The sequence below is a fragment of the Panthera pardus genome, unplaced genomic scaffold (genome assembly GCF_024362965.1).
Source record: "Panthera pardus isolate Hobbes unplaced genomic scaffold, ASM2436296v1 HiC_scaffold_1, whole genome shotgun sequence".
In the NCBI taxonomy this organism is placed as follows: domain Eukaryota; kingdom Metazoa; phylum Chordata; class Mammalia; order Carnivora; family Felidae; genus Panthera; species Panthera pardus.
In genome coordinates this window covers 38,434,748-38,506,836 of record NW_026526654.1, presented here as the reverse complement: position 1 = coordinate 38,506,836, position 72,089 = coordinate 38,434,748, and the positions used below count along the sequence as shown (strand labels likewise).

The 72,089-nt window shown below is 40.5% G+C and overlaps 1 long non-coding RNA gene and 1 pseudogene across 1 annotated transcript; one reads left to right on the top strand and one right to left on the bottom strand.

The window, feature by feature from the left end:
• Positions 1-37,168: 37,168 nt before the first annotated feature.
• On the bottom strand, positions 37,169-44,656 carry LOC109263981 (40S ribosomal protein S4-like; annotated as a pseudogene).
• A 5,100-nt stretch (positions 44,657-49,756) lies between these two features.
• Positions 49,757-64,549, top strand: LOC109264194 (uncharacterized). Its single transcript, XR_002078646.2, has 3 exons — positions 49,757-50,068; positions 63,356-63,496; positions 64,439-64,549. It is a non-coding gene; the product is annotated as an uncharacterized LOC109264194 (long non-coding RNA).
• The last annotated feature ends 7,540 nt before the right edge of the window (positions 64,550-72,089 follow it).

Genomic DNA, 72,089 nt, shown 5'->3' with positions numbered 1-72,089 from the left:
GTCCTCTACTGCCTCTTGTCCCATTCTCTTTGTCTTTGTGGCTCTGTTCCTTCTTAAAACAATACTATTACTGTCATGTGAGGTCTGTTCTACAAAGGAGAGGAAATAAAACTGTATCATCAACCCGTCATTTCTCCCATTCACCGTATCCTTATAATAATATCTGTGAAACATCACGAGGCAACTACGTTCAAAGGAAAGATCTTGAGTTTAGGGTTAAACCTACCTGTTTCAAACACCAGCTCTGTTACTTAGTGAGCTTGTGGCTTTTCCCCCCACCCCCCTCAACTCTCCTGCCATGTCAAGCCAAGATGCCTAGGAACACACTGGCTGAAAAGCATCCATCAAGTTGGTAATTAGAAGGTCTTCAGTGACCTTGACCAGAGTAGTTTCATAGAGTGGCAAGTGCAAAAGTCAGGCTGCACTGGGATTTATCCATTAATTATGCTTCCGTCTGCCGTGTGTGACTTCTCAGGCACAGTTTCTAGTAAAGCTGTGAGTTACCTGCACCTTTTGGTCTCTGCTTACTTTGCCAGCTGCTTTAGCACTTTAAATGTGCTGCCACGTGTATGCATGCTTTTCCTTCAAGGCTCATATAAGCCAGCTGTTGCAACAAGCTTCAAATGCTCCCTGCAAACTGGCAGGAGTCTGAATGCCCTCGCAGCTCCAAAGGGACCAGGTACAAGCAGTGTAGCAGGAAAATTGCTTTGGGAAGGCAATGTAGAAGAGAGGGTCTGAGGACGGAGCATCTCAGCATAGGAAAAAAATGCCCCCTTGCCAATCATATACTTGGAGAAAAAATATGGAGCAAGAGAGAAGAGGAAGAAGCCCCTCTTAGTCTTTTTGGCAAGCGAGGCTGCGAGCCCCATGTAATTAGTGCCGGTCTTCCGTCAGGACTCTAACCCTAGCGAAGCTGCTGGTGAAAGAGGTGTGTGGTCAACGGAGGGCAGAAACCGGGAAAGCAGATCGCTTAGGATTTCTTGCACCTAACTCATCTGCAGCAGGCGATCTCTTCCCACACGGAAGTGCGCTTCTGACCTTCAGAGAAAGAAATTCTGTAAGGGACCATTTCCGGAAGGCTTAGATTGCAGTTTTACAAACACTCCCAGGCCTCCTTCCTGGGGCCCTAAGTTTTCGACAGTGTTTTGTTACCTCAATTGCAATGTTGTTTGTTTGTTTGATGGTTTTACTACACAACCCATTTTCGTAAACGGCAGCCCAGCTGCACACACTGGTGGAAAACTAGCTGAAACAAAATGCCATTACTTACTCTGTTCGGAAAAGAACTGAAAATTCTGGGGACCGGGGAACAGTAAAATGAGAAGCTAAAAAAATACTTTTTAAGCATAGAAGTTCAATGCCAATGTTGGGATCTTTGTACCTGAGGAATAATTCCTATAAATCTTTCTTGTCTTACAGAGCAAGGACTCGTATATAATGTGATCTAATTGAAGTTTATTCTACTGACTTTTAAAAATAATTCTTAATATTGCTTATACAATTCTCCTAGAATGTGCTCATTTTAATCATCCGTCAGCATTTTATTATATTATAATCCTTAATTGATTGACGTTTAATCACAGTCTTTGTATTTTACTATCCCTTGTCTCATAAGAGGCAATTTTCTCTTTACTGTAGTTTAACAGCTGATGAAAAAGATTTAAGGAAACCTATAAACTTAAGATTGGTTAATGGTCCCTTATAAAAGAATATTACACTTCGAGGATCCATTGCACAGATGTGATACTCAATTGTAGAAATGTGCATGGGGTTTATTAAATTACAGCACAAATCTTCGGTCTTCTGAGTTATTGTCCATGTTGGTATTGTTAGGCAAATGGGGAGACACATTATTGCCTCCAGTTGTTCACATTACTGTGGTGTCCTGCCGGCGGAGACAGCTGGCGCAGCGCCGTGGGCGGACGCAGAGAGCCTCAGCAGCTGCCGAGAACAGGGCCTGGGTGAAGGTCCAGCGCCGCTGAGTCAGGGCTGGGTGGCTCCTCGAAGGTGTCCAGGAGGTGGAAAATAAATACATCCACCAAACTGGCTGTCAGAGGGGAAAGGAGGGGGGGAGCAGGGAGAGGGAGAGAATACTTCGTATGTGAATTTATCTTTCCGGATTATTTCTGGATTTTAAGACTCCATGGAGGGCCCTGAATACCTTGGAGAACTAATTGCTAAAAACTGGCCTCTGGACTTCTTTAATGGGCAGGACCTTAGCTGTTGTTGTTTTTTATCCAAGTTAAGGTGGTATTGGGTTTTTTGTTTTTGTTTTTGTTTGCTTTTGGTACTTGTGGTAGTGCTATATTTGAATGTACGGGAAGATAACAGGCAGGTGGAAACAGCTTGGACTTTGGGGGTCTGACCCCCCGCCCACCACCAATTATCTCTGTGATATTGGATAACCTATCCAACTTCCCGGAGCCTCATTTTTTTCTCCTCTGGGATGTGGGTAATGATGTCTATCCTTCAAGGATTCGAAGTAATAGATATAAGTGCTTAGCACAGTGTGTTGGAGTCAGTAAGTTCACAGCAACTGATAGCTATTTTATTAGTGCTGGGATTGTGATTTCTAGATAAAACCAAAGTTTGTTATAGTTTACATAGAGATCTGAGCGAATATTTCTCACACCCACCTCTTTAAAAATACTATCTCAGAGTTCCGCCTGAAAGCAGAAGTGCTTGGTGGCCTAGGTTAGGTTCTTGAGTCACCTGATGGTTTAAATCTATCCGGTCTCTGGCAAGTTTAAATTTTCCCCAAGCCTTAGTTTTCTCATCTGTAGAATGGGAATATAATATCACTTACCCAATAAAATTGTTCTGAAAATTAATCAAGTTCACGTAGGTATATTATTTAGCATAGTATGTACCAAACAATTAGCATTTAATAAACATTAGCTTCTATTCTCCACACAGTTGCATTTTGCATTTGGAATGTCAGTTTATGAATTGGGTTCCTAACAGTAAGATATCTAAACCTTACCCCATTATGTCTGTTGTTAATCGCATTGTCTAAGGCCTGTTTGTATTGAAAGTCTATCTAGATGCCCTCTGCTTAGTCTGTTCTCCAGGTGGCCTGAAAATTTTAGCTGTTTTAAAAAAAAATGAGGCATGATTGTTGTTATCTAATAAATACTCATCTAACATTTATTGACTGAATGATTAGAAACAGGGCTGGGTTCACAGTGCACAAGAATGAGTATGACAAAACCCCTTCCTTCAAGGAATATATGGTCCAGTAGGGAGATATACCCATGTAAGTAATTAAAGGTGCAAAATGTCATTGCTATGTAAGATGCTTATATAGGCTACCATAGCGTCTAGGAATAAAATTGAAGTCCACATAGGCTGGAGTGGACAAACAGGAAATTCATGTGTTCAGTCACTATTTGTTAAGTGCCTACTACGCGCCAGACGCTAGCGGTCTGAAGGATCCCCCTCCAGGAAGGTCTGTTCCTGCCGTCCCATTGAGATCATCTGAGTAAGGTCACTCTCAATACCTCCTTGCCCAACATAACCGGAAGCATGCATTTGATAAAGTTGAGCACTCCTTCCTTTGGGGAACTTTCTTTTCTAGAATGCTCTTACCTGGTGGGTAGTACTTTTTTTTTAAGGTTTATTTATTTTTGAGAGAGAGAGTGTGCAAGCGGGGGAGGGTCAGAAAGAGGAGCACAGAGAATGCAGAGCAGGCTCTGAGCTGTCAGCACAGAGCCTGATGAGGGGCTAGAACTCACCAACTGTGAGATGATGACCTGAGCTGAAGTTGGACGCTTAGCCAACTGAGCCACCCAGGTGCCCGTGGTGGGTAGTGCTTTTCAGCTTCCTCTGAACCCTTCTGGGCCTCTGCTCCATCTCTAAATGATTGACAACTGCAGCTATTGCTATTTGACATGATCAGTGCCTGTATTTGTTTACTTGTTTAGCACTCCCTCCCTTTACCCCTGTCTTCCTTGTCCTTAGAATATTGCCTGGCACATACCAGCTCAGTAAATCTTGGTTGACTTTATTTAAAAAGAGAGGGAGAGAGAGAGAGAGAGACAGCTCACTGTTTGAGGCGTCAGTTACATATATAGGTAATTATAATACAACAATTGCAGTAAATTGCAGCTACTCGGGGAAACGCTCTCTGAGCCGCGTCTAAACGGAGGCTTCGGTGTGGAGCTGGGTGAGGGTTTGCAGTCCAAGGGAGCATGCGGGAAGCAGGACCAGCGTGGTCCATCGGGAGGGAAAGCGCGGGAAGGTAGGCACGGCAGCCACGCGGGCCACATGTTTCTTATTAAAATTTGTATTTAATTCTTATGTTCTTCTCGAATCTATTTCGGGTGGTGTCCACTGACATGAACTGTAGACGCCACCATGAGAAGTTCACGGGCGCACCTCGCGAAGCGCTCTGAGCTGAGCACGTGTTAAGTCCCCGAGGCCAGTGCGTGCGCAGGCGCATGCGCGTCACACGCGCCGGCTTCGGCTTTGCCTTCTCCCGCCGCCAGCCGCTGCCCTCTCTGCAGAAGACAAGGTCTTCTGCAAGAAGACTTTCATGCTGCTAATTCAACAGCTCTGACATTCTAACCAGTCGCCTCCTTTCCCTTGCCCGCAAACATTTCACCGTTAAACTGCTCTCCGTCTCTGTGAGTTAAGGATGAGGAACGAAAAAGAAAGAGGTAGAAACAACCTGGCCTCTCTAGTCACTTTGTTTGAAAGATCAATCAGTTCCCTATGAGAAATTTTCTGGGATGGGAACCAACGTAGCTGACATCCAAAAGCAGCGTCTCCACTACGGGCTCTGACGGCGATGCCCCATTAGCTGTCAGCAGTAATCACCCTTACATCCTCTTTCCAGGCCTCCCGCTATGAGGGGACGCCATTACACTCTCCCTGTCTAGTTGCAAAGCACTCGACGACAGACACACAAACAGACCAAGCCGAGCGGCGCTGCGAGCACGTCCCTGGCACAGGGGCCTCTCCGGCAGGTGTGCGCTAACTCACCTGCGCGGCACTTGGCACCGGCCATCGGGACCCGTCCCCGGGCACCCCCTTGAGGAATTTGTCTCCACCTAGATGTGAACAGGACAGCAAGCCGCTGCTGCAAAGGCGGGGGTCTCTCGATTAGCTAATGGCAGGAGTATCTGCGACCTCGGCTTCTGTGTAGGAGGCTGGCCAGCATTCTGAAGGAAGGCTTCCCTGCCCTGGCCCTTTTCAGGAATGCGCTGGTTCGAAAAACACACATAGACATGCACACGAGGTTTGATTCTGATGCTTTTTGCTTCTCCCCTTTAAATATTTCAGTGACCTAGCAAAGTATTCATTCATAATGAACCCCCTCAAGGAAGAACAGAAAAGCTCAGAACATATCGGGTTAACTATTTTTCCTCAGGCTTTTGATTTATGGAATGTATCTCCACTCGTCATTTTCAAATGAGAGCGGCTATGGCTTTGCACTGAGCCTTGAGCATTAACTCCTTATTAAAAAGGACTTGCAGGTACCCCTGGGCTCAAGGAGGGCCTCGGGCCAGGGTAATTAAAACATAGCCTTGAACAACATGGCCATATACTACGTGTCCCCGTGATGAGAGATTATCAATTTCTTTTAATTAAGAGAAAGGTGCCCACTTCTAAAATAAGAAATTGCCTCAGACCCCACGTTTTATCAAGAGGATGACTGTCAAAGGGGTTAATTTTCATCTGGAAAACTCCTATTCATTCTTCAATGCCCTTTTCTGTTTGCGAAGAACTAGGTCTCATTTGTGAAGTCTTGCCGGGACAGAGTTTGTCACTTTCAGTTTTACTCCTATTAAATCCCTCTCATAAATGTCTTTGCAATTTTCACCAACTGTGTAGACATATTCTCCCTCTCCCTCCAAATACTCTTTCTCATTTGTTTTGAAAGAGGCAACACTTCCAGTCCTTCTTGCGCCTCTCATCTTTGAAACATGAAAACAGAGCAAGTGCTTCACAAAGAACAGTCTAAGGGTGATGATTACTGGGGCCATGAAAGGGAGCGGCGGGGCCGGGAGGAAAAGGAGAAAGCATCACCCGATAAAGCCTTGCAGCTGTTTCTAGCATCAACAAATTGTCGTGTGGAAGTGGGTGAAAAGCGACAATCATTCGTTTCTCTAATAGAAAGCCAAAAATAAAGATTCTTTTGTAATGTTGAAACTACTTATCCTGAAACGTGGGCTCAAGGTTATGTTGGCAATGCCGTGCCAACCACAGACAGCACGCGTATGAGCACAGTCTGTCTCACAGGTTGCAGCGTGAAGGCACTAACTCACTGTTCCGGCTTCACCCTCGCTCAGCCCCTTGATTGCTAGCGCCGAGTGTGGGCACCACGGAGCAGAGAGGACGAAGGTGCCTGGGAAAGACAGTGTGCCCTGCCACCCCAAGCCCACCCAGCCACTGTCGGGCTTGGGATCTGTCTGATCTTGCCTACCTCCCCGGCCCGTTTCTCTGCATGGAAATGTCTTCCCAATCTAAAATCCCGCTTGTGAGACAAGGTCCAAATGTCCCCGACAGCTCTTTGTCCTCTGCGTTCTTTTAGGATTTTAAGATTCACTGACATCAGGGGCACCTGGGTGGCTCAGTAGGTTAAGCATCCAACTCGATTTCGGCTGTGGTCATGATCTTGGGGTTTGTGGGTTCGACCCCTTGCATTGGGCTCTGAGTTGACAGTGTGGAGCCCGCTTGGGATTCTCTCCCTCTCTCCCTCTGCCCCTCCCCCACTTGTGCTGGCTCTCTCTTTCTTTCTCAAAATAAATAAATAAACTTAAAACAAAGAGATTCAACATCCTCAAATATCGGCATGCATCCAAATCACCCGGAGGGCGTGTTAAAACAGACTTCTGGGCTCTATCCCTAGAGTTTCTGATTCAGTTGGTCTGCGGTGGGGCCCACAAATCTACATTCTAACCAGTTGCCAGGTGCTGCTGGTCTGGGGACCGCAGGCTTATATTTGGCGCTGTGCATAGCTTATCTGTGGATCTCCAGAACAGGCACGGTCAATAACCCTTTTATTAATGGTAGTAATAACAGTCACTTGGACTTCCTTACCAAGCTGATCTAATGAACATCTGCCTGATGTCAGTGGGAAGAAGTGGGTTATCCACACACCCCCTCACATAAAACTTTCATAAACTTGTAGAACTAAAGAGCTTGAAGTGTCCTTCAAGATTGTCTAGTTCAATCTGAACATTTTATAAATGAAGACGCTGAGGCTGTCTGTCTTAGCTCGGCTTTTGCCTTTCCAGTGACGCTCTAATTTCCGAGGTCTGCCTTCTTATACCAGCTAAATCTCTCTTTTTCCCTCTAAAACACAGAAAAGCCGTGATAAGTTTTGGAGGTTTCCTGTTGGGATATGTGGAGTGGTTTAAAATGATAAACGTGACACAGAGCAAAATATGTTGTGACATTTGTTGCATCAGCTATATATTTACATTTTTTCCCTTGTCACTAATTTCACATGCCTAGGAACCATTCCAAATCTGGACCACAGAAAGTGAAAAATATACCTAATTACTTCTGCTTAAGCTATTTACATTTGTCTTTCAACAGTGCAACATTCTCCTTGCAAAAATGAGGATGACACAAAAGATACTTGCAAACCCTATTAGCGGGTCCCGTTGACCTCCAACTCTAAAATAAACTAGATGGCATATTTTAATTAGGTCTCTTATTAAAAATTTTCAAATGCAACAACAACCATTAACATGTCCATGGTTCAGTCTGTCTCCCCCAAATGGTCTTGTGATATCGATCCTCATCCCCACCCTGACTCTCACCATTAACTTTCATGCTGCTAATTCAACAGCTCTGACAGCTATTTATCTAGTGTCTATGGTACGCTGGGCTCTGTTTTAGGTATTACAGATCTAGTAGCCAAACAAGATAGGTTTAAGGTCTTGCCTTTGAGAAGCTCTGGTCTGGTGTGGGCTGGTGTAGTGTGATAAGCACTCTGAAAAAACCAAGCAGAGATGGTAATAAAGGGGGCAGGCCATTTTACATAGAGGGTCAAAGAGATGACATTTGAGCCTGGCCTGACCTGACCTGTAGGAGGTGGAGAAGGCATGTGGAAACCTTGGCTGAGGGAACAAGAGCAAGTACAATAACCCTGAGTTATCAAGGAATGGCATTTTCTGTCATTTTCAAGGAATGGCAAGAAAGCCAGTGTGGATGGAGAAGAGGGAGGGAGGAGGAGGAAGAAGGCACCTCTGTGGAAGGGCCAGGAAGGATCAAGTCATAGGGTAAAATAAGGTAGGCCAGAGTCCTCACGGAAATGGTGAGCCTTTGAAGGGTTCTAGCAGGAAAGTCATGTGAGTGGAGGGAGCATCGACTAGACGAGATACCAGTCATGGGAAAGAGTATCAGGAGGGAGGTTAGCCAGGAGGCTGCTGTGGTAACCCTGGAGGGAGAAGACGGTGGCATGAACTAAGTGCCAGAGTGGGAGACATGACTGACAGTGACCGGTGGGTGATGTATTTTGAAGGCATTTCAGCTGGAGAGAAAGGTCAGAGCACTGGATTGATCTACAGTGGAGAGAAGCTGGTTTCAGGACCAGGGTAAAGAAGGAAATGGGGTAAGAGCTTTGTGGGTGCCAGGGAAGAGAGGTTGAAATGAAAGGCCAGCGTTTCAAGTTGGGAGCAAACCACGAGCTGCCAGATGGGCTGATGGACTGCGAACAACGCAGGGATCAACTGTGGGATTAACGTAAGTGATGAAGATGAATGGCAAATATAATAAGAGTGAAGGATAACACGATAGCCAGAGAGTAGACTAGTACGGTTTGATTTTAGAGGTGTGACAGTTCAGAGTAGCTGGTTCTGTCTTTATTTGTAAATGTCCACCCCCCACTCTATACAGTAGTTTATGTAGAAAGAAAGGCCACCTAGATCCCCGTTGGTGTAAAGTTTGTGCCTCCTGACCTGTGCTTCACTTCTCACTCCCCAGTTTTAAACTCCTGACCCGAGGTTATCCATCTTTTGGCTCATCACCCATTTATGCCTCCATCCAAGCACCTTCAGTTTGGTGGCTGGTGAGTTTCTTTCTAGTCTGGGAGCCTAAGTCTCCTTGTTAACTGCTGTGCTCATTCCTCTATGGTGCTGTGACCTCTCTCTGGCTTGACCGGATCCCCAGTACCCCTCATTCCCAGGTTATCTCCCACAGGCCTACCTCTGATGGGACTCTTACGCAGATAACCACAGGGTACAGTGTGTGACTACGGTCATGGACTGTAGATGCAGATTGCAGGGCAAAGCCACTAGAGAACAGGAAGGTAAGAACTTGTGGAGCTAGGAGCATGGATGAATGTGATTTTCGGGTTAGCACCACTACTATAGTGGGCCTTCCTCACTTCCTCTCAACGCTCCAATCTTTCCCTGGGAAGTTTCTTTTTCTTAGAAAGATGATTATCAAACATGTCTCTTCTTCAATCTTCAAGAACTCCTGCTTCTTCTGATTCTCAGCTGATAACTTCACATATTATGTAATGGGAGGAAGTAGAAAATTAGAGACAACTACCTCATCTCGTCAACGGCAAATCTATCAATGGACCTTAATCTTTGGGCACTTCCTCTCTCCTCCGTCCTCTAATGATGTTGCTAAACGTGCTTCCACCACCACTCATACTGCTCTTGTCCTCACCTTCCTTCACAATCAAACTAGATAGTCCACACTCATCCCCCTTTCTCCACCCCCGCTCACCCCTTTTCCATCCCCACTCACCCCTTCTGCACTCCCCACTCACCCCTTCTCCACCCCTCATTCACCCCTCACTCCACTGCAGTCCTGCTTCTGACCCCACAGGACATTGAATGTATGTAAACCTCCAATATAGAGCCAACTTTTAGGCTCTTAATTTTATGCAGGGTTTCTCTTAGTGTTTAATTCACTCCTTCTTGGGACTTCTGGTGTAGCTGAGAGGGAGTAAGCCCACTATAGTCTATCTTTCCTACTAACTATGACTGAAGTCTCCATTCCAAATGCAAAATGCAAGTGTGTAAGGACTCTGAAAAAGAAACAAAAGTAGACAGACCAGGGAGAGGAGTCAAAACAAACAAAAAGGATCCATATGGACAGTGAGTGTGTCTTTTGTTGTTATTTCCTCTTTCCCTTCATGGACTTGAACCAAAGACAGTCCTCCAGCGGGCCTGACACAGCAGCACCATGGATATGTCACATTCTGAGATAAATTTTGTCTTTCTGGCCAAAACACTGAGATATAGCCTTTTGTGAGCCAAACAATATGGGGGGAATTTTTTTTTTCTCTGATGGTTTCACGAGGCTGGGCTCTGGTGGAGCCCGTGTGTGGGCCGCACGATATGTGTGAACTCTGATAGAAACCATGTCCTCTGGATTGAGAAATTGAGCAAAGGGGACCCTGCAGTCGGGAGAGTACTGAGGGGAACTCTGTTTTCTTTATCTTCTTCTCCCCAATTTGTCTGGGGTAGCTACAGTCATGGGAATTATGCAGTGATAGTGCGGGCAGGTAAAACTCCAAGATAAACTCCATCTTTGTGGCCAGAGAACCAGAGTAAGGGGTACCTTCCTAATGGAGAGTATGAGAGAAATTCTGAGGATGAGAGATTTGGAGAAGGGTTTCTCCTAATTCTGTGAATGAATAACTTTCAGGTTTGCTCTTGGGCTGTGCTTAGGAGAGACCCAAAGGAGCACAGCAAAACCTCTGAGAACTGAGCTTTGATGGAAACCATCACCCAGGTCTCAGACTACCTGTGCGGCACATGCTCACAGCAGACCCAAAGTAGCATATCAACAGCTTTGACAACTTAGCTGGTATTGGAACCATCACTCCCAGAAGGTGCGACAGAAATTGCAATCTGAAAGCAACTGGCTTGAAGGCTTCTCAAACAAACAGATAATAAACATTCCTCAAAAAATCTTAAAGGATTTTAACAGGATCTAGAATCTAAACACCATCTTAAAAGTGTCCATGATACAATAAAAAATATTCAATTTACAGAGAACTAGGAAAGTGTGAGTAATTCCAAAGGGAATCAACTGCGATGACCCAGATGTTAGAATTATCAGATAAAGATTTGCAAGCAGCTATTATATGTATGTTCCACAAGGTCAAGACAAACACTCTTGAAATCAATGAAAAGATAGAGTTCTCAGAAGAGAAATAGAAATTGCAAATTAAAAATTTAGAAATGAAAATGATATGAGAAATAAATGTGTATTACTTGTGAAAATCCTCTCCTTTTGCCTTCTACTATGTAACCCCTTTCACAGTTCCATCTAATCTGAGAAATCCCTCTCTGTATTCCTCTTCCACCATCTTTCTTCTTCCACCTCTTCTCTTCTTCCACCGTCTTTCACTTGCAAACTTGGCTTTCTTTTCTTTTAACTACATATTTGCATACATAAAGCTTGTGCACAACTTTTCTACTCTTACTGTTTCTTCCTCTTCACCCATCATCCATTTTTTATACTCGTGTTTTCAGGCTTTTGCTTTCAACATTCCACAGAAATTGCTCCCATTTAGGTCATCAGTGAAACTCCTCATGGCTAAACATAACAGACAATTTTCAGTCCACTTTATCTACACTCTTGTCTGAATACGGGCCACAGTGCTCGGCAGAGTAGATGCTTAATATATTTGTTGTTTCATCGCTTCCCAACCTTTTGGCTAAGATCAAGTGTAATATATTGGTTGTTTGAATAAGTGAATGACTGCTTCCTTAGCTCCCATATGAATAGACTTTGCTATTTTTTAAAATCTCTTTGGCCATTTTTCTAAGTTTCCTATATGTGTTCCTCTTCCTTTTCCCACCCGTTGGTTGCTGGGATTCATCAGAGTTTTACCCTCAGCCTCTGATCTTTCCTCTTGACGCATGCTTCTGGAGATCACCTACTCTCTTAATGAACACACCAGTTATTTATCTGTAGCTCTAAACTTCTCCCAGGCTCCAACTGATTGTTTTCACTTCTAAGTCTCACAAATACAACACGACCCTCCCCCCAAAATTGAATTTTTCTCCAGGCTTCTAACATAGTTTGTAGCGCTATCATCCTCCTGGAACCCAAGGAGGAAAGCTGAGAGAACATCCTTTCTCTCACCCTGGCCCTGTCTAATCACAATATTTGCCAGTTTTCCTTCCTAAGTGTTTCTTGAGTCCGTTCACTCTGCTCTATACCCATTATTATCGCTTAATTCAGTCTTAATCCATTTTTGACCTGCAAAATTGCAATATACGCTTAATGAATGCTTTGGCTCCATTCTTTCTCCCTACAGTTCCAAACAGCTGCTAGAAAGAGTCCTTAACAACATAAATGTGATCATCTTTCCTTTTCCTAAAACCCATAAATAGGTGTTCTTCCAGTAGAGCAGTCCCCCATCTGGTGGCCTTTCCAGGTTCCTGTCTTACCTCTTTCTGACTCACACCTTAAATCTACAATAGCCAAATGCTTATAGCTATCAAAATAACCTATTTTTATGATTTTACAAACATTTGTTTTTCTCTATCTGTTGTATGTAATAGCCTTCCCCCATCTCAAATTGCAAATAATAAATGTAACAATAATAATGATGTTTATTGAGCACTTGCTGTATGTTTGGACTTGTACCTTGCTCTTTCATGTACCATGATGGCATCTAATCCTCAGTATTACCTCGAATGGGTATTGCAAAATTATTATTATCATCGTTTTGGAGATTAGAAAACGGAGGTATAGAGAGGTTTCAGTGACTTGCACAAGAAAATAATTGACCCAGGATCTAAATCCAGGAATTTTAACTACAGACAATTGTAACTACATGCTTACCTATGCCCAAAGTGCTTCTGTCCAACTTCCTACACTCAGCTAAGACTCACCTACAAGAAGACTTTCTTGAATAAGAAACACCATCAATGTTCTAACCTTTGTTAGAAGCCTGCTAGTCTCTCAGAGCACTCTACACAACTCTTATAATAGGGACCATCTTCCAGAGCTATCATTTGATGTGTCTTTTGCTCCTACTAGAATTAACTCCTCAGTGGCATGGATTATGTTTTATCTTTGTATCCATATTGCAAAATACTCCATACAGTAGACCCTCTGTAAGTAGTTGCTCAACTAAATGTGAATGGTTGTCAGTAGTCCAGCCCTCTATGTGTAGGTAGTGACTGGACCGCTCTGCTTCAATCTCCTCAGTACTCAAGAACAACTTGGATCAACTGAAATTCATACATTCTCTCTACTCTTGCCCAAGATTGTTCTGAATGCTGTGACCTATTTCTTGATTAATGTACCAATATCTATCCAGATAACCAAATCAGAAACCTGAGAAGCATCCAAGATTTGTCTCTCTGTCATGCCCAATAACTAATCAGTCACAATTGCCTTTATTTATATCTTATGTATGTCTCTTAATCCTTCCCCTTGATCTCATTGTTCTGTGCTTCTCTCCATTCTGGCAATTATTACAAAATATTGTGGCTACTTATGTGCATATCATCATCTCCCTCCCTGCCACTGGTCTGAAAACTTGTTGAGGAAAAGGATAATCTTTTCATTTTCATACCCCCCTAAGTTCTGCCTCCTCTTGAGTGGTAAGTTGGGGCATGGATCAAGAGCCTAGTAGGTATTAGCTTATACTTTGCAGTAACCTAAAGAAGAAATTTCTCTTACCAGGGATTATGCTTATGATAGCCATTAAAACTGTTCATAAATATTGCAGTTCTCCTTTTAGGTATACTGTAGGGTTGCATATCCCTGCCCATTTTGAAGTCAGATGAGCATGACTAGCTTTAGCCAATGAAATAGAGGTGACTGGATAATCTCTGGACAGAAGTTTTAAGGGATAGCACATGATTCACTACATCCTCTTCCCTTCTCCACAGGGAGCAAGAAAGTACATAGGAATGCAAACATTGTCACATGAAATGTGAGTAAGACATAAATCTTTGCTATATTAAGCCATGGAGGCTTAAGGATTATTTGTTATTGCAACATAACTTAGCATATCCTGACCAACATGGTATCCTTGGGTACAAGCATTTTTCTCTTCTGGAGGAGTGGCGTTCAGGGCAAATCGTGCTGCTGTCCCTTTCTTGTCTCATAGATGTTTTTATCCAGATGAATTCAGGTTAAAATTAGCATCAAGGGAAACCTTGAAATGGAACACAAGTCCCAACTTGGCAATATTCAACCTAAGAATTATGTGTAGAATGAAAAGGGTAATCGTATTTGCTTTGAAAGATAATTATGAGCTAATTGTACATAAGAATGGAGTAACCACTTCTTTTCTTAAAAGTCTTCTTTTCTCTCTACTGGGTGTGCAGCACACAGGAAGATCCAGTCAGGGATAATACGCCTCCCGGAGCACTGCTGTGACCAAAGAATTAATGCCACAAATATTTGATTGGGATTACTTAATTAGGACATTATGTGAAAAGTTTGTCCCCAAAATAGCTCAACATGGGAAACAGGATAACATTATAACCACACTTATTAAGCATTTAGAGTTTGCAGTGCAGCATTAGTTATGAATAGTCTACATCCTAAGAGAAAACTCTGTAGGTATTAATATTTTCAATCACCAGTGCCTCCTTGCTAGACGCACATAGCCTAGTCTGAGAAACTATTCATTTCCCATATTGTCCACCTTTCCTCTGCAGGGGACCAAATGTTCAGATAATCCCAGAGGGTTTTTTTTTTTTTTTAAGTTTATTTATTTATTTTGAGAGAGCAAGAGAACAAGAGCAGGGGAGGGGCAGAGAGAGAGAGAGAGTGAGAGAGAGAATCCCAAGCAGGCCCTGCACTGTCAGCACAGAACCCGATGTGGGGCTCGAACCCTCCAACAGCGAGATCATGACCTGAGCCGAAATCAAGACTTGGTTCCTTAACTGACTGAGCCACCCAGGGGCCCTGAAACAATCCCAGAATTTTAAGGCATTTCTTAAAGCCATTATGAACTCACTTCTCATTTTACTGAATTTCTTCTGATGTAGACATTCTGTTTCCCACAGCTTCTCATCCTTCCATACTTTTTTAAACGCTGTTTCATTTTTATTTCAGTCCTCCAAACATTGCCCATTTCTGTTCTTTATTTGCTGTTTCCTTGGTCTTGCTCCCATTTTTTTCAGGGTGGAGCTTGTTTTCACTCCTAAGAAAACGATCATGGATCAGAAAAGGCTTGACTTTGCGGTTCAGTCCAAATAAACTCTTGCCCTCGGAAAGCAAACCAAACTCTACAGCGCTTCCTGTTTGGGAATCCCAGAACACACCCAAATCTAGTGCCACCTTCTCCATGAAGCCTTCCTTGATTTCCTTCAGACAAAGCTACCTCTTGTATAAAGCAGCATTTCCCTCTGTTCTCTATAACACCACATCGTTGTATTTGCACTTACCCTCTCTGTCTCCTGCACCACACATGAACCTCCCGAGAAGCAGACAACTTGTTTTATTCACCTTTACACCTCTGGTCCCTCACCAAGCCTGACACCTTATTTTTAGGATACAGACCAATTTAGTCACACCTGACGCTATAGGATGGAAGTCTCAAATTGTAGCTTTTGGGTTGGACGAGACCCACAAGCATGTTCTGTTTGGCTCACAAAGAGTTGCCCAGCAAAAGTCTTAAATATTTTTAATTTATTGCCGATCTTAAGAATAGAGAAACGTATCATTTAAAAAATCTGCATTTCTAGCTCAGTCTTTAAAAACAACAACAACAACAATTAGGAGATTGGGCAATGGCGAGCTCAGGTTCCAACGTAGGAGCAACCACTGTAGCTGAGGGGCTGCTACCCTCCTTGGAGGGACCTCCAAAGGGAGGACCTTGGAGGACCTCCCACCCTCCTTGGGACCACGGCTCTGGTCTCCAGGTGACCACAGCTTGCCAAGAATGTCATAAGCAGCCCAGAAGCCATCAGAATAGCACCGGAATGACAGGCTCCACAGGGACACTTTTTAGGTCAGTGGTTTCAGGACTGAGCACTCTCCTGATTGTCAGGCCAGAGATGAGGAATTAATGCTGACACAGGTGGGAACCCCTGGCCCGGGAAGCCCTGGACTTGCTTCCTGTCACCCTCGGGGTGATACTGCTTTGGTAATAACTGCTTCAAACTAGAGCACGCTCTCTGTTCTGCTGCTCTGGAAAACCTACTCAGAGTTCAGCCTCCAGTTTTAAGATGTGAGGATTTACATAATGAGAAGGCAAAATGGTAACCCAGTCACTTTTTAATCCAGATGCTTTCTGAAGCCTAGGGCCTCGGTGAATTTTGGGGTTTGACCCCGGGTCCTCACTCCTGTCGAAGCATTCAGTGTCTATCCATCTTTTTAAATTCCTTTTTTGGCTCTTCTCTCCTCCCTGCCACACTTCATAACTAAATGCATTTCTGTTCTTCTCATGCTAGTGCTCTCAAGTAATGTCTTGATCAGCCTCATATTTTAATCTTGTCTTTTTTTTTTTTGTCTCTACCCATCTTTTATATCGTAAAGCATGTGGAGTTACACAAAGTAGAAAAAGTAGGACCACGAAAAATTAATACCTTTTTAGACTATGAAAGTAAGACACGACTTTTGGTAGACTTTCTAGAAAATAAAGCAAAGCATATGAAAGACAAAATGATCCAATCTTCTCTCTTTTCAAAGCTGTGACAATGTGCTTCCTAATGGAAATGTATTGCAAGTATAATTTGAAGTCCTGCTGTAGTCACTTAACTCTATCTTATAATATTTTCTCCAAAATTATCTGAAAACATTATTTTTAGTGGAAACGTAGTATTCCATCAAGAGATGTATAAAACTTACTCAGCCTTTCCCCTATACACATCAACATTGTATCTGGTTTATTTTTCACTTTATAAAAAAATTTCACCCTATATTTAGCTAGTTTCTTGGAGGAGATTTCCCAAAGTGGAATTTGTGGCTTAAAAATTAAGAATGATAAAAAAAATCTTATGAAATAGATTGCTAAATTGCTTTTAGAAAGTCCATCCTTTTACAGTCTTGCTCGCTGTCTATCAGACAATGGCTATCTTGCCAGCATTATGAAATTTAAAAAAATTTAATAACCAGATAGTTGTAAAAGTGTTTTAATTTGTATTTGATTTTGCTGAGTATGAATATTTCCAAATACTTATTGTCCACCGTATTAATTATTTTGTTTCTTAATTGTTAATGTTCATTGCCCACTTTTCTGTTGGCTCATTGACAATTTTTCTGATCCCAACAACTTCTTATATATTTATGATAATAGTCCTGTGCTCTGTTATACTTACTGCAAATATTTCTCCCGATGTGCCAATGGCCTTTTTACTTTTTAGGACAATTTTGCGTACGTAAGTTAATTTTTTAAACTTAGCATGTCCCATCAACTTTCCTTTTCCTTCCTTTTATACTTAAAAGTTCTTTACAAAATGGTAATTACATGAGAGGACAGAGGTGTTATTGTGGTGATCGTTCCTCAATATCTATGGTTATCAAATAATCACCATGTACTCCTTAAACTTACATATGGTATATGTCAAGATCTCAATAAACCTTGGGAAAAAAAGGAAGTAATTTTATTTTATTTTTTTAGCGTTTATTTATTTTTGAGAGAGACAGAGCATTAGCGGGAGTGGGGGGAGGGGAGGGGGAGAGTGAGGGAGACACAGAATCTGAAGCAGGCTCCAGGCTCTGAGCTGTCAGCACAGAGCCTGATCCAGGGCTTGAACCCATAGACCACGAGATCATGACGGACTGCAAGATCATGACCTGAGCCGAAGTCGGTCATTCAACCACTGAACCACCCAGGCGCCCCCCCAAGAAAGTAATTTTTAAAAAGCCCTTTACATTCCTGAGATCAATTAGTCACATGTGTTTTCTAGCCTTTTGGTTTTAGGTTTTAAGTTTAATTTGACCAATCTGCTTCATACTTATTATGGGTCATGGTGCCCACTGGGTAGTAACTAAAATGACCAGCTGCCAAAGGCCAGTGTGAGAGCAAACACAATGCTTGGTGTAGAGTAAGTGACCAAAAAAGGCCACCAAGATCCTTCCAAATAGTTATTCTTATTTATTTTTATTTTTTGAATGTTTATTTATTTTTGAGAGAGAGACAGACAGATTGTGAGCAGGGGAGGGGCAGAGAGAGAGGGAGACACAGAATCCGAAGCAGGTCCAGGCTCTGAGCTGTCGGCACAGACCCCGACGTGGGGCTCGAACTCGCACACCATGAGATCGTGACCTGAGCCAAAATTAAGAGTCAGAGGCTTAACCAACTGAGCCACTCAGGCGTGCTCCCAAGTAGTTATTTTTAAACAGCATTTGGTATGTGATGCTTTCTTATTGTGAAAGAAGCTATACAAGACTGCACATGCACTTTGCCGATTTTTCTATAATTCTTCTCTACTGCTGCTGCTTTATTAGTCTTGCTTTATACCAAGTCAAAAAGCTCTCTGAATCATTTTTTGGGAAATGTTCTTAATTAGTTTTCTATTCTTTCATATTAAGTCAATAATTTTATTAATTTCTCCGTACCCCGCATCCCACTGGAGTCTTTGTTGTAATTTTGTTAAGTCTAAAAATTAATTTGTTATTTAAAAAGTTAATTTGTAAAGATAGGACATCTTTATCATCTTGATTTGCCCATAAGGGAAAAAAATAACAGCTAGCCTTCGTGAGGGCTTTACCATATGCCACTGGCCAATCGGGGTATTTTCACCTGTCAACCCATATAATCTGCACAGTGGTTTTCAGAAGAAGGTGCACGTTTACAAGTGAGGGGACCAAGCACAGGCTGGAAAGCAATCCTTTAAACAAAATCACTGGTGGTAATGGACATTAACTAAATTTATCCTGGTGACGTTTCACAATATATACATATACCAACTCGTTAGGTTGCACACTACAAGTATTACAATGTGATATGTCAATTATATGCCAATGAGACTGGGAGAAAAATAAGGCATCAGAAAAAATTTTAAGTGTTTAAAAGTTTACAAAACCACTAGCCAGGTTTTTCTCCAGTACGATAATCACCGTTCACTCTCTCCACCTCTTTCCTGCTTTCTTATCCTTACATTTTTTCCATTTCCCATTCCATTCCGAACTCTCTGTACCTGCTCTGCTTCCTCCTTTTACTCCTATATAATTGGTAGTATTATGCTGTTCTGAAGTCTAAACTTAGTTGATTTGAATTGTTATGCTTCATTAAGGAAACAGTATGAGACCTCAGTCGACCTTTGTTGTTAGCCAGGGTCTCATACCCCACCCAATCCCCGAAGGAAGGTAGGAGTGACTTCAGAGGTATACACTGGAGATAAGTAGAAAGCCAGAACCTCTAAGATACGGGGAAGGGAAAAGAGGCAGAAGGGAGGTTTCAGGATGAAATTCCACCCCCACATTTAACTTCAAGAACCTGAGAATACGTTTACTTTGAAATTATTGAGCACCTACTGGATGCCAGGAAAAGAATCCTGAAACTTTATCTTTCATCCATTATGGGCGATGTATCTATTGGGGTTTTGCAAGTTTGTGGAAGAAAACTTCCAGGATCCTAAAGAGCCCCAGGCCATGCCAGGGAGGAGTGGGGAATTGTCTCCACCTTGCCCCTACAGAAGAAAACAGCATTCACTTCACTGCTTATCCTAGAGCAGAAAAGGGCTTGAATTCGTGATTGATCTGACAGGATGACAACGCAGTTCAATTAATGTAGATTCTTGAAACACTTCCAGGTTGATGTATCTATTCACAGCCCTCCATGGATTGGACTTTCATCCCCGGAGGGCTTCTTACAATTCAGTTTTGGCCCTTGAGACCAGGACCAGATCTAAGCCTGGCTGGGGGTACCTGAGGCCCAGCATGGCCCAGTGTAACATGCAGGCTTGTGGCCATATGGCATCCCCCGAGCCTGCCATTCTCTGATCTGTGCCAGAATGGGCATATGCGGGGATATTCCAGGATTTGAAGGGAGACTCAAAATGTCATAGAGCCAGTATGAGGTTAACCTTTCATTTCTCTTCTTTATGGCATGAGTAGAAGTGGAACCAAGAGGAAGCAGAAAATGCCATTATTTTTTTTTAATTTTTAAGTTTTTTAAGTTTTTAAGTTTTTTATTTTATTTTTGAGAGAGAGAGAGAGAGAGAGAGAGAGATAGCATGAGCAGGGGAGGGGCAGAGAGAGAGAGGGAGACACAGGGCCCAAAGCAGGCTCCAGGCTCTGAGCTGTCAGCGCAGCGACTGACGCAGGGCTGGAACTCACGAACCATGAGATCAGGACCTGAGCCCAAGTTGGCACTCAACCAACTGAACCACCCAGGCGCCTCTCCATCATTATTATTATTTTTAAATGTGTGTTTATGTTTGAGAGAGACAGCAGGAGCAGGGGAGGTGCAGAGAGAGAAGAGGACAGGAGACAGAGGATCTGAAGGGGGCTCTAGCAGAGAGCCAGATACCGGGCTTGAACTCAGGAACGGTGAGATCATGACCTGAGCCAAAGTCAGATGCTCAACTGATGCAGCCACCCAGGCTCCCCATGAAAATGCCATTATTGATTTTAAGGCATGACAGGTTGAGGTTAGGACACATAATATAAAACTTTTGGGCTCTCTGAGGTATGGCCTGTTTGTACGTATAAAATAGGTTTTTTAAAATGTCCCAAGATGAGAGACCTGCCATGGTTATGGATTTCACCCACTTGGCCTCACATATTTTGAGGAGAGAAATATCTAGAATCTGGCCGACTAGTGATTTCTTTTTTGAGGGAGTGCTTGGTTGGACGGTCAGATGGGAGGCCCACAGGAACAAGTCACTGTTTCTGGATTTGTGCTATTATCAAATATATATATATACATATGTATATATACGTATATATATATATATATATATATATACATATATATATACATATATATATATACGTATATATACATATATATATATATATATAATTTTCCCTGTGTTGCTATTTGGACTCCACAAGACTGAATGGCAGTTTGGCTCAATTAATTTTAGATGCTGCCTATTATGTAAGAGCGAAGTAAGCTTCCCAGAAAGAGCCACACCTTCCAATAAGCATCCTGACAAGCATATTGGGAAGAAGAAGGGAGAAATTGCATAGGGGTGTAGGGGCGGGGAGGCTGCCAGATGGTGGGGGCAGAAGGAGGCAATGCCTCGAAGGCCAAGTTAAAGGAAGAGCTTTGAGAGAAATTCCCATCTGTGGGGAGGGGGAGGGAGTGGCAGCACAGAGGAGTAGTAAGAAAAGAGAGCTTACAGAAGAATATCAGAATATCAGAAAACAGGAGGTCATTTTCAACCTGGACCTCCTACCTAAGGGACTAAGAAAGAAACTGTAAACACGAGAATGTACATCAAGGACATGTACATTTGTTTCATTCACAAATGAAGGGTGACTGTCCTCTGAGAGTTCACTTAGTGGCCTTGAGAAGGGAACTTTTTTAGTATCAAAATTGTGCCCATTTACCAGTGTTCACAAGTTGCTGTGAAATGCTGACAACTTGTTTCGGTATTGTTTGTTTTTACTATTAAAGCCTCTGATGCATTTTAATGAAATCCACTTCATAAAACACAAAGGCATGTCTCTTCTCTTACTGAAAGAAAAATACTAGTGAAGCTCTTGGCCGTGTTCTTTCCGTATAATGGAATCTGAGATACAAATGCAATATTTAACACATCTGAAATTTAGAATGCCCGTTTTAACGTTCGCATGCACATCACTCCATGTGCGTTCCTCATTTTGCTAATTTTGACCAAAGAATTACTTACCGGTTGAACTAAACTCTTAATGAACGAATTTACAATTAAGATCTTCCTCATACGATGAAATTGTTACAAAGACTATGTAAGTACGAGGCTCCATTTAGATTTCATTAACAAAATGCTTGGAATAGGAAGATAAGGAAAGAGCAACATTCAAGTCTTCTAATTTATAAAGCAAAGCAGTATTAATTTAAAAGGGGAAGGGATACAAAGACAATGGAAACCAGCAAAGAGTTCTGTCTCTAGGCACGGGAAGGGGTTTATGTGTATGTAGTGCGGACAGACACAAATGCGTAAATGGACGTGCACAGTGCAAGAACCACTCATCACAAATAAATTTGCTTGGATTCAACGGTGGAGCCGAGACCCTTGGTCAATGTTGAGACCGCGCCACCTTCTGGTTGCCATGTGCATGGCAGGCACTCATATTGTTTACAGACCTAGCATTTCTGTTTTATGCAAAACTTATATTGAAGGGAGGCTGCAGATACGTTACTTGTGCTGTGCACTCCGTCCCCTGGGAACCGTATTGGAATGAGAACACGATCCATAAATGTACTCCAGTGACTGCTCTGCTTGAAAATCTGAGTTTGCCTTTTAAGCCTGATCAACTGTAATGGTGTATGATAGGCCAGACAGAGCACAGGCACTAACGGCAAGCGCGAGCAGGAGGCTTCGGTTGCTTCGGTTGCCCGTCTTTTCCTGTCTTTTCCCTGGTTGCCACTTTGGGAACTTCCTAGCGTCGCAGAAATGGAGCCCCAGGAAACGCGGCAAGGCCTCTGCTGGTCAGGGAAAGCAGATGAGGGCTGTGCCGCGGTGCCTGCAAAACTGCGAAACAAGTAAACAGGGGCGCTAATTTCCGGACAACTGCTGACACACAGTTGTGGCCAAATGGTGATTTGGGGAATTACGTCCTGCTGAAATTCCTTCTTCGTTTCAGTTGGATCGTTTATGGTGTCATGGCCTTGGGAGTCTTGGCTGGAGAGGTGAGCTCACCAATGATACACCTTTGCCACCGCGCCAGGGCATCCTGACAAGAGGACTTTGGGAGGACACGTGACCACCCATTTTATGCGTGGATCTGCCATAGCCGCATATGAAGCTCCGCTGTTGGAAAAGATAGTCACAAAGGAAAGGTGGTGTTTTTCCCACGTGCTTTAATTAAGGAGTCTATATGTCTTCATCAAAATTAGGCCTAAAACCTTAAATGCTTGAGGTTAAATGCTTAAATGCTAGGAACTTTGTGAAAGCTTCTATAGAGGCAAATATATTTATATAGACAAAATAAGCCTAGTTGAATAATTGTTCCTTACATTTTATCAATGTAGACTTCTAAGATTCCTTGGGCAGGCAACCCTATGCCACCCCACCTCCCATCCTCTCCCATCTCCTGCTCACCACTCTGCACACGCATGCACGCGCACACACACACACACACACACACACACACACACACACACTTAGGCCCGAGAATAAAACAGAGAGGTGGTAATACTTTTACCAACAGAAAGAAGTAAAATTCGTAATGATCCGGATGGCTTCTTCAACTTTCTATTTCACGTTACCTATGTTGACAGAAACTGTAATAGTTTTGCAAATTGAACCACTTCTGAATCTACAAATAAAATGATCGAGAAAGGAGTGGTTAGAAAAAAAGAAAATGCAGGTTTAATTTTTCAAAACGAGATTTAGCTGTTGTGGTGGTAACTCATGGTCCTAAATTAATACTGGGATTTGCTCTATTTAAAGTTTGATTATGAAGGTTAAAGTCTTCTGAGATGGGTGTTTTAGAGGGTACCCCAACCAAAAGAACAGTGAGGTGAAAGTGTAAGATTGAACAGATGATGCAGTCAGAGCCCCCTGGAAGTCATGAACTTAGAAGCTCGCCATTTGGCAACTAGCAGCAGAGTAATTGATTCAGGGAAGTGTCATACAGGATGCTGAAAGTGGTGGGTGAAAGTATGAAGAGGATTATTATATCATAGTATCTCTCTACAGAATTTATTAGAAAGGATGAAATAGGAACTTGAAAGTGGAGGAATGTGGTAAATCTCCCCTTGGCCAAGTGATCAAAGTTAACACCACCAGCAGATCTCGTCTGTGCTTCCCGGTATGAAGCACTGAGAAGAATTTAGCACCCCTTCCATGACATTGCCACAAAAGCTCAAAATCCAAAACTAAGTTCAGGACGAAACCTCAAGGCAACCCTAAATGAGGGACATTCTATATGATAATTGGCTTCACTCACAAAACGTCAGGGCTATGAAATACAAAGAAAGACTCAAATGCTGTTCCAGGTTAAAGAAAACTGGAGACAGGATGGCTTGAACAAAGCATGTGGCTTTGGATTCTCTCTCTTACAAAAGGCGTGGAGTCAATTGGCAAAATATTCTATAGCTTAGCTAATAGCACTGTCTTGGGGTTAGTCTGTCTCCTGATCTTGTGGATTGTAGTGTGGCTACCTAAGACAACTTCTTGCTTTTAGGAAATACATCTCTGCAATTTCTCTTAAATGACTCAGTTAAAAAGATGGCAAGTGCTAATATCTAGACAATTTGTATATGAGAAGTCTTTGCATTTTCCCTTCAGTCTTTCTGCAAGTCTGACATTTAAAACAAACAACTTTTAAAAATCAACAAAATATGGACAAAAATGCCATTTCTTCCAGCTCATGCAGTACCAAATAACAAGTAACTCTAACTTTTCTAACCAAAAAGCAAGTTGTTTTAGTCTCAAGTACACTCAACTTCAGGCACTGAAGGTGGAATTTGGAAAGCAGATCTTTTCAGAGGACCCTCTTTGCACAACCAGCTGCAAATCAGCTTCCTGGCCTATTTGAGCCCCATACTTTCTCTTCTCTTCTTGCCAACACTCTGTTCCTTCTTTCATTCAAAGGACTTTTATGGCACAGCCTGACCCTGTAAACTGCTGGCTATTCGGAGAGGAGCCAGACTCAGCTTCCAGTCTATGGCACACAGAGAGAATTCCAGTGGACTATATTTCAAAGTGCCACCACAGTGGAAAAACAAGGGGAGAAAATGGTACCATGGACAATTTCAAGGAGGAGGCCCGAGTTGCAGGCCCCAGTCAGAGGGAGATTGAAGACATTGAGGGGGAGCAGGGGTGCAGTTGTAGAGGGGTCTTTCCAGGACCCGTTATTATGGGACGTCAGCTCAGTGGTGAGGGGTGTGACTGCCCCCCAGGCAGGGGCTGGAGCACATCATGTTTGTCCCGCTAGAGCATTTGAGTTCTATATCTTGGTGGTGGAAAACCACTGAAAGATCATGCTTAGATTTATATGTTCAAAGGGCCCTTGTTTCTCAGGCTCCCTTTGTAATTCTTTCACTGGTCAATTGACTTTTCCTCAGTGAATGACTGTTTGAAGTCAGATGCCGTACTGGTTTGAGGTACACATAACCAAAAAATATATATAATTTTTGCTCTAACAGAGTGTCTCCATTCTACAGTCTCTGTGGCTTTTTTCTTTCTGCTTTCTACCACTTAAATGTGAGCCATATTAAAGACCACTGTAAGTCGTACTTGGTCTGCCTTGTATTTATTTGTGCTTCTTTTTTTTTTTTTTTTTTTTTTTTAATTTTTTTTTCAACGTGTTTTATTTATTTTTGGGACAGAGAGAGACAGAGCATGAACGGGGGAGGGGCAGAGAGAGAGGGAGACACAGAATCAGAAACAGGCTCCAGGCTCCGAGCCATCAGCCCAGAGCCCGACGCGGGGCTCGAACTCACAGACCGCGAGATCGTGACCTGGCTGAAGTCGGACGCTTAACCGACTGCGCCACCCAGGCGCCCCTTATTTGTGCTTCTTAACCTTTCCCTGGAACTCCTAAACCTGCTCTCCTTATTAAGCTAGAAGGAGAAAGTACTCGAAACACACCACAGTGCAATAGAAGGCAAACTTTGCCTTTCCCTAACCAAAGTAGCCAGTTTAAACTATACTCAAAGCTTTATGCCCAATTCTAGCAGGTAATATTAAAATTATAGGATTCCTCGAAACTCATCTTTTTAATCCATTTACTTAACAATATTCCTGTCATCTTAACATTTATAAGATAAAATAATTGTATCATTTGTATAATTCTGAAACGTAGTTAGCCATTATTTTCAATTATTTTTTTCGCAATATAGCATGATCATTTATATTTCATGCTTAGTACACTAATTAGGTTAATAGCCTCTAGTGCTAAGCACTGTAGTATTTTATTTCATGGTGTTTGAAAGCTATCTTGTATGGAATATAATTTTCACTGTTTAAATTCACATATTATCATTTTTTGAAGTATATTTTCATTGTAAGAATCAGCAAGGGGAAAATACTCAAGGTAGCCTAGATTTTCTCAAAGAAAATAATATGTCATTCAACCAAAGCACCTACTGTGTACCTAGCATTTGCTTAGGAGCTCTCAGAGGACACTGAAGAAAGAAAAGCGGACAGGGAGGGGGAGCACAGCAGGGACTTCTTTAGAAAAATTCATTTGGCAGTTAAGGAAATAACAGGTTTCTCTAATACATACTTCCATAAGCTTCACAGGCAAAATTTGAATTTCAATCCTCAAGCTGCTACTTTCTAGCAACACAAATACAGGCACCGTGACCACTCTAAGACTCAGCTTCCTTGCAGTAAAATGCAGCTAATAGTGACACATCGGTGTCTCTTTCTCTTCTTCCCTTCACTCTTAGACTCCAACATATGGCCCCCCTTAAGGGGTAAGTCCATGTTGTGGTCTCTATCTATGTTGTGGTCAACATGGCGACGCCCACGGCCCTCACACCTCTTGCTCATATGGCAGCTCCTGGACATTACACTCAGACTCATGTCAAATCCATTCCACAGTTCTTTGAGCTTCAGTTCCTTCAGGAAAGAGAGACTAAGAGTAGAAAAGCAAGTGCATGGATTGATTTGAAATGTAGGGTATATATGGATCTTGTAATGAACTAAATAACGATTTGGGTTTTTTAATTTTTTTTTTTTAGATTTTTTTTATTTTTAAGTAATCTCTACACCCAACACAGGGCTTGAATTTACAATCCTGAGATTAAGAATCATATGCTCTTCCAACTGAACCACCCAGGCACCCCTGACTTGCAGGTTTTTAATAATTAGAACATTTGTGCTACTATTCTTCCCTTTTCTTGTCCAACCCCCCCCCCCCATATATTCTATCCGGTTAGTTACCTTTTTAAATAGACGCCCGTAATTTTTATTCATTTATTCTTTGCATTTCCACCGCTACTCCCTTTCCCCGGGCCCCACTGCCGTCCTTCCAGACTGTTGGCAAAAGTTTTCTCATCTGTGGCTAGCATCCCCCTCTCTGGTCCATTCTATCCATGGCAGCCCAGACTTTTCTGCTTGAAACTGTATCTCTCTTATGCTCCAGAATGCCCTATCATTTAAAGTGCTCTCTAATCTGAAACCAGTTGACTCCTCATATTCCTTATATTTCAGCAAAAATAAACAGCTTGCTTAGTTGTCCTTATATGATTTCCATCGATGTTGTGTCCTCCACCTGCAAAAATCTTCCCTCCCTGTCCTACCCGTTCCAACTCAACACGGACAAATCCAACCTCCCTCAAGCCTCAACTCAAATATTACCTCCTCCCTGAGGTCTTTGTAATTGTCCCTACTCCAACATAATCTTAGCCCTTTTAATCTTCATACACTTCATATCGAAGAACCTGCTCTTGCATAAAACCTATGAAAATCCCAACGTACTGCACCTCTTTTGGGAAACTGTCACTTCTTCCCCTGCAAATGGGGTGTTAATGCAGGTGAAATCACTACTGTATAAGCTATAGGTCTTAACCAGCTTTGTATTTTCAAGGTATTTAGCATAATGTCTTTATACTAACATTTATTCAATAAGTAAATGGCTTTTAATCACAGCGTTTATCTGTTTATTTATTCAACAAATATTTATTGAACACCTGCTAGGTATGAAGTGTTGTCCTAAGTATGGGATTCACGGATAAGCCAAACAGACCCAAGTCCCTGTCCACAAGGAGCGTGAAGTTTAGTGTTTGAGAAGGATGTGGGAGGGGACTGACAGTAGGTCATGAAGTAAGAAAAACATACAGCATTTTAGAAAGCGACAAGTTCTGTGAAAAGGAAGTTAGAGGAGTTTCGTAGGCCCCAGACGTCAAGTGGGTGGTGGTGAGGATTGTGGTTTAAATAAGCTTGCCTCACTAAGCTCCGCGAGAAAACTGAGCAAAAACTGGAAGGAGGGAAGCCACTCTTTCAGAGACTGAAAGGAAGCGCCTTCCGGCAGAGGGAAAAGAGAGTGGAAAACCCTAAGAGGGGAGCCTATCTGGCATGTTTCGGCACCACAACAGGGCAGAGCAGCCGGGAGACATGTGAGAAGGGGACAGGAGCAGGGGCTGAGATTAGAGAGGGAGTGTGGGCAGGGAAGGGAGATCATGTAAGGACTCCGGCTCTTCCCCTGGGAGAAACCTGAAGCCGCTGAAGGGCTTCGAGCCAAGGAGTGGTGCAGTCTAGTCCAGCCTTTATCATATTTTACCCTCATTACTTTTTCACCTTTTGTGCATAAAGATGTTGACTTAAGATAGATGCATCTAACAGAGTCCAAATATTATAAGCACGTGCCATCAGTGGACACCAGAGCATGGGAAAGAGTCCATTCTCCAACATGCTGGCTCAGAGACCGGGGAGATGAAAAGGTGGCAGGAAAGGGGGCACAGTGACCTAACTGCAGTTCAGTCGGTGGACTGCTTCTTTCCCTTTAGTCCACATATGCTAACCAGAAGCCTTTAGTCTTTCTGAAATTTTACTTAAAATTTCAGGTATTCTACACCTGAATAGGCTTGTCAGTGCATGAAGCAACAGTAATGGTTAAGTTACTAAGTATTCCACGCAATTGTCAAATAAGCCATTGGTTTTAAGTCCAGTTTTGGAAACATCATTTTCATTTCATTTTACTGGCAAAGAGGGCAAATTTAAATTGGGTCTACGGAGGGGCGCCTGGGTGGCTGAGTCAGTTAAGCATCCGACTTTGGCTCAGGTCATGATCTCACCCTTAGTGGGTTTGAGCTCCCCGTCAGGCTCTGTGCCGACAGCTCGGAGCCTGGAGCTGCTTCGAGCTCTGTGTCTCTCACTCTGCCCCTCCCCTGCTCAGACTCTATCTCTGTCCCCTAAAAGTAAACATTAAAAAATAATAATAATAAATAAGTTGAGTCTACTGAATTTGTCTTGCTTTCCCACTGTATCCTCTCGTGTAACTACTAATGAGGAGTGAATTGACTAAAAACTGGTCATCCCAAGGAAAAAGTTGGGAAGGGGTGACAGTGCCTCATACACTGGGTCCAGGGTGGCAGATGTGGGGGCAGGACTCACTCTGGTCCCTTGCCACGGGTCACAGGTCATTCCCGAGGTGCTGAGGAGAATGAGGCCTCCTCACGAAGAACCCAAAGTGTCCTGGCGTCTTGTTCAGCTCAACTTTGTGCCTGAGTGACCTTGCCAGAGTGTGCCATGGGTGTAGAGCCATCAGCTCTACTGTATTACGGAGGGGATGGCGGGGGCTGATTTGGGACTGGTGCCTCCCTTCCCATTACTGTACTCATGGTCACTGACCACTTGTGGATTCACGCCTCTAAATTAGAGGAAAGGTCCAACCTTAATACAGAGTTTCCTCAATCACAGCAGAGAAACGGGCTTCAGTGGCCCGGGTCTAGCATCAGACTATTGGCATCTGGTGTAGCCTGAGTACCCTGGGCCCTCTGCCCTTCCCTTCCTGTGCTGTGTGACCTTGGGAAAGCTGTCCAGCCTCCCTGAGCTTCCGCTCCTATATTTGTCAGTTGGTTGACAAAACTGACTTTGTAATATCGTTGTCAGAGTTTTAGGAATAATCTTTGATTGTGGACCTGGAGAACGGTAGCTCTACAATAAATGCCGATTCATAATCTCAAATGGATCTAACGTTACATCGAATATACCTCTTCCCATTCACGTATTTTAGCAATTTGCCTTTCACCCGCATAAGAGACTCGTGACTTTTCCTGTGTTTTGATGGGACTGGCGCTATTGAGTCCACATACATTTTAGAAAACTTGATTTTCAAGGTAATTCTTCTACCGGGCTGCTAACAATGAAGTGGAAATGGCTGTTTGTTTAGCTATAAAGAATATTCCCGGAGGGAATATTGTGAAATATCAGATGGGCAGAAGGAATCGGCGAGTGAATTTTACAGTTCTTTTTTATCCCCAAAGACTTTCCGAGAGAGATACATTTTGCACACCGAGGGTTTTAGTCCATCCCTGTACCAATATTTTGGGAGATCTGTTATATGTCAGGCTCTGAGGGTAGCAAGGGACGGGGCTTTAGCTCCTAGCCTAGAAAAAGTTTCCAGTCTGGTAGATAAAACACTTTCTATTGTATTCTATTACAAGGTGATGAGTTCTAGCACGGTATAGCCATACCTGAGGGCCGAGGGATGATTTTGACGGTCTCTTGCTGTCTAGTCTGGCTGAATGCTTTGGTGATGAGAAATGAGGGACCAGGATATTGTGACTTTAGGAGGCCATTCCCTGCCAAGACGGGACTGGGTTCTGGGTGCTAATGGGGGAAGAGTAACCGGGGTACAACAACCGTTGGGCACTTGCATTTTTCCAAGTGTTAGTGGTACCAGCATTTCCATTTTTTGGTGCGTTGTTCACTCCTTAACGATGATGAAAACTGTCCACTCTCCATAGGCTACTCTTTTCCCAACCGTGGAAATTGTGACCGTCAATTCCCATCTGCGCACACAGAAGAAACACAGGCAGGTAACCCAGAACAGCGACGCTCTGATACTCGTGTGTCCTCCCTGTCGGAAACAGGGTCCAGGCTGCAACGCAGACGGAGTCTAAGGGACTTAAAACGACAGGGGCGTGGGAAGCCACCGCCGAAGGCGGCTCTGACACAGGGATGGGCCTTTCTCGTCCTGCCCAAACCCGAGCCGTTCTCAAGCTGTTTAACTTGCGGTTCTTTTCTCCGGTTGCCTTTTCTTTGAAAACTAATTGTAGATGTGAAATGGCCATGTTTAAATAATTCATAAAAAAAAATAATAAATCCAGAGGAAAGTGGCAGAGGTGCGGAGGAACCTGGTGAAGTACAAAGGAGGGGTCGAGCCCGGCGCAGTTTTCCAACAGGCTCTCCTCACTCTGGAGTGCTTAATGAGGCCCGCCTGCCCGCGTGGCCCTGGGTTGGTTTTGTTCTTTCAAGAGAGCTGTTGACCTCACCCTGCATTAGAACGCACGGAGCGGTCGCTTCTCACGATTCGTGAAAACATTTGTAAATGCTGTTATTTGGGCATGGGGGAAAAAATCGGTACCTTCTGACTGAGGGAAACTCATACATTTATAATTGTATTTTTTAATGTCGAGGAACAGCCTTTTAGCCCTAGCAATTATGCAAACCAGTTAGACAACATTGTTTAATGTAGGCAACTAAATGCCCAGAAGATCCTTCGCTGGAAAAACAAGAGCTTCTGCAACTTTTGGAGACTTCTTCCAGCCAGACAATTAATGGAACTAACTCAACGGTGCCTTTGTAAGGTTTATAGCTCCTGGAACTACTGCCGTGCCTACAGAACTATTTTAAATGTTACACCCTTGAAACTTCTAGATCAATTAGTTTGTGATAGAAGGCAATCTCTAGGTCTAAAACTACTTTTTTTTATGCTGATATATCATTTTCAGTAATAGGCTTTTTCTTTTTTCTTATCTTTTTCTTTCTTTCCTTTTTTTCTTTTTTCTTTTCGTTTTTTTTTTTTTTTTTTTTTTCTGTAGAGCTAATTAGTAACTCCTGCCCTGGAGGAGCTGCTGCACATTGGTTAGACTTTCATCCCCAAACTTCAAGGGAATTTCCACCATGTTCTTCATAGCCCCTCATCAGATGTGGGGAGGGGGGTAGCTAGAATAGTAGGAAAAAAGTGGGTACTAGTGCTATAAGGAGATGACTCAGGTCTCTCTATTCTGTTACACCTGCTAAACACGTCAAGGTTTTAGAACCAGTGCTGTTCAAATATGCACTGTGTCCACTATTCTATATGCCCACTGTAGTTTCTCTTTTAAAAGTACCCTGGCATTTCCTCTGTCACATAATACCAAATATGCTTCTGCCCAATGCTTTGTGATTGAAAAAGTGGTCTTCAAAGGTGCCATTCAAAAATATCCATGTGGCTCCTCGAATCCCACCGCGTCTCTTTTGTTTTCCCAAGTCTCAGCCGAGGAAACGTTTGTCACTTAATTGCTGCTGAGGATCACAGATGATGGTTTATAGGTTTAGGCAAATAGTGGGCAGCACTTTGTTAACCAACGGAAGAGCACGCTGGTACTTGATAATTATCCTACGGAGCTCAATTGGCCCTTAACGGCACCTACCCCCCCAGCATCGGGGAGCCTGTTTCAAAACAAAAGCTCCTTCTTGTTAATTAACCTGTGTGCACTTGTTACAAATGAAACCTATTTGTTTCCAGCTAATACATTTGCCGCTACTTTAAATATTCATTTATTATTATGCTTGTTAAGTGAAAGGTGGAGAAGAATGGCTTGGATGACTTCCATCAGTAGGCACTGAGCTTTAAGAGATCAGCAAATAGACTAATATGTCAATTATGTTGCCCTGTGCTCTGTGGGCCCCCAAATCTGCTTAAGAAAGATGAGCTTCTCTCAACCATGAAAACCAGATAGGGGCAATTGAGAAGCAAGGCACCCACAACAGTAATCTGTGAATTTTCATTAGAGGAGAATTTTCTTGAATGTGAAATGCAATTCGTGTGAAGCTTGGTTCCATTTCTCAATCTATGTCGTGACTGTTTTGTGTCTGGGTGGACAAAAAACTGGATACATGCAACAGATATGTCTTGATTTTCCCTTCCCCCAAATGAAACGATAAACCAAAATTATGAGGAATTTGCTTGCTTTTATGCAAAACTAATTTGAGAATCATAAGGAAATATAGGTACATACCATAATATGTCAGAAGTGTGGTAATTGAAAAAGCAGTAGAAACAGACATGCATTCATTTAGCATATTTTATATAAAATCTAGAATGAAATGGTGATCCTTAGAAAGCCTGCCAAAATGATCACTTAAAGTTTGGGTGATCCTGTAATTGGTTTTAGGCATTTGTTATTGTTCTCCAAAACTCATGTTGGAAAATTTTCTAAAACACATTATTCTCAAAGTAAGAGGAACCTACCTTACAAATTATTTAAAGAGATGAAAAAATAATATTTTATGCCAATGTCAGGAAGAACTTTTAACTTTGATTTGGATGAAATATTGAAATGTCATGGCTTTAAAATTTGCCCTTCGGAATATTTTCTTTTTGTTTTTGTTGCATCAAAAATCACACTTGTGTGACTTCAGTTAGGTTCTCTTAACTGCATAACAGAGTTCAAAATACACTTGAATATTGATGGAAGCAACGTTCCCACAGCCACCAATCAATTACTTTGATTCTTCTGTTTTAAAATTGGTCCAATAATGCATTTGAGAATAGGTCAATACTGCCTGCTACATGGAGTAATGTCTAATTTGTTTCTATTCATCATGATCATGTAGTTAAGAACAATATGCTTAAAATCCCCAGTTGTCACTGGGAAGAATGATATGTAAAATTGACAAAAGAATTTATAAAATTGCTATATGGGTATAATGTTTTTAAGAGATGTGGGGCACCGGGGTGGCTCAATCATTTAAGTGTCTGATTCTTGGTTTCAGCTCAGGTCATGATCTCATGGTTCGTGGGATTGAGCCCCATGTTGGGCTCTGCGCTGACAGAGCAGAGCCTACTTGGGATTTTCTCTCTCTCTCTCTCCTTCTGCCCCCACCATGCTCTCGCTCTCTCTCTCTCTCTCTCTCTCTCTCTCTCAAAATAAAATAAACTTTAAAGAGATAGAGAAAGTGAGAGAGAGAGATGTAACATATCCCTGCATCATCTTTTTCCCATCACCAGGTAATATTCTGGATATATTATACATTTACATTAACTTGATGGGTCAGCACACCTGAACACCCACATTCTCTGTTTACCAACTCAAAAGGGACCACTTCTCTATGCCCAGAAGGAATGTTTCTTGCTGCTCCCTGCAGCATCATTCAGAAAAATTAGAGAAAACAAACCTTTCACTCTCACCTTACCAAATCACTTCTCTTCTCAATACAAATTCTTCAGCAGCAGCACCAGCAAATATTTATGAGTACCTGTATGCGGCGAGGGATATGAAGATGGTACCAGAAGGATTGTGAGAACATCCACTACCATCATACTATAAGTTTCGCTCTCACCAACTAGGGATGGTTATCAGGGGACCACAAGAAGGGGAAGCATGGAAGTTCATCCTCTGGCTAAAGTCCTCTGTGTACTTCACCCATTAAAAGAATGTAAATTCACAGCACCTGGGTGGCTCAGTTAGTTAAGCATCCAACTCTTTATGTTGGCTCAGACCATGATCTCAAGGTTCCATGAGTTCGAGCCCTGCATCAGTCTCTGTGCTAAGTTGAGTGTGGAGTCTGCTTGGGATTCTCTCTCTCTATCCCTCCCCCATGCTACTCTCTTCCTCTCTCTCTCTCTCTCGCTTTCTTAAAATAAACATTTTTTAAAAAGACTGTAAATTCATTATGTAACACACCAAAGGAAAAAATACTGACCTGAAACTCTGGAAAACTCCACATGTGGCCCTTGTGAAGTAACAAGCACCTTGTGCCTGAGTTTATCATCTATTCCTTCTTAGAACTGAAGAACCAAAGGAAAGAAAACAACAAGCTATTTTCATTTGCATCCTGGTATACATTGGACTCACATGGGGGATGCTTAACGCTTAGAACACTAGGGCTGTGTTTAGTGTGCTATAATCAATATAAAATACCTCATCCTTCTATCATTAAGTGGGTATTTGGAAAAAGTTGTTACATCCTTAGGCATTGCTTTAGTGCTAGGGAAGAACTTAAAAATTCATAGTGATCACTTACCTGGACTCTTATATCACCTATTGTCTACATCATTCTGATTAACCACACATATGCTGCCTTGAACTGCCAGGCACAATTGCATTTTTCTACTTCCATAATAAATGTTGCAAATATATATTACTTATGCACATGTCTGGTTAGTCATTAATAGAAAGAAACTATATCAATCCAGTGCTCACTATAAACCAAGCAATCATATACTACTATTTATAAGACAATTATAACGCGTAAGTACTCATGTCTTTTATTAATATTGTTGCTACTGATCTAAGCCTATTTGAGCATTCACAATTATTCGGTTCTTTGGGTAGATACATATAGCTTCTAATAGTTAGAAGTAGGTGATGGGTAAAATTCTTCCCCCCCTCAAAACTTTGCTACCTAATGGTTTGTTACAATAAAAGCAATTGTGAGAATTAATTCTGCAACACATATATCTATCAGTAAGCAGGGACAAGAAAAAGACATACAATCTGCTCTGTAAAAAAACCTCACATAACTTGTGGAGATAAATGTGTGCCTACCAATTTGAGTCACACATATTATGCCTTTTACCCAATGGAACAGACAAAATGTGTTATAGGATTTAGGTGGAAGAGAATCCACTATGGATGGTGGTGGAGAAATGCAACACAGAAGAAGATAAACTTGACCAGACCCCCAAGAAAAGGCAGGTCTGAGAGGAACGGAGGGGGACCAAGGACATCCTAGGCAGGCAAGAACCAACAAAAGTTTAAAGGTAGAAACCCTGTAGTCAGTCTTACATATTTATGGAATTGCACTTCTCCTAATTCCAGCCGTCAAAGTTGGAACAACATTTTGAACATGAGGAAAATTATCATCAAATTATAGGTGTCTTAGCAGCCATACCACCAGAATTAATCTATTCTAATAGGCCACTCAGGCATAAAGATTGTGGATTTTCTACTTTTTATAGGCAACTTGACTTTCAGTTAGAATATTTTATAACCTATTCCCTAAAACATGAAGGGCTGTGAAAACACTACCTGTAATCCCATTAGCAGTGCAGAGCGTTATTGCTGTTAACAAAGCCAAGAAAGCAACAGTCTTCCCCATGTTCATTCATTCGCACATTCATTCAGTCAGTCATTCATTCAGCGATCTCGATTAAGTACCTACCGGGTCTCAAGCATCGTGCTGAATTGTAAGCAGTTACAGTGAGTTGAGAGAAATTCTGCTTTGTATCATCACCTGGTAACTGACGACATTAGTTGAGTAAGGCGACTGTCCAAAGCTATGACCAGGGAGAGGTGGGTGATGGTGGCAGGAAGGAGGAAATAGCAGCAACAGACTGAAGCACTACCCCCTACTGAGGCCCTCCCTGCAAAAGCTCGTAGCTGTTTTCCCGTTGCTAATCTGGAAGGCTAAGACTGCTTTTAAGGGTACCTAGAGTCCAGGCTTGTTTTGATAATTCCTAAAAGGTAGGCCTACCTAGGACTCTCCAGTAGGTTTTAAAATGCGATTCCAGTGTACAAAGTAGAGGCCAATGAGGTGACTCCATTTGCACATATTATTTGCTCTCATTTTCCAAGGGCATCCGGAGAATTGGCAAGGATTTCCAGCTGTTTTCCTGTCTGCTCCATGCGGAAAGTTGAGCATCCAGGCTTCGAGGGACTTTGCCAGGGTACCTATATGCTTAGGTTTGCCTGGGACAGTCTAGATTCTGTCAACTTTCCAAGTGTGTAACTATTAACAGCATCTAACTTCCTTCTTTAAAATGTCCCATTAACACAATAAATTATGTGGTCACTTTTAATACTAGCTGACTTCAACCTTGAATAATAGGTCTCTAAGTCCACCAACAATTTGGGAAATAAGACTTCTGATACGTTAAAATACTTCCAACCAAGGAAAACTGCTATAGGTTTTCCTGAGCTAGTTACATGATACTAAAAAAGTTTGGTCAATAGAGCCAGATGGTTGACAAATCAGGGAGACAAATTGCTATGACCTGGTGGTCAAGGGCATAGACTTGAGCCAGGCAGCCCAGTTCTGCCACTTCCTATCGATGTGACCTTATCCTCACTGGTTTTGGTTTCCTTACTTCAGAGTAGAGATGTTAACAGTATCTATTTCGTAGGTTTGCAATGAGGACTATATTAATTAATATATTAAAAGTGCCTAGAACAGTGCCTGAATAAAGGTTTGCTCTCATTACTACCTCATCCAAAAGGTAGGCACAGGAATGCAGATATCTCTTCAAGATCTGATTTCATTTCCTTTGGATATGCCTAGAATATGGAATTGCTGGGTCATAAGGTAGTTCCATTTTTAATTTTTTGAGGAACCCCCCCCCCACACTGTGTTGCATAATGGCTACATCAATTTACCTTCCCATCACCAATACACAGGGGTTCCCTCTTCTTCACATCCTCATCAACATTTGTGACCCTTTTTTGTTTTTCCATGCTGTCTTATCTTTAATTAAATATAAAGACTTCCAATCACATCACCGAAAGACCATTTTACGCACCACTCTGTTTGGCCACCAGTCTCTTGTCTCTCTCTCTCTCCAGCAATGGTGAGGTAGATACCATTTCCATGGGGGGAGTGAAATCCATGGTTCGTTGCCTTTGCCAACAACAGAAACATTGGACAGCCAAGTGACAAAGCAGTTGCCACTGGCATCTTTCATGTGAACTACATCAAAAGAAGCAAGGTGTCTCTCTGTTGGTGATCACACCAATTCTTCCCAGGTTAGCACCTCCAGTCATCACACACAGACACAGATTACCAGTGTCAAACTTGATGAACTCAGCAATCTTTCCCTCCTCTAAATCAATCTGAGTGGTCTCATTCGCCTTGATGAGGGGATCAGGATAGCAGATGGTATGAACATCATGGGTCACCAGATTCCTTTTGCCCCCCACAAAGGTATTTCTCCTTTGCACAATTTATACTTGAACGGCAAAACCAATGCTTGGTGTCGTGGATCAGATGGAAATTCTCCCCGGTCTTGACAATGCTGATGATGCCCATAAAACTAGCAGGGTAGGTTCTATCAGTTCAGAATTTGCCAACAGTCATAATAAATAATAAAATTCTGCATAAAGATCTTCTTTACTTCATCTCCTGTTAGGGCATACTTAAGTCTATTCCCTAGGAAAATGATGAGAGCTTATGGAACCAGTAGATAGACAAGGGGCAAACACACTGGTCAGTTTATCTAGTGTCCAATGCTTTAGAGCTGCTACACACTTCAGATGCTTCTTGGGACCATGAGCCCCAGCTGTGCTAGGCTAGGCGTAGAGAGAGCTGTTATCATTTGTCTGTTTGAAGATAGCCATTCTAACAGGTGTGAGATGATCTCTTATTGTGGTTTTGATTTGCATTTCCCTGATGATTAGTGACATTGAGCACCTTTTCATATATATACCTGTTGGCCATTTATGTCTTCTTTCGAGAAATGTCCATTCAGGTCCTTTGCCCATTCTTCAATCAGATTATTTTTATTTTTATTTTATTTTATTTATTTAATTTAATTTTTTTTTTTTTTTTTTTTGCCACTGAGGTTGTACATTCATTGCAGGATTATTCACAATAGCCAAGATATGGAAACAAATTAAATGTCCATTGACAGATGAACAGATAAAGAAAATGTGGTACATACATACAATGGAATATTGTTTAGCTATGGAGTCAGGAAATCCTGTCATTTGCCACAACATGGTTGAAGTTGGAGGACATCATCCTAAGTGAAATAAGCCAGACCTAGAAAGACAAATACTGCATGATCTTACTTGTAGAATATAAAATAGTCAAGGTCATAGAAACAGAGGGTACAGTGGTGGTTGCCAGAGGCTGAGGGGAGGGAGAAATGGGGAGATTTTGATCAAAGAGTACAGGTTTCAAGTACACAAGATGAATAAATTCTGGAGATCTGCTATACAGCATGGTTATTACAGTTTTAAAAAAACTATCATATACTTGAATTTTGCTAAAGAGGATAGATCTTAAGAGTTCTCTACACATACACACACAAGAAAAGAAAGCAAGAAAAGAAAATAGTAGCTATGTGAGGTGACAGATATGTTAATCAGCTTGATTGTGGTAATCATTCCACAATGTAAATGTTTGTCAAAACACCAAGTTGTACGCCTTAAATATATACAATGTTTATTGGTCAGTTATACCTAAATAAAACTTTAAAGAAAGGTAAGCATAGATGAGTTAACAGCTCTTGTATAGATGAGGACTTAATTGAGAAATGTCAACCACTACTCAATAGCCTATAAAGCAAACTTACTCATCTTTGAAACCAATAGCAAGTTGCTATAAAACTTTAATGAATATATTTGGGCTATATAATAAAATAAAACCACAATTTTTATTTACAATAACACTTTGAGCTCACTTGAAGTGAAACTGTCTCTTATCTCACTGACCCTACAGAAATTTACTATGTTCCATTTTATTCCTCTCAAGATAGAAAGCATTCTGGTATCAATATATTATAGTATCTGAAATTTTTTTATCTTCTAATATTATAATATTGTAAGCCCCCATTCTTATGTCTCCCCAGCTCTGTGTAAAATGTATCATATATATTTTTTGATTTGGATATGCTTTTAAACCAGATAAATTTCATTGTATACATTAGAGGCAATATACGTTTAACGTGGAAAAGAATCACTGATAATAATAGGATACATTAAGTTGGCAACAGTTGACTGTTGCCCTATTGAACTGGGATTAAGCTATCAGACAGTCCTCAAAAGTAAATACCTTGATAGAATGATCACAATGGAATTTAGAAATTAAATACAAAAGACTATGTTAATGTCGTATAAATGGGAACATGAGAAAATATCAAAGTTGAAGTTTTTGTTGGAAGATGAATTTGAAATGATCTCTTATGCATATGCAACTTTTAATACATACTCTCTGAGGTACATTTACACTCACATTTAGAAGTCTAATTAGTAATAAAAAGGAAAGAGTTCGTAATGATAGCACCCTGCTCTTAGGGTCCCTATTATAGATTCTGAAAACAAATTCATTAATATCTTAATATATGTGATGTCATTTTCTACACTTACATTCTTTCAGTCCCAAAGATGTAAGCTTCCCCCCACCCCCTTTTTTTTTCCTTTACATTGAATCTGTAAATTTCAAGCCTGGGGATCTTGTTACTTTCAAAGCCAGACTTTTGACATTTTTTTCCTGCAAAACAAAAGATTTGGGGGCGGGTGGGGGGGGCGGATAGCCATCTTGCCCTGAAATATGTGCTTTTTCTAATGTGTGCTGTTTCTTGGAAAGGCTAACAGGCGTTTGGATAGTGAACCATCAAAAAAACACCACTTCTAAGGCTTCTCTTTTAGGCTATTATGGGTAGAATGCCTCTTAACCCTTGAGGCAACTCAACAATTGAGTTAAGGAGATTTTCATGTATCGGTTTTGCCTGTCACATGGTTGACTTAACTTCAGGATATACTTTGCTGCTGAAGGTTCATTTCCCTCCATTTGTTAAGTGGCTAATTATAAAGGTTCACAAAAGAATTGACACAAGGGAAAGAGAGGGGCCTGGCTTCTCTCCGCAGCCCCAAGAGGCCTGTACAAGTGTCATTTGTAAAAACAGAGCACAAATTAAGCAATGGCCATAATAAGCTGCCAGTAGCTGGGGTATAATGAAAGGGGAATTCTTATGTCGATGCAAAGCAGGCACTAAACTGTTAGGGTTTTTGTTTATTTTTTTACATTGACAACTAAGCCCAAATATAAGTCATCCTGTTTAAGCTTCTACTGCAAAAATAAAATTTTAAAGCTGAGTTGACCATAACAAGCTAAATAAAAAGACGATTTTAGACCTGCAGCTAGGATTTACAGGTTTATTTTCTCTCTATCATGTATTGAAAGTACTTTTGAATCCCAGTAAAAATTGCTTTTATTTCCTGAATAAACACATATTTTAAATAAAGTTATTAGAAATAATAACCAGAAATAGGAGTGTGACATGACATCTGTATTAAGAAACATTCTCCATCAGATAACAGTCGGCTTTCCTATTTACACCCAATACCATGAATTCTAAATACCAGCCTTTTTAACGTTTGAAAAAGCATAAACAACAAAGAAAACTCCCTTTACTTAGGCATATGAGAGCTAATGAAACAGACTGGAAATTGCTGCATTGTTTCTACCTTTCATCAAAACATCCCTATGCATAGTATTCGCATCATTATGTAAGACATTTGCAAATATGTATAATGCTTTTGCCTATGGGAAAACTCTCCTGCTCTAATGTATTCCTGAAAGATGAATGAACAATTCTTTAGGTATGATAAAAAGATTCAGAGGGCTGGATAGAGCAGTGATATTAAAGCTACAAGCTCATCATTTAATTTTCTTTCTTTTTAATGTCAGCTGCTAACACTGCAGGTCTCTGTTTTACTTAATTTTTTCCCCTGCAAACTCACCACTTCTTTTCCAATTCCTTCTCTGATTCAAGATCAGCAACCCCCAATTTGCTGAAGGCTGCCTGCTTTGATACTTCAGCAGGGATCTTGTGAAGCTAGAAGTATTCTCTGGCTTCAGATCTCTGATCTGGATTTTCGCCTGATTTGGGATTTTCAGGAGCATCTGAAACAATTGTGGAAACTGGGGCATCAGCAGATATCCATCTCATTACCAGCTGAATTTAGTAATCAGACCAGGAGCTGATTCTTAGGGCGTATGGGGGCTCCACTTAGACTGAAATTGTAAAAATGTGAAAAGAATTTTCATCAGATTTTTGAAAGGAGATGGATGGGTAATAATGGTACTAACAGACTGGAGGAAATTAGAACATAAATACCAGCAGAGGTGGAGCCCCAACACAGGAGCACGTGTGAGAGGTTCTGCACTTGGGGACATCAAGTATCTGATGGGTACAAAGCCAAGAAGATATGATTGGGCTAAAGGTCTGTGTACAGTCATTAAATTTCCCAAGAACACTAGAGTTTTATTTTTTGAGAGAAACTGAGCAAAAAGTCTCCATAATTCAGGTACAATAGGCCCAAAAGGGGTTAGGCTCAAGATGTGGGGCTGAAAACAGAGTGATTTGATTAAGAGAAGTAGGTTAGAAGAGTCCTTACCACCAATCAGAAAAAAGAAAAATGGAAGGACTCTTCTTTGGGGAAATTGAACTGACTTTAAAGAGAGCTTTTGATAAAAAAGGTGACTTTGCTTCCTGATGAGTCCGCAGTGAAATCTTTCAGTGGAAAAGTCCCATCCACACATATAGAGCCTCTGATTTGCTCTTAATGCTTCATTCATAAACATTGACAGACAATAAGGGATCATCAGGCATCTTAGTAAAGCCTCCAATATGAGAAAGAGGATAAAAAATAATCATACAAACAAAGGAATCCAGAGCTGATGGACAATTCAGGTTATAGAAGAAAGTTAAAAATAATAGTAATATCCTTAGAGAGTCCAGAAAAGATATTGTGTTCATAAAACAAGAACTGGGTGTTTTGAAAAAGAACAAAGAACAAGAAAGAGCTCTTATAAATGAAGAATAGAGGGGCACCTGGGTTGCTCAGTCAGTTAAGTGACCGACTTAGGCTCAAGTCGTGATCTCACAGTTTGTGGTTCGAGCCCTGTGTTGGGCTCTGTGCTGGACACTTGCTTGGAGCCTGGAGCCTGCTTCCAATTCTATGTCTCCTTCTCTCTCTGCCCCTCCCCTGCTTATGCTCTGTCTCACTCTGTCTCTCAAAAATAAATAAATGTAAAAAAAATTTTTAATAAATGAAGAATAGAAAAGCCAAAATAAAAATGTAATAGAAAGGCTGATGAAGAAAATTCCCCAGAATATATGTCAAAAAGACAAAGAAATGGAAAATGGTAGAATAAAAAAGAAATTAGCCAATCGAGAAGATATAACCTTTATTAAGAACAGGTCTACAGAGAATAGAGAGAATGGAGGAAAGAAAATTATCTAAAAAATAACATAAGAAAAGCATTCAGAACTGAGGGCATTTATCCTCAGGTTATAAGAATATTGTAAGTACTCAGCCCAATAAATGAAAAAACAAAACAAAACAATGACAACAACAACAAAATAAACCAAGTCACGTCAGCATGAATTTTCACAACATTAAGGATAAACACAAAAATCTTAAATAGTTCAAGAAATAAAGAAGGAAAGGAAAATAGGACAAATAGATTAAGAAAAATACAAAAGACAAAACAATAGATCACATATAAAAAACACAGAAACAGAATGGCGTCAGATTTCTCAAAAACAACATTGAAAACTAGAAGTGGAAAAATTGCTTCCAAAACTCTAAGGCAAATGACTTTAAACCCCAAATTTTACATTCTGAATATTCTTAATTGGCTCTGAGAATAAAATAAATTTATATTTAGAGACCAGGAATCCAAAAATTTTACCTACCATCAGCTGTTTTTAGGAGACTACTGCAAGTTATAATCCAGAAAAAGTAAGAAATGAATCAAGAGAGGAGATCCAGAATATAAACACTCATAATACTAGGGTAAAAAAGTCCTGGTTTGTTTGGAACAGTCTTGGTTAAGTCCAATTGTTTTGGCATAATTATTAATAGCACTCCTTTTATTCTTAAAGGTGTCCTAGCTATTTCTAAAGGGTGGATATCTCTATTCATATTTCATGACATTGAAGACTTTTAACCAAAATTTCTCCATGTTGGTTCAATGTCAAAAACCATGATGAAATCAGTGGATTAATTTATATACAATCTGAGAAATAGATCAGAAAATATACATGATTATCTTGAAGCTATGAAATAATTATGAGCAAACCTTTCATTAACAGGTGCAACTTTCTTCCAGGTAAAGTTAGTAATTAAACAAAAGCAGAATATATATATAAATAAGGTTCCAACACTCATAAATTTCATTCAGATGTTTTACTCATTTTTGCTACTCATATAGGTCAATAGAAAATGCTTAACAAAGGTTGCTTTCATCATAAAAGGCATCTGTAAGGATGACCATGAGATGCTAGTGTATGGATCCCATTGACGTAATCTCAGTTTCTTTGATTCACCATCAGTTGTCTTTATAGTTGAAATATGGATCTCGGGTGCCTGGGTGGCTCAGTCAGTTAAACGTCTGACTTTTGATGTCGGCTCAGGTTGTGATCTCCTGGTCATAACATTGAGCCCCTCGTCGGGCTCTGTGCTGATTGGAGCCTGCTTGGGGTTTTCTTTCTTCCCCTCCTGTCCCTCCCCCGCTCGTGCCAGCACTTTCTCTCTCTCAAAATAAATGAACAAACATTCAAAAACCAATATGGATCTCTTTATTTTGAGCCTAAAAATGAAAATGTCTAAAGTGTATATACATTTTTTTAAGATTATCTGAACATAAAAATTAACTAGTTCACAGATTGCCGAACACAGGGCACTAAGTGCTACCCACACACACCTAGAGATGGTTAAATTCTCGGGCTTCAGAAGAGCCAAAGCTCTGACTAGCTGTGTGGCTTTGGGGACAGTTACACAATCCCTCTATGCCTTAGTTTCCTCACCTATAAAATGTCCAACACCTCACAATTTGGTGTGCTTCGGATCAAATACCGTTTTATGTTTTGTTATAGGGATGTTTCCCAAATATTGTTGCATTCATTACTAAGTCTTTGTCAGAGTTGTCTTAACAATGTTGGTAAGTTAGGTCTTCTTTCCCCCAAAACATTGGAGAAAGCTATACTATGTAGCTTAAAATATGAGTGCATAGTGCACCATTATCCTACTCAACAGAAATGAATATAGAAGGGAAGATACTCACCTATGTGACTGTCACCCACAACTCCCTTTTCTTTTTCACCTGGAAGTATGAACAGGAAACCATGAACAGCTGGCCAAAGAGTTCTCTAGGCTGCTTAGAGAAGTCATGGATGGAGTCCGGGTCTTTTTCTATGGATACAGTTAAGTACAGCACCCAAGAAGCCAAGAAGATAGAAAACATGAGAAATATCTTACCTGGCACACCATGATTCTAGCTGGTACCTGTTGTTCCTGAAGCCATGACAACGTGAGCCAGATAATAGGTGAAAGCTGGCAAGTTTCTTAATAAAGATGAAATGATAACTCACTTTCTAAATACTTATCAGTGTCTTCAAAACGTATAAGCTGTCTGATAATTTAAGCATAATTGTGTTGACATCATTTCTTCTAAGATTTGAGGATAAAAATATATGGTGTGTTGTTTTCTTTTTTTTTCTTTCTTTCTTTTTATATACATGAAGCAAGTGATGAGTAAAGAATTGAAGTTTTCTGGTGAATGAAACAGCCAGACCACTTTTCATGACAAAGTTGGTAATTAGAAGGCCAATTTAATGGTGAATCAGGCAGAAATATTCAAACCATGACAAATGACTTTAATAATGCAGCTTGCAATGCTTGAACAGAAATAAATTTCACTTCCTCAAACTCTCGCCTTTTCTGCCTGCCTGGAAGATAGAACTGTCCAGGAGGTATTTTGTACCCTTTATTCAGTAAAGCTTTTACTAGATTTTAAGCGACCAAATAGCTTGCAAATGCAAAACATCATTCAACTTCTTATGATTTTTTTTTTCCTGAAGGTAGACCGTGTTCAGAATTCTGAGTAAGTCAAGATTTATTTTTCTTCTGTTCTGCTTAGCCCTGCAATAGTGTTTTATTGTTGCCGCTCTGACTTGAGGTATTAAAGGGAGCTACATTGGCCTCAAAATTGAAAGCTAATTTTGGTGTTTGTCATAAGTTTGTTAAGACCACATGCATTCCACAGTTTGAAAAATTTCATTATTCTGTCCATGCTGGGGCTTCGTAATTGGATAGTAAGGATGTTCAAAGACTAATTTAGTGAATTGCACAATATTTTAAATGGAATTATGCAGGTTTATGGGTCCTCGGGGGATTCAGCTAGGAGCCTCTCGAGAAAATCTGTTTATCAGTAAATGATATTAGCAGCTTTCACCTAGCTTTTGTCTTCATTAAATTGCTGCTCTCCCAATTGAGGGTCACATCTGAGGCCTGCTTTGATAATTTGTCATTATTGTCTTGTTTATTGGAGCATAAAGTTGATACAGGCCAGGCTGTGCTGTTTATATACAATGTGCAAAGAAGTTTCTATTAACAATTTCACCAGTGCTAAATCAAAGTGGAATTTTTCAGGGTTCAAGAAAGGGGATCATTTGTAGCATTCTAATTTCCTCTAAAACTCTCTGAGTACATGCCATGCCCCCTTCTCTAATATGTATAACACATAATGGCTTGGCTAGAGCCAATCCTCTGCGGACTTTGTAAAAAATTCATTCTTATCTTTAAAAATAAGTGTTGAAAGTTGAAAGTCTTTCTATAGTATTGAGCCATCCTGCAAAACCCAATCCATGCCACAGACATCTCTTAAAGTATGGCATTCTCACATAGTGACCATTAACTATTTATCTTAATAGACTTGTGGTTATATGGAGATATTAAAATTGGTAAGAAACACGATGAAGCATACTTTCCACTGAACTTTCGAGTTCTAAATCCGGCAATAGAAGGGGCAATCCTGGAGAGCTTGTTCGGGGCATATTTGAACGTATCACTGAGTACGTCTAAAATCAGTTGGCTGCTGATTATGCTTTCTGCCATGAGGTATTCTTTGCCAGTGATGATATGGGATCTGGAACTGGGGAACAGGGCAAATAGACTCCATTTTCAACCAGGTCTGTGATTCAAGACATTTTTTTCCCTGGGAGATTTGCATATTTCATGACTGGCTCTGCTTCTTCTCAGCAAAATCATTTGGGGGACCTTGGTCTTCCCTATGTATATGATCTGGGGTTGTTCTGTCCACTGGTGGGTTCAGACACATCTCCCTCTCCCCCGACCATCTCCCATTCCTCCAGCCTCTATTCTCAGTCCCTATGCCCCCAGCAACAATACTATTTATGTCTCTACAAGAGACTAGGCCCAGCAGGAAGGAGAACGGAAGTTTAGTGGCCAGTGTGCACCATACTTTTGTGGCTCAGCCGGCGAGAAAGGAACTCCCAGTCCCCTGCAACACGAAGGGCAAATTCTCTGTTGGAGTTCACCCAGGTTAGCAGCAGCTCCCATGGTTTAATCATACACATCCAGCATCCCCATTGCCTGAACCACCTTTGGCCCTGCTCTCCCTGGGAGGGAGGTTCAGAAGGCCAGTGCTCATTCAGGGACCTAACTATATTTTAACACAAAGTGCACAGGGGTTTTGGGGATGGAAGGAAGGAAAAGACCAACCCTTCAAGGGTAAGGACAAGTAGAAATAGTAAGTTCCACCCTCTTAAGGGCTCAGAATGATTGCTTAGGCCTTCCTTATGTAAGTTCTCAGGCCAGGAGCCTAGCCAACCTCATTTTTATATACTATTACCTAGCACATCCACAGCTTTCAAAGATTTATGGTTATTATCGCCATCCACTCACCCACATAATCACCAGCCTTTCACTTTAAAATGGTTAAAAATTGTTTCATGGATTGCAGATCATTAATGTAAATTAGACTATTTCTATATTTGATTTCTTAATTTTTAACAGGAAAAGAACAGCTCTCACACATACACTCTTTTTTTTTCACTTGAAAATTTTAAATGGCTCTCCAGACACCTCTTTCAATAACTCTTACCCTCCAAAGCTAGGCTGCCTTTTAATTTCACTTTAAAATAGCTACATTGGGACCATAATATGATTAGAACTAATGAATATTGTGGAGAGAAGCAAGAAAAATTTTATTTAAAATCTTTAAAAAGTATAAATACTTCATGTGAGTAAGGACCTGTGGTTTTTCCCGGCTCGGTCAAGGACTCAATTTTGATTCTCAGGAACAGTCATCGGAGCTCATCAGGTTTCACCTTGTTCATCCTCCAAAGGATCATGACTCCAAAGCTTCCTCACTGGATGGTAGGAAGCAATTGTGTTAAAATAAGTTAACATCTCATAATAATAATGATAATAGTAAAATTGTCTAAGTGAAAAGGCAATAGAAACTACTTATATAGTGGATCTAATAAAACCTTGCTCATTTTCCCTTTAAGGAGCTCTGGACACAGAGAGCATTAGCAGGATGCTACCAAATAGACATTGTATAAAATTGCCAACTTGTTAATGAATGTTCTAATTTTACCTAAAAAGTTCATTCTTTGGAAGGAATTCTGTAGTCTTGACTAGTTTCTTTCCTTTACACTGATTTCTCAAGCTTAACAAGCAGGCGTCTGGAATTTGCTTAGTAGTCTCTGAAATTTAAGACTTGGATGTCAAAATCTGCACTGCTTAAGGAAGTCGAAATGAACTGTTGTTGCCAAAACATAGTTCCACCTTCCTGAGACCTTTGCAACCCTTAGCCACTCCTCCATCCATTGTAACTTTCCCACCATGCAGGTTTTTTCTTAAGGCTTGGGCACTGTTGCCACTCTATTGTGCCATTGTTACGAGACAAGAGGCACTTAAAAATTTTTTCTTAATATTTATTTATTCTTGGGAGACGGTGGGGGGGGGGGGGTAGAGCAGAGAGAGAGAGAGGGAGACAGAATCCGAAGCAGGCCCCTAAGTGGGGCTCGAACTCGCTGACCGCAAGATCATGACCCCAGCCGAAGTCGGATATTTAACAAACTGAGCCACCCAGGCGAGAGGCACTTTTTCATCACCTAAGCAGCTTGAGTCTGATTTCTCCATAGAACACTTTAAGAACGCTTGGTGACTTATTTTGGACAGAGGCAGCTAAAACTGTATTCATCAAAGCAGCAAGGTTAGTCCCACCTGCAGAGTTTGGAGACACAGCAGCGTGGAAGAACCCTGAACACTGCCGTTAGCCAAGGACCCGAGGCTACTTTCGATTCTGCAACCTGGGGCAAGTGTCCTCAAGACTTGGCTTAGTCCCCTCTGCTGAGGAGTGATGGCGGGGAGAAGAGGCTTTGGCCAACTGAGTACTCATGACAGCCTGTGGACCACCTCAGGGGTTCAGAGAGAAGAGCTGGTATTTTCCCCATTGTTCAGACCGGGCAGATGTGCTCGGCTCCGTCACAGTCCAGGGATCAAAGCTGGGATTCCAGCGCAATGGCCGGAAGCACACAACTTTGTAGGAATACTGTAGCCTCGAGAGAAGACTAGAAGTAGGCTTGTCAGCAGAAACAAACGAATCTATGTTCATTTTTCTTCTTCTAGCTTCGGTATTCTTATTTTCTGCTTAGGCTTGAACTTATTTAATTCTGCTATGGAATTTTAAAAGCTAGGCATTTCTCTGGCAGTTCTCATATTTGGTGAGAAATGATGAATATACAGAATGCTTTTGGCTTTAAAAGCATTAGCTATTTGGAAGTGGCAGTATATATTGATAGATAGAATCCCAAACTGGGGCCAAAGAAGATCTAAAAGTTCTATTCCTTGACCCATAAAACCGAAAACTAGTTCCTACCTCATTCTCTCAAGGCTCATTGCAACTGAAGGACTTATCCGTCGCTGTATTGAACAGCAAACAAAAAAAAGTTTTGTAGAAAAGAGGTTTATGTTCAGCTTCTAAGCAAAAATAAAACAACACTATAATTTGATTTAGTTATCAAATTCAGAAATATAGACATTTCTACTTCAATGCAAGTAAGCACAACTTTGAAGAATTACTTGCCCATCGATATGATCATGTTCTGAAATGGAATTTACTTAATTTAGGAAAGAAATTTTTGCAGACACTGTTTTATGTATGTTTCTTTGTTGTGAATATGTATCAGCTTGATTTTTCAGGAAATTGACCATTGAAACATTTCTTTCCAAGTAAGTGCTTGTAAGCCCTAGAATATGGGGTCTTTATTCCCTGAAGAAGCAGAAAATGCCTCAATGAATTCTTCCCTTACCCTTTGAATCAGCTTGCACTTTAAAATGTTGTGCTTTTTTATTTTAGTTGGGAATCTATTTATATTCTTGTTAATGGGAAGATATTAGGGACTTTTGTTACAAACGCACCAGTGCTGTGTGTTAAGGGCTGGAAGCAGGGGCAGGGAGATAAAGGGAAGATGAGAAACAGAAAACACGGACAAAAAGAGCCAAGAATTATAAGATGGCTGATAATGTTACAGAAAGTTCAAAAAATAAGGAAAATTATAGATGGATAAGTAAATAACGACATAGGTTCTATTGTTCTATTGAGCATTTTGATTATGTAGCTTTTTAAGTTACTTATGTTAGCCTAAAAATGATAAGGAACTACAGTTCATATGCATTTTTTTCTATACCCAGATAAACCATATTCACGAGAATTCTGATTGGCCATGGATATATCTGGTCCTAGAACAAGAGGAAGTCTTGTTAAGCATTCCCCAGAGAGAAGAGGTCTTTCCAGGGCTACTAATGCTCTCTCCTGCAGGGTAAAGTGCCTTCTCAACTGGATGCCCACGCAATGACATTGCTTCCCTGGTGAGTTTCCCCTCTATGACAGCTCGCAACTCCTGAGAACTGCTTTGTTACAAGACTGTCATGCTTCCCCCCAATTTTCACAGTTGTGGGGGCATTTCTTAAAATCATGTTATCCCTGAAAGCCGACCAAGCAATCTGTGGGAGAGAAGGGCAAAGGGAGGTAGGCATGCCTTTTCCCTCCCTTGAATTTCTCTACACTTGTCTGGGACTTTTCCAAAACTACCCCATGGTGGCAGTTCACCCTAAAGTTTTACTTTTGTGTATTGCTGCCATCCAAATTATATTTATACTTTTATAGTCAGTTCCCTGTGCTAGGCATGGCTGATATTTTTCAGGACAGCGTGTATTTGAAATTGGAAAAATTAAATGTTTGGCCAAGTTATGCTCCATGGAAACACCACTCCCATGAAACGCACCTGGAACAAAAGAAATATTTGGACATATAATTTTAATAAATGCTGCATACTATCTATCCCTCTTGGTTAGCTGCAATGCACATTAGTATATCAAAGCTCTGAGAAGTCCTGTAGAAACGATCCATTTCACTGCATTTAACCCAGTTCCCAATGAACTTAACATCCCTTTTTGGAGTAGCACCTGTGTATGTGCTATATAATTGGTTTGGAGAGGTATACTATTCAGCAAAGAACAGCTGAGGTACTCCAGACATGAAAAGAACTAACAGTTAATGAAATAGGACCAAGATCAAACAGGGATGATAAGAAGTATGATCAATCCATTTTCTTTTTTTTTTTTTAATGTTTATTTATTTTTGAGAGACAGAGCATGAGCTGGGGAGGGGCAGAGAGAGAGGAAGACACAGAATCTGAAGTAGGCCCCAGGTTCCAAGCTGTCAGCACAGGGCCCGACACAGGGCTCGAACTCATGAACCATGAGATCATGACATGAGCCGAAGTCCAATGCTTAACCAACTGAGCCACCCAGGCACCTCTGATGATTCCATTTTCTAATCCCACTTAATAACCTGCTCCCTATCTATTCAGAGTTGGCCAACAGAAGAAGTTGATATCCCTAGCATTGTTGCCTAGAAACACTGGCACAAAATTAGCAACCAAAATTAAACTTAAATACGCTTTTGAACTGTCTGCCTGTGTAAGCTGAAACACCACTAGAATTTGCTTCAATTACTTAACCCTTAGATCAGCCAGTAGAATTTATTATATCATCATTTTTAACACCCAAATTACTATTCATATTTTTAAAGCCGGTGATGAAAGATGTTTCTGAAGCTGTGAGGTTGATTCGTCACACAGTGTATCCCAAATTGACCTTCATCTTAGGGTTCATACTCCATGCTTCAGTTTCTTCAAAGAACACAATTATAAAAGTGCAACCCCCAAATCAATGAGATGACATATTAGTTAAAAATATTCAAGTCTCTCTGACAAGGGAGACTCTTCTGGCAGCTGTTTTCTAAATAGTACGGAGAAATTATAATAGTTATACCTTCCATACACCACACCCCCAGCAAGTTGGAGAGGTTGCCACAAACGTAGATACATTTAGTCCTGCATTACAGTTGAAGACCTGACCATGCAATGACTTTATACACTGTGAGACTGAATTTTCTTTCTTTTTACAAGCTACCTTGCCTAGTGAAATTGGACAATTTATCACACAATTGCCTGCAGCAAATTTAGTATATGCAAGTGATTAGTTTGTCTCTTCCCCAAGCAGCTTTGATGCTGTTGGGTAAGAGTGGCAGCAGAAACAGAAGGTCACTTATAACACACATTCTCTAGGGAACCACTAATGGGCTATTGACCCTTTCCCACATCAGGTCGATGTGTCATATTTGATTCTGGTTCCTTGAGATATAATTTCCAAGTGGTGATGGTTCAAAGTCCACACAAGATGGGTTGTCATATCAAGTTTTAAGCATGGCATTATTCACGCCCACGAAAGGCAGGTGCCAGCTGATTGGATTGGAGATAATTTTACCATTTCCATCTAGCCCAAGGCAAAGCAAAAATACACTATTGACAACATTGGTTAAGTTTAAATAACCACGTATGAATTATATTTTCATTCTTGGGTTACCTGGGTGGCTCAGTCAGTTGAGCATCCAACTCTTGCTTTCAGCTCAGGTCATGATCTCACAGTTCATGGGTTCAAGCCCCATGTCAGACTCTGTGCTAATAGTGAAGAGCCTGCTTGGGATTCTCTCTCTCTCCCTCTCTCTCTGCCCCTCCCCTGCTCATGCTTTCTCTCTCTCAAAACATATAAATAAACTAAAAAAGAATCACTCTTGTACTTAACATCTTTCCCCCCCTCTCCCTTTAGCCTATTTCCATGAGGTTTGGGAAAGCAAGTCAACATTTTTGGTAAGGTGTGTCACTGGTCTATTATTTATTTATTTCTAACGTTTATTTATTATTTATAGACAGAGACAGAGCATGAGCATGGGAGGCACAGAGAGAGAGGAAGACACAAAATCCGAAGCAGGCTCCAGGCTCTGAGCTGTCAGCACAGAGCCCTACATGGAGCTCGAACTCACAAACCGCGAGATCATGACCTGAGCTGAAGTCTGATGCTTAACTGACTGAGCCCCCCAGGGGCCCCACTGGTCTATTATTTAAAGAAAATTTAATGAGTCCCTTTTTTTTTGGCAACTAATGGATTTTATTGCACTGCCATGAAAAAAAAATTTTCTGTGAAAGATTTAAAACTATTTCAGATAAAATATTAGGTTCAGTCAACAATCCCTAATGTAAGAGAATTGGTGCAGACAATCAGAAAGGTCAAATGGACAAGTGAGCCTTACTTTTTAAATTTAAAATGTGACTTTTTTTTTTAATCCAGAATAGAATTACCTCTATGCATTCCAAGATCACATATTAAAGTTGATAGGTGTTTGAACAGCATAGTCAAACCAACACGTTATCTATGTACGTCGTTTTTCTCCAACCGTAGAGAAGAGACCAAAGAACACTCAGAGGTGGGAGGAAGCCAGCATGGTGATGAAATGCTTTTCTTAGCTCAATGGCACATTGGCAACTAAAGAACTGTTGTTGGGGAAGAGTGGGGGCTTTTTGAGGTGGAATAGTAGAGGTGGGTGAAAAGAAAGAGCTGGAGAACTACAGACGACAACACAGCGGGTGGAAGGAAGGTCCTCTCTGTCCAAAAAGGGTGCAGTTTTTCCTTGATCCCCACCCTGTGCTGCATGTGGAAGCAGATTTCTCTCCCGCTCACCTTGTATATCTTACAGCCTAGACTCCGGACTCACAGCCAGGAGGGTGTGGACGTGGGAAAACAGCAACAGGAGGTGGAAATTGAAAGTTTCCTTGAATTTTCAAGACCTCAGGCCCCGGTAGTAGATTTAGAAAGCAGGTATATAACAAGCTTTCAATTTCTGGTGGCAGTAAACTTAGTTTGAAATCATCGATTTAGAAAGAGGGAGGTTTGAGCTCTCTAAGACCCACTAAATTACTGAGCCAGGCCAATTTATGATCTTCTGTGTGTTGCTGCAAAGAAAATTTTCCCTGCAGGTAAACTGTCTATCTGGAGCCAGAGTTATTAGAAGCAATTTTATGAGTGGGATCATTAATTATGACCTATGAAATTTTAATAAGTACCTTCTTCGGATCTTCTGTAGGAGCTGAGATCAAAGTGGCTCCAAACCATTGACACAAACTTGGTCATCAGGAAGTCTGGCAAGCTTGCAAGGATTTGGGATCTCTATGCATTCTTCTATTTTCTTTGCTGAGGTTTTGTTAAAGGCATATATACATACATATGGATGTGCACACACACACATGCGCGTGCACACACACACACACAAAACCCACATACACATGCATATATTGCAGCTTCAACAGATTTTTATTTACTTAATCCTGGTGGTCATAACTGACTTCATTCTTAAAATGTATTTGTATTTCTTAAGTACTACTTTTCTTTTTTAACTATAACTAAGAGAATCTATGGTGTGGTTGGAACATAAATGAACGTGAAGTAACGTACATTTATCCCCGGTCTGTCATATAACAGAAATATTCCCTTGGGCAACTGACTTAACTGAACTGGGCTTCTGTGTCTTACTCGTGTGAACCACTCGTGTGGCATGAGAGCTAATGGGAAAACAGTGCTACATGTTTATTAATATGTTTGTCTTTCAAATCTAAAATTCAATGGATACATGTTTCTCTAGATTCCAGTAAAATGAGGGCAATAACAGTACCTGCTTTAACCTTCACCTGCTGTGAAGACAGAAAGAAGATAATCCTTGTAAGGCACCTCAAGGGGTATCTAGCACACAGCACACATCCCACGGGTGTTCATTCTTCTCTTATTATCTTTATTATCTCTGCTACATGGGAGGGAACAAAGGCATTTTAAAGAATATCTGGTTCAAAAAAAGCTCTGAAAAGTGGAATAAGTGAAATTAAAGATCCATCATCTGGGGCATTGGGTGTTCCTAAAGCTGTTTAGTGACTGATATATGCTGTAGGTGTTATAAGTGTGTAATATCTTCCTCCCATTTCTCCGAAATTAATATTTTTTGTTGTACACATGGATAATGAAAACCCTCAATTAAAGAGTAAGGAGAGGGAAGGAAAAGAAAGAAAAGAGAAAAGAACAGAGAAGAGAAGAGAAAAGAAAAAAGAAAAGAAAAGGAAAGAAAGGAAAGGAAAGGGAAAGGAAAGGGAAGGAAAGGAAAGGAAAGAAAAGAAAAAAGAAGAGAAGAGAAGAGAAGAGAAGAAAAGAAAAGAAAAGAAAAGAAAAGAAAAGAAAAGAAAAGAAAAGAAAAAAGAAAAGAGGTGCTCCTGGATGCTTCTCTTAGAGCCCTACTAAAATTGACTATACGATATAAGGTCTTAGTAGAGAAATCAAAATCATGGGACTCACCTGGCTAGTTCTCTATGAGACAAGGCTGGTCAGATCAACAGTCCAACAGATCACTTTCTTCTATATATGATAGAAGTAAGCAGAAATGATTTTGCTGTTTATGTCATTCCTGAGTCTAGCTTAGAAAATTGTACATTTCCTGCTATGTATCTGGAAAAAGTTTTATATGCTGAACTTTTGCTAAAGTTACAAATTACTATCAAAACCAGTTGGCTGTCTGGTTAAAATTATTTTAGTTTTTTAATGAATAGCTTACCGGTCAAAGCATTATTTTGTAATTAGCTCTCATGTCTCAGCAGTATGTCCAATGGATGACTAGTATATCCTGTTAGGCTGGGCTTTCCTTGGCAGACTAGCTCAAATTCTAGCTGTACCCATGCCATCATGTTCAATCCTGTCTTCTCTAGACCCTTCTGCTGGCATTGCCAATGACCTCCATCTGCAGGATAGAGTCCCTTGAGTTCCACAGTCATCCTGATCTGGTCAGAAGGTCAGCACCAGTCTTCAGCCCACAATGGCAAGGTAGGGGTCCTGCTGACCTAAACCTCATCTCTGTTATTCCTTCCCTGCTTCCCTCACCCCTGGCCTAGACTGCAGACTGGATTTCTGCCTTCATTTCCCTCCAATCCTCCAGGTGCAGCTGGAACTGGAACTCTGTTCTATTCCCTGAGCTGCATGGATGAATCTCGTATCCCGGCCAGGAACTGAGCTGATGCTGAGCGGACACAGCAGCCACCTGGCAGCCTTTGGTACCAGCTGCTCCTTGATGGCATGTGCCTTATCCAGGTATTCATGTCTGGACTTAACCCAACTCCGGACCAGGCTCAAGAATGCCACCCCATTTGCAAGAATCAGTCTCTAGAACTGGTTTCCTTTCTCCAAACTCTTTTCTTACCTGGCCCAGGCTCTTCCTCACCACCAGGGCTACTGACACCTCTGTAGGCTCTTGAGTCAGATAAGTAAGGTTATTACATCTGTCAGCCATTCCTCCTTCTCCACACTACCTTAATTACCGCCAGCAGGGATTAGGATGGCACTAACTTGAGCTCTCTTTCCTTTCTGCAATGCTAACATAACAGTTTTCAAGAACTCACTCTGGTACCCTTCTCACCCTCCACGCCTACTTCTGTTTGTGAGCACAGTCACTCTGTGGGCCTACCAAGGGTCACTGTCACTCCTGATCATGTTCTTATGACCCTGTCCCATACCCCTCACAGCCTCTTGGAAATGCACTCCAGGGAAGATGGCAAGTAAAGTAGGTTGTAAGTTGTGGCATTTCAGTGATTTCTTGGATAAATTGAATCAATGAATATTCCAGGGATGATATTTTATAGCTGTCTCTATTTTCACGTAAAGGAAGGGTCTTTGGCTTGCTTACTTTGCAGGCTATTGAGTGGACCAAATGAGATTAAGTACATGAAACCACTTGTCAACTCTCAAGTGCCATGCAGATGCAGTTACTCAATATAGTTGAGCTATATCCATTCATTACTAATTTTAGTTTCCAATATGGTATTGGATTTATTTATTCTGCTTATGTAGTAGATACAAATTTTTCAGAAGGTAGACGTCCATAAAAAGAGATTGTTACTTTCTAAAACTCAATCTAATCTCTGCTTTGAACCTCATTCCCCCAGGTAACAGAGTACTTAATTTTTGTCAAACACCGCTAAATTGGTGTTTTCTGACATTTCAAGATTTCCCCAGGCTCCATTTATGTTCTGGGAAACATCACAGCTGGGCTACAGGGAAAGAAGTAGGAGACAGATTCCTGGTTTTCAGCTGACATCACCCTTGTTTCAGCACCCTCTGCTGATGCCCGAGTTCCCATCAGCCTCCAGCGCCCCTTGCCTTCTCTGCTTCCAGTCCACAGTCCTTCTCTCAGGCACTCGTTCCTCTTTTGGAGTCAGAGAAGCATTTGGATTCCCTCACTCAGCACTGATAGAGATTGGAGAAACTGACCCGCTATGCTGAAAACCACCACATAGCTCTTTCCACCACCCTTGTGCTCCACAAGATGGAAGCAAACAGGCTAAATCTTTGCTTTTCTGACTTGCCTCCATCTCCACAGACAAAAGAAATTTTTAGCAAGAGTAACATGAACTTACAGAAAACTCACCCAGCATTCTTCCCAAATCTATTGTTTGGCTAAGCGAAACTTCAGCTCTCATATTCCAATGCTCAAGCTTTTGAGCCTAAAATTCCTTCCTCAACCAATAGCTTCTATTAAAACTTACAAAACTCTATCTGAAGAGTTTATGCTTTCTTGTTCCTTTTCTCAAAGCAGTTTTCTCCAGATGCTGCCTGTAAGGAGGGAACAAGTCCTAAGGTAAAAAAAAAAAGTTCTATATCTGGACTGTATGGGGATGACATAGGGATATATATTTTCAAAACTCATTGAACTCTTTACTTAACATACGTGCATTTTCTTACATGTAAATTATACTCGATCAGGTTGATTAAAAATATTTAAATACATGTGTGCACACATACATACACACTCACACATAGGACAATATTGAAATATTTCCCCCATTACACTGATCCGTTTTGCCTTCTTTCCTAATAAGCACATCCTAACTATATTGTGGAGATTAAAATATGCCTTTTTAAATTTGAAGATTTTTTTCCTTATGACATTCCTTTAGTTCTTAATCTTTCTTACTTTAGCATGCATCAAACTTACTCTCCTTATTCCTTATTTTTCCTTTCTATAATTTTGATTTTATTGGCTTATGCCAGCTACTTTCTTTCTGCTCTGTATATGAATGAAATACATGTTGTTGTAGTTTGTTCCATAGACATTTGTGCTGAGCTAGGTGAGTGAGGGCATACTCCAGGGACAACTCAGATATTCTTAACGATTAAGATCCTTAGACTGAAGAGGCACCTGGGTGGCTCCATCAGTTAAGCTTCTGACTTTGGCTCAGGTCATGATCTCACAGCTTGTGAGTTCAAGCTCCCCATCAGGCTCTAGGCTGACAGCTCATAGCCTGGAGTCTGCTTCAGATCCTATCTCTGACTCCCTCTGCCCCTGTCCCACTCACACATTCTCTCTCTCTCTCTCTCTCTCTCTCAAATATAAATAAACTTAAAAAAAAAAAAAGATTCTTGGGCTGAAGATGCCTAACCCTGAACAGGCATCAGACATTTTCTATAGCATGACTGTTCTTTGCATTGATGCCTTTTTTTCCCCAATAAAAATTTATTAATAACCCACATTTTTGCAAGAGTCATTAATGAGATGTTAATTTTTTTTATTCCCCAAATGACTTGACTGCTAAGAACATGAAACATTAAAACAGTCTGCCTATATTTCTGGTTTGTCGTAAAAGTGTTGAACACCTATGTGTGTTCATGATTGAAATGATGGATTCTTAGATTGTACTTTTTTTAAAACATTCCTAAGACATTTTTATTTGAGTATTTATAAAATGGCACAAATGGCACAGTCTCATAAACCATCTGTTTAGCTCCTATCGGGACTCAAGCCCAAGATAGGCCTCTTCTTTCCAGCACTTTTTTTTCCAATAAATAATTTGTCATGATGGTCTTGTTCTGTCTGAGGGGCACTTTGTTTAAGTCAATTCAATGCTCCTCCATTACTCTACATAACACAGTAAGAGGCATCAAGTTGGTTGAATATCTGTAAAGATCAAGACTACAAGATTTCTTGTGATCATTTGTATGCACTCAGTCATTTAGCAGGTTGATTTCAAAGACAATGGTAAAGAATCAATCCCAGACTCAATTCAAAACTATGGTTATGTGCTGCTTTGGGCTTCTTTTTTATGATACAAAAAAATACTGCCTTTAGGAGTATACACACCTCCAAAGAATCGATGTCCTTGTGCAAATATGATGCTACTCTTTGCATTCCTGTATGGCTGGAGCCTTTCTGCACCATGCATTAATGGACTTAGTTCTTTTGTTGACTGTTCCCATTGGTTTTTACAACCCAAACTTTGGGTGTCCTTTACGAAAGTACCTTTCCTTTTTTACACAGCATTTGCATCAAGACTGCTCTTTCCATTGCTCTGATCGTCCAGCCATCTCTTGTGCTGCTACAGTAATTACAATAAGCAGCTTTTCAGTTTTCTCCCATTCGTCATCATGAATATTAAATTTCCTATAACTGTTCCTTTTCCAGAAAATATGCTGCTTTTTTTGTCAGACACTCAAAAGAGTTATTACCGTTACGAGGTCATTATTGATTTCTAAAGTGATCAGAAGGAATTTCCCCCAGTTTTATTGAAAAATAATTGACCTATACCACAACATACATTTAAGGCATACAGCGTGATGGTTTGATTTACATATATTGTGAAATGATTCCTATAACAGGATCAGCTAATATCCAACATCTCCTATAGATACAATATAAAGAAAAGAAAGTAGAAGAGAAAAAAAATTCTCCACCTACTCTATTTTTTAATTCTACAATTTTAAGTTGGGTAAAATTGTACCAATATGTCATCACAAAAAAGTGTTTTTCCCTTTCACATATAATTTTGTGAGTTCTCAATGCATCGATATTATGTAGATTATAGCATAGATATTTATTTAAATAAATTAATCATTGAAAAGTCATTATATATCTTTGTCTTTGTTTCTAGTTCTTTTGCAATAACACTGATGCCAGTGAATGTCAGTCATTCTCTAGGGAGTTTGAGAGGATCCAGGGATCTGTAGGTAATTGATAACATCAGAAAATGTGAGTACATAAATTGTACACCAAATTTGACTTTAAAAATGGTGACAACGTGTAAAACTGATATCATTATCACTAAAGTCATTTATTTATTTTTTAAGTTTTTAAGTTTATTTATTTACTTCGAGAGAGAGTATGAGCACATGAATGGGGGAGGGGCAGAGAGAGAGGGAGCAAGAGAATCCCAAGCAGACTCCACACTATCAGAGCAGAGCCCAACTCAGGGCTCGACTCACAAACCATGAGATCATGCCCTGAGCCAAAATTAAGAGTCAGATGCTTAACCAACTGAGCCACCCAGGCGCCCCACCAAAATCTTTTATTAAATAGCCAATTGAGCATGACATCTGGCTTTTATCCTCCAAGAGAAATTTTTGCCAATAAGCAACTGTTCACTTGATTACCTTCAGCAATCACAAGTCCCTGGTGATTACAGAGGAGTGTCTGAATTTGATGAATTACATTTGGACTTCCAGCATTATATGTCATTGGCACATGCAATATTAGTGGCTTTCTTTTGCCACTTTCAAGTCTAAATTACTTTTATAAAGAATCAAATGATTTCTATTGAACTTGATATATCGCCTGGAAAAAGTTACTCTCAAAATACAATTTTCTGTTTTATATCATTATGGATAGTGATGTATATAATTGCTACTACCGTATTATATTGAGGTCCTAGGTCAATCAGAATTAACTAATTCAACAGCATCCCATAATCAGTATTTCATTTCCTTATTATATATAATTTTGTGAAAATGAGGGAAAGCACAAAACCCAGCTGGCATTGAGACATAGGGGTTGGTGGGTGGTAGTATGAGGGTCAACAGAGTCACAGCCAAATTCCATTTCTCCACATAGAGTAAAACTTTATCTCTATGATAACCACATTATGATTTTGAAAACTCTTGAATTATTTTGTATGTAGCTTTAAAATATTCTCAAGCCAAGGTTAAAACAATAATAGGCTTAATTGGTAGGTTCACCTTATAATTAATCTAAATATTCCACATTCCAGAGAACCAAATTTTATGATTGGTTTTCACTTCATATTAGTAAGGATACAGATTGGAGCAAAAAGAGTCATCATATCACAGAACATAATTCTCCCTCTTCTATAATGTTTTAGATGCCCATCTCCTTAGAAAAACTTAAGTTAATTATATTTCTTGGCAGGATGGACCCTAAAGATTGCTTCCAGTCTTAAATTCTCAAGATTATTGATGAAGAATTAAAAAAAAAAATTAACGTTTATTTCTTTTTGAGAGACAAAAAGAGATAGAGCATGAGTGGGGGGAGGAGTAGAGACAAAGGGAGACACAGAATCCAAAGCAGGCCCCAGGCTCTGAGCTGTCAGTACAGAGCCGGATGTGGGGCTTGAACTCACAGACTATGAGATCATGACCTGAGCTGAAGTCAGGTGCTTAACCAACTAATCCACCCAGGAGCCCCTGAAATTTTTTTTTAATTCCAATTCATTTCAATAAATTTCAAATCATACATTATAAACAAAAGAGTGCTTTGCTATATTCAAATATATACAGAATATTTGATGTGGTTTCCATTATGGAATCCATTATCCTGGTTGAATATTAAAATTTATCTCCTCTACACGGGATTTGTATTCATTCTAACATCCTTCATTCTTTGGAGATTGATAGAAATCTTCTGAGGCTTTTTTTCAGGTAGATATTTTTAAGGTAAAAAAGGAAAAAGACTTCAAATACAGCTTTGGCTTGAAATAAAAACCTTACGGTTTTCATAGTCAAACAAACTTCAAAAATGGAAGTCCTAGAAGAAAGAAGATTTGAAATTTGGCCAGTTGGTTTAACTGTGAGATCACAACATTACTTTTAAGGCTCACTGAAACACTGGGTCATTCTGTGGTACTCCCAAAGAAAGGAAAAGAGAAATTGATTGGTTTATGCATGGCCAATGCACTCCCAAATAGTTCATTGCAAAGTAATGCATATTGAAAAAGACAGTTTAAAGTTCCCACACACTAATGGGTCTGATGGGCTCTGAATTAGCTGGCACCTTTTTCGAAAAAGATCTGGGCGTCATTATGAACAGCTCAATTAAGATGTCTGCTCAATGGGCTACATTGGGCCAAAAAAAGCAAATAGACTGCTGGATGAATTAATAAAGGGAGAGATAATGTGAAAATATTATAATGGCCTTGCATAAACCTTGATGAGTGGGGGTAGTTTCAGTGCCTCCTGCCTAAATTTAGATGAGTAAATCAGCTTCTCCCATCATGGATCACTTGACTCATTTCCAGAGGAACTCTCTGGGTACAGTTTTCCTGACTCTGGGAGTCAGTAGGCAGGTGCCTGTAACATCAGAAACATCATTCTTACCACATCTGTTTGGCTGCTGATGCCTTTGGATGGGGTCTCCTCACCTTTTTTCTTCTGACTCAGCATAGGCAAACTTCCTGCCTGTTTACAGAGTGCCATGAAAGTTGGGAAGAGGAAATGTGATGGTACACGGAAGTCTAACATCCCAGGAGCAACATATTAATAAACACTTCAGGGATTTATAACCTTGTCTTAGAAATGGGTTCAAAAAGTTTTTGGATGCTCGAGAGGTTTCCCCAAATTTGATAAAACATCCCACTGCAAGCTATAATAATCCCATTTCACCTAAGCCATACCTCTCCTTTCCAATAGTCCATGCCTCAGAATAGGGAAGACAAATAGATCTGCATAATTAGGATCCTCAAGTCATTTCCTCTGTGAGAAAATTCACCTTTCTTTGAAAAAGCTACAAGAATTTAAAAGAAGACAAAATCAATCTCATGTCCATTCAGGTTTCTTACTCCAATCCTCTCCAATGGTCATACACATTTATGATGACTATATTATTTGTGTGTGTGTGTGTGTGTGTGTGTGTGTGTTGTGTGCATGAGTATGTGTGTATTCTTAGTTTTATTAATGACTCTTCTCAGCAGCTCAGTTAAGAAATGAATTTCTATAGGAAATGTTGAAAACAGATACACGGCAGTTGCCCCCAGTTATCAAATGAGCTGGAAACAAATTCTCCCATCAGGTTATGTACAGAGCTTGAAACATTTTTAATCAAAACCATTTAGCCCCTGAAATAAAAAATATATATATAGCAAACTAACATCTCTTATGATCCTAAAACAATCCTGAAAATCTTAAAGCCTGAAAACAACAAAGTCCTAGAAAAGTTAGATAATCTAACTGGGTCATTTGAACTTCTTTTTGGCCTCCAAGGAGAGATTAGTACCAGTCTCTAAACTTTCACACTAATGCTCAATCCACTAGACCAGTACTGTTATAGGTACCGTTTGTTACAGGTACAGAAATGGAGAATAAAAGCATAAAAACTTTTATAACAATTTGGCATCACCATGACAACCAAGAACATGATTTTGTATTTTAGCAAAATGTCAGTCTGTGATAGTTTGAGAATTAAAAACAAACAGATAAATAAACTGTCCTCCACCATGGATACTTTAAAGGCTGGAGTACTCGACTATGTTAAATCATAGCCACTGAAGGAGTAATTTAGCATTTCAGTCAGGATCTCTGCACTTTCAGGTTTAGCCTCTGAAGCTCCACGTAAGAGAGAAAATAAGCAAATCGACATGAAATCAAAACACATCCACATGGGAATGCTGAGACTCACCTTCCACACTTTGACATATTAATATGTTTCAACTTCCTATTTCCCTCTAGTGGCTCTTGGTTCAGAAAATTGAGGAGGGCCTGAGAGACTGAACACAAGCAAAAAGCAAGATCAACTAAGTGCCGTCGCCTTCCTTTTAAGTTGGTGAATAAAAACCTTGAATTCTTTTTGGTATTCTTGTTTGATTTGAGGTTAGTTTCTGATTTTTTTTACTTGTGAATTACCTGCCTTATTTGAGTATCATCAGTAGTGTCGTTTAAAAGACTGTAGTGTAATATATTTGCATATTGGTTTCTTAAGATTTACAATCATAACCATCAGGTTCACAAACAGGAGAAAAAGGGTAGAGTATCCAAGAGATCTAAGAAATAAAATAATGATTCTTTTGTTGATAGTTTATAATTCTCTCTTTGAAGGAGGGACATGCTGCTGGTTATTCCTATCAGATATCAAAGAGTTAATAGCCACTTTTTGGAGAAATGTTGACCAACATGAATGCAGAGTTGGGTCTAAGTGTGATCCTTCAGAGCATATTGATAAAGGAAATGCAGAACAGCATTGATTTCACTGCTGCCAAAGTGCCCAGGCTTCGATCTATGACCATATTGACCCCATTCCCAGAACAAAATGTAACAAAATTTACACAATAGCAGCATCAAATAGCCTCAGTTATGCTGTCTAGGATGATCACGGAGAAGTCGATTTTCAAGTTGTATCAATATTTTTGTTGAAAATGCTGTGGTTCCTGTTGAAATTGGGAGAATAGTACAGATGCATTTGATAAACAGCTTTTATTTTCTCTTGGGTAACAATGCCACACATATCCTCCTTAGAGTAAAAAGATTTTAAGAGTTCCCGTTGGGGGAGGGGGGAGATAATGATGTTGAAACCCATTATAATTCTTAAATTAATACTATATATTTCACATGTTGATATTTAGTGACCTGGAAAGATGTTTATTAAATGTTAATAAGAGACAGGTTGTATAATGTGATTCTATTTTGCTACCATATATGTATTGGGGAAAACAATCCAAAAGATATATACTTCAGAAATTTAATCATGGTGTTATCTGAGTGATAGTATTATTATTGTTTCTTTTTCTATATGTTTGTCTGTGTTTTCTCATATAGGTTTCCCCCCAGTATCTGAAAGTAGAGCATTCCTATGAAACCTTTGGTAAGCCAAAATGTCATAAAGCAAAGAAGCAATTGCCTTTATACGGAAAAGTTTTTGAGCATCCTCATACCCCAAAAATAACCTCTCTTAGACTTTCCTGATACCTTAGGACACATCTTGCTAGCAGATCCACATAATAAATTGAGAAAAAGCACAGATGCTCACAGACACAGCTCAGAGCTCTTGATTCTGAGATGCTGAGATACCGAGTGTAGTTCCCAAGGAAGGAGCTCGGCAGGTCTGCTTTCTGCTGCCTGGGGAGGGCACTGCCTCTATGACAGCTCACTGGAAAACAAACACTGAATGCTTTTAAAATTTTTTTTGTGTGTGTGTCTTTTTTGTAAAAAAAAAAAAAAAAGCGAAAATCCTCTTTGGGTTTCTCATGATTAGCGAAAACAGGTACTAAAGAAGTTTTTTCAAAAAGCAAAGTTGTATAAAGGGAAGTTTTGAAAAGCGAGTGATACCTGTATTTTTATCATAGGCATGAACTTCCCATTTTCCTTTTGAAAAAAAGAAAGAAAAGGAAATACTTTCATCCACTTTGGGGATGGAAGAATGATCTACATAATCTGCTCTTACCATTTCTCCAAGTAGGAGCTCATCTCAAATACTCAAAATTGTGTTAAGGTGTTATAATGACGGTACCCCCGCCGCCCCCCCCCCCCCCCGCCAAAATGGGAAACTTGCTTCCTTTCCTTTCCCAGGTCACCGAAACTTTGCAAATATCAGCAGAAGCAAGTATAGGATTCAGTAACTAAATTACTGGAAGAATATAAAATAAACAAAAATATATGTGTAAAAGTGTATAGAATTGTCTCAAAGTAAGTAGAAATCTCTATTCTTGAATGCATATAAAAATGGAAAATCTGGAGAGCTGGAGGAGTGTTTTCAGTCAACTAAGTAGCAGAGTTACAAGTTTTAGAAACTGAAAGACCTGGGTGTGATTTATGTCACCATCACTTATGAACAGGTTTCTTAACAGCTCAGTCTGTTGTCTCTTCTGTAAAATGAGGATGATAGTAATAACCACCTCATAGAGATTTTAAAAAACTATATCAGAATCTGTGCTGGAAGTTTAGCACATTGCCTTACGCATGTTGAGCCTTCAGTAAATCATCTCCATAAAAAAATTATTATTATTAGAAGAAAGTTTACATCTTATCCCCTCCAGATTCTCCCATGACCAGCACTATGCTCATCCCTCTGTTCCTTCCTTGGTCTTCCTCCCACGTCGGACCATATAACAAGTTCTATCTCTGCATCATAGCATTTGTACAGAGAGGGAAAGCCATTTCTCCCCCTCTACCAACATTTCCTTTGGGGAAAATTGAAGGCAATAAATTCCACATCCATTATAAGCAAATGTCACTGGGCCCAGTATACTCAGAGGAAAGAAAGAGAGTACAATATCAGAATTTTTGAAACATTAAATCTAATAGCCATGTTGATTGGGAATAGTGGAGTGATTTGTATGATCTGCTCTAAACATTCCTGAAAAGCAAAATCTCCTCCAAAAATCAGAGGAAGTAATAAAAAGACCACTGGACAAAGCAAGCAAGAGCACTGTGAATTTTACTTAAACTGGTTTGGTCATGCATAGCTCTTAGATGCTTTTGGTAGGCAAGAGGAGCCCTCAAAGAAATCTGAGGTGGGTGAGGATTCCATTGCTGCACCAGCACACACAGCTTTACTGAGGAAACCCACCCCAAGCCCAATTCTGCTGCACATACAGACATATGTCAAATAAGCATTGATTAGCAAGTAAGCCTCAGTGTACCTCAGGCAATCTGTTCTGTGACCTCGGTATGCCTTCAGGCAATCGTGAGGTGTGACCGTGTTCTTGAAGCAGGTGCCCATTACTCTTATAGTTGGTATCAGCTGAGCAGCAGTCCTAAACCAGCACCTCGGGACCACTTGGGGAATCATATCTTGTACCTGAAGATCTTAGCTACAGTCATTGTTGGAGTCTTTTTTTTTTCTTTTTTTAAACTTTTTAATGTTTATTTATATTTGAGAGAGAGAGAGAGCAGCAGAGTGGCAGAGAGAGAGGGAGACACAGAATCTGAAGCAGGCTCCAGGCTCCAAGCTGTCATCACAGAGCCCAGTGTGGGGCTCGAACCCACACACTGTGAGATCATGACCTGAGCTGAAGTCCGGCGCTTAACCAACTGAACCACTCAGGTGCCCCTTTTGTTGAATTCTTAATCCATGTTCGTGCAAGAGGAACAGAGCAGGGGAAGGATATCTTGTAAATATTTTAGCCATTTTGCATGTTTTTCCTACTTCACGATGAGAACCCATTTCTGACGTTAAACATAGTAAATAACAAGCCATTAATTTCATTTAGAGCAACTCATTCTTGACATTCACTATGTTAATTAATATCACCCCAAGTGTCAGTTGGAATATGGGTCATTTTCTACACACTTTAAGGTAGCCGTCTCCCGAGTGTGGCCCACCTGATAAAATGTTAGCCACCATCTTTGGAGAATGGATTATTGATCAAAGCAACTCCCCATTCCTGGAATTAAACATTAAACTGGTTGGTACATACATAATACTCCACTCTTTCTATACTGAAGTATTAGCATATTGCATTAAAGGCATGGTAACAAAATAAAACCTAATGCATTTGAATTAATTAGAAATGAGTAGCTCTTGAGCACCTATATGTATGAAGTTTGCTAGACACTGGGGGAGAATAAAAAGGATAAGCAAGGAACTTTGGTGTCTAGCCATTTATAACACCATCTTCAACAACTTTGACTCATTAATCTAGAGATAAATATCATTGAATTGCTCATCAGTTGTCTCCAGTCTCCTCTTAAATAGTCTTTTTGTCTGGATTCATTTTCTAGGATCTGATTTGTCATTTGGCCAGAATTCTCTCTTTCCCAAGATACCAATAGATAAAGCCTATTTGTAAATTTATTGTTTGGTTGATATCACTTTACCTGTTCCCTAGAAAAAGAGATCAGCTGTCTCTCATCTCAATCCAAGGAGCCTATAGGAACTGAGACCTGTCCTTAAAAAAAAAAAAAAATACTGCTGGTATGTTCTGCCCCAGCCAAGATCAATTTTCTGGTTGCAATGGGCTAAAAAAAAACCTCAGTGTGCTAGCAGAACAATGACTTGTGTTGTATCTTTTCCTCAGTGTGAAGACTTACGAGTTTTGTGTGCATTTACTGCTCTCCTTGTTTTTATTACTTGTGGACATTTAAAAATTATAAAGCAAGAGTAAACACAATGTAGCCTCTTCATTTCACACATCGTTAGCATGTGTGTTAGGCTATCAGACTCTTAGCTACAACTATCTACTATTCGGTGACCACCTACCTTTTTAAAATTTTTATCTTAGAGAAGAAAGAGGAGGGGAAAGAGGCAGAGAAAGAGAGAGAGAGAGAGCATGGACCCAGACACGGGGCTCTATCCCACAACCCTGGGATCATGATCTGAGCTGAAATCAAGAGTTGACAACCAACTGAGCCACCCAGGCGCCCCACTTATTATGATCTAGACATTTGCTAAGTACTGTACAGGCGTGTCATTTGACCTCCACACCCTTTGTGGAGGCTTTTATTATCCCTATTTTATAGATAAGATACTGAGATATAGGAAGACAATACCAGTTGCCAAAGTTACACAGCTAGTGGGCAATGGAAGTGGACTTTAACTCAGCTCTCTGTCTCCAGCCAGCACCCTAACTACCTTATGCTACCCTGTAACCAGTCCTTTCCCCATACTGCACTAGGCCATACACAGTCCTCTTAACTATTTACAACTTAGGGCAACCTCAAACCAGAAACCTTTTCTGTATCCTCCTCAGCTCCAGGTTTATGACTTAGTAAACCATGAGTGAGTAAGGTGATACTTCCTGAAAACATTGCTTTTAAAACAGGATTCTTTTCCTGCTTTTGTTTTCATGATCATGTCAATAATCTTCCCCGTGAAAACTCTAGTTTCTTTGAGTCATCAAATAAACAAAAACTTAACATTGCCAACCCCAACAGGCAATACCGCTTGCAGAGGAGGCATCTCTGTGGCCCCCTTCACAGCGGTCTCTGCAGAGGGTCCCGACACCCCTTGCAGAGATGCCAAAGCCCGAGCACTGTTACTTGTCCTTAATAGCTTCAATAGGAGAGGCAACCACGATGAGAAAGAAAGGGTATATTTGCAGAGAAATAGAGCAATGGAGAAAGTTTCCAAAGTTTGGGGGGTTTTGTTTTGTTGCTTGAGAACTCTAAATATTTAAAGTATATCATGACTTTTTGGATTAAGTGCAGAACACACATCTTGCAACTCAGGGCCAACTCCAGGCAAAAACAGAAACTAGGCAAATGTCTCCTGGGACTCTCAAAATCTTTCTCTTGACTTCCATTCTACCCAGTTCTCCCTTTTCTAAAACTCAAGTAATCCTCCCTATTTTTAAATTTAAAAAATATATTTAATTTGTTAAGTTTTGAACTTTAATTCCAGTGTAATTAACATATAGTGCTGTGTTAGTGTCAGATATACAATATAGTGACTCAACAATTCTGTACGTTACTCAGCTCTCATCATGGTAAGTGTACTTTTAATCCCCTTTACCTGTCTCATCCTATTTCAAGTAGTCCCTCCCTATTATTAAACCTTACTCTTAAAAAGAAAGATATCAAATAGGTAATTAATAAATACTACTGTCCAGCATTAGCAAAAATATAGGGACCTAGAAATTCTCATAAAAAGTTTGGTAAAATTTTATATTGGTATATCCTTTGTGGTTATCACTTATCAACTGCCTTTAAAATGTATATACCTGTAAATTGAAGTATTCCAGGACTCTATCTTTAAAGAGTGTTTACGCAACATTCAAAACTATCGGAATATATCACAGAATTTTTTTTTAAAAAGCAGGCTAAATGAACAAGAAGATGAAATTGGTTAAATCAAATTATAGCTCAACCTTACATACTAAGTAACCATCACAATTATATTGGAGAAACACTTAATTTCCAATAAAACCTGATAAAAACAGATTATAAGTGACCTAGAAAAGTAAAATATTATCTGCATAAAATAAAGATTAAAGAGTGTACTCTCTTTAGAATTTAAACATTAACCATGTTTAGGTAATAGGAACGCAGATGACTTATTTTGTTCTTTGTTCATCTTTAGTCTGGAGTTTTTAAAGTGAAATGCACTTCCATTATGGTAAAAAAAAAAAAAGGAGGGAGGGTTCTATTTTGTTTTATTTTAAGAAGAAAAATCTGATATCCTGAGTGTTAATGTAAGAGACTCTATTACTTTGGTCCTTATTTGTGAAATGAAGGATTTTTTTTTTTTTTTTAATCTGGAAAAGGAAAGCTTCAGCATTTGGGACTGTATGCAAAAGGATTTTCCTTAATAAGACATCCTTTCAAGGACATATACTAGCAGCTGCTCAGAGGCTCAGTGGAGCCTCACAGGAGGCTAAGACTTGCTTCAAGGGCCTCCTTGCATTTGGAAGTCCCTGTGAAGCCATTTATATCTGCAACTCCAAACCCAGGATGCTGTGGGTTTCCCAATTTGTACTCAGTGATATATGGAATAGGTTTTTCTTCCCTGTAGATGATATACTGGCGACATGAGAAGATGAAATGATAGAGGATCTTTTGAAGGAAAAGAGCAAGTCCCCTCAAAGCGTGCTGCAATTCCTTAGGCGCCGGCGGCCCTGTCACACCAAATTCCCCGCCCGAACCGTGTGTGGTCCTGCACTCATGCCTTTGCTCAGGCTGGAATGTCTTTCCCACCTTCTTACCCTAGGGTAATTCTACTCCATCCAAGACCTAATCCAAACTTCTCCTCTCTTCTGGATACTACGTACTTCACAGCCCTCTCTTGTGTCCTTCACTATCTCCAGAGAGCAGAAACAGAATTATTTCTCTCTTCCATGAGCAGCTACATTACTTTTTATCATATTGCTAATATGGAATGAATCAGAAAGCATTGTGATATTGACTTGCCATTTTATTTCTCTTGGCCCCATTTTTTTTTCTTCTAATCTACTCCAACCATCAGGGGTCTTTAGCAGGACAGGAGGAGGGAGAAAAGAGCAATGAAGCTAATATGTATTCAGTCCCTACTGTTCATCAGGTGCCGTCTATAATAGGGGCTTTCCCGTACACTGCCTTATGCTATTATCAAGTCATCTAAAATGTGTGAGGTATTGTCTTTACTGTCTAATGGAGCAGGTAGGCTCTCAGAAAGGTTATGGACTTTGATCAAAGTGGCACAGCTGCTGATATGGACTGAATTGTCTCCCCCAACCGCCAAATCTGTATGTCAAAGCCTTACCCCCTAGTGTGGTGGTATTTGAAGATGGGGCCTTTGGGAGGTGATTAGGTTTAAGTGAGGTCATGAGGGTGGGGTCCTCACGATGGGATTAGTGCCCTTTTTAGAAGAGACACCAGAGAGCTCGCTCTGGCTCCTTTATGTGAGATCACCGAAAGAAGGCAGCCGTCTGCGAGGCAGGAAGAGAGCTGTCACCAGGACCGACCACATCAGCACTTCAATCTCTGATCCCAGACCTCCAGCCTCCAGAACTGTGAAAATGTAAATTTCTGTTGTTTAAGGCACCCAGTCTATAGCTTTTGTTATGGCAACCCAAGCAGACAAATATGCTGTTGAATATCAGAGCCAGCATTTAAATCCTGACTTATTTTTTCCTGTCATTCTACAGTGCCTCTCAATGTGAACTGTTTGTGGCACGCTTTTATAACTCCAATACTGAGCAGAGTGACTGGAATATAGTAGACAGAAATCCAATGGACGGATGTTGGATGTTGAATGAATGACTGAATAATTGAATGGTTATACGTAGAAAGATAAGCATTGACTGCTGAAATTTCACAATCTAGACATATACCCATTCACAGAGTTTTAGTTTGAGGCACAGTATTTCTGATTACCACAGAGCAAATCTGTACCACTATCTTGGTGGCAAAGAATTTACTGGGGTGTTCTGGATTGCGTACAGGATACTGTGGGCATTTGTTGAACTATTTTGCTAAAGAAGATGAGAGGTGACTTGGGAATCAGTCAGAAATGCTGGGAAGCTACATTTATCTTTTGAGGTTCCTGGGTGTTTTTTTTAAGTTTATTTATTTATTTTGAGGGGGGGAGGGGCCAAGAGAGACAGAGAGAGAATCCCAAGCAGGCTCCACGGTGCCAGCATAGCCAACATGGGGCTCAAACTCATGACTTGAACCAATATCATGAGTCAGACACTTAACTGACTGAGCCACACAGGTGCCCCGAGGTTCCTGGTTTTTTTTTTAAATTTTTTTAAATGTTTATTTATTTTTGAGAGAGATACAGAGTGAGCAGGGGAGGAGCAGAGAAAGAGGAAAACACAGAAATGGAAGCAGGCACCAGGCTCTGGGCTGTCAGCACAGAGCCCGACGTGGGGCTTGAACCCACGAACTGGGAGATCATGACCTGAGCTGAAGTCGGAGGCTTAACTGACTGAGCCACCCAGGCACCCCTACCATTTTTTATTTTTGTATGAAATGAAAACTGGGAATATTAGAAAGTTTATCATTCATTGCATTAGTGATATATTTACACACATACTGGCCTATCCCCTAT